This window comes from Talpa occidentalis, unplaced genomic scaffold (assembly GCF_014898055.3).
Source record: "Talpa occidentalis isolate TD23 unplaced genomic scaffold, MPIMG_talOcc4v2.1 talOcc4.5, whole genome shotgun sequence".
NCBI classification, from domain to species: domain Eukaryota; kingdom Metazoa; phylum Chordata; class Mammalia; order Eulipotyphla; family Talpidae; genus Talpa; species Talpa occidentalis.
Genome location: NW_023604861.1, coordinates 122,178,961 through 122,249,876, shown reverse-complemented (window position 1 = coordinate 122,249,876; position 70,916 = coordinate 122,178,961). Strand labels below are relative to the sequence as shown.

The 70,916-nt window shown below is 48.2% G+C and overlaps 1 protein-coding gene and 1 long non-coding RNA gene across 4 annotated transcripts; one reads left to right on the top strand and one right to left on the bottom strand.

Annotated features, from left to right (window-relative positions):
- Positions 1–18,862: 18,862 nt before the first annotated feature.
- XDH (xanthine dehydrogenase) lies at positions 18,863–68,598 on the bottom strand. 2 transcript variants are annotated; one of them, XM_037528268.2, is made up of 36 exons: positions 68,393–68,598; positions 63,545–63,602; positions 61,005–61,101; positions 59,724–59,832; positions 56,226–56,352; positions 55,250–55,311; positions 52,430–52,498; positions 52,034–52,123; positions 51,402–51,543; positions 49,249–49,341; positions 48,578–48,729; positions 47,223–47,316; positions 45,804–45,913; positions 43,582–43,766; positions 42,024–42,198; positions 41,375–41,458; positions 39,808–39,977; positions 39,196–39,319; positions 37,308–37,427; positions 36,771–36,867; positions 35,830–35,954; positions 34,978–35,111; positions 34,498–34,585; positions 33,272–33,358; positions 32,268–32,459; positions 31,927–32,072; positions 31,039–31,120; positions 30,455–30,550; positions 29,757–29,885; positions 29,043–29,117; positions 26,472–26,524; positions 24,686–24,800; positions 23,577–23,642; positions 22,123–22,311; positions 20,786–20,962; positions 18,863–19,243 (listed from the first exon to the last, which is right to left on the bottom strand). In XM_037528268.2, exons 1-36 carry the CDS (start codon positions 68,432–68,434, stop codon positions 19,193–19,195), a joined length of 4,005 nt encoding a protein of 1,334 aa, XP_037384165.1. In that variant the 5' UTR covers positions 68,435–68,598; the 3' UTR covers positions 18,863–19,192. The 2 variants fall into 2 exon arrangements, with proteins under 2 accessions (XP_037384165.1, XP_037384166.1); XM_037528269.2 differs by having other exon boundaries at positions 52,034–52,120.
- Positions 34,373–37,175, top strand: LOC129146843 (uncharacterized). 2 transcript variants are annotated; one of them, XR_008554117.1, is made up of 4 exons: positions 34,373–34,602; positions 35,549–35,670; positions 35,821–35,965; positions 37,048–37,175. It is a non-coding gene; the product is annotated as an uncharacterized LOC129146843 (long non-coding RNA). The 2 variants fall into 2 exon arrangements; XR_008554116.1 differs by having other exon boundaries at positions 35,549–35,965.
- Positions 68,599–70,916: the final 2,318 nt, after the last annotated feature.

Here is a 70,916-nt window from a genome sequence, read left to right as displayed (position 1 = left end):
AGAGCCAGCTGTGCTTTCTTCTGCACGAACCATGCAAAGAGTGTCTCTGGTGGGTATTTGAGGCTTTGGGGCCTCCAGCAACTGCTTCCTCTTCCTTCTGTTAACAGTTCCCTGGCTTCCACTTGGGGAATCATCTCTTCCCACCACGTGAAGACCTGATGGAATTTTTGGCCAAGGATTTTGCCCACCCCTGGCCACATAGCCCAGCAATCAGACCTTCTCCTGGGGTTTTGAGCCTTGAGTGGAGTGACATAAAGACAGAAAATGACCATCACTTGTTCCCCTCAGGAGTCAGCCCCTGCCCCCTGGTTCCCAAGACCCCTGCCTTTTTGAGAATGATTATTAATTTCTAAATTCTGTGGGTGACGCAGCAGTCTTCAGAAGACCTCCATTTTCTAACGCTTGCAAATGACGCACTGTGACTAATACAAAGTGTGTTGATGGTGAGTCAGATGTGTCAACTTGTGTGCTTTTTAACAGGGAAATAATAATCATAGCACAAATGTGTGATCCTTGGTTGCTAGAGAAGCAGCCCCACACAAGACAGCTCTGTCACCCTTTTAACAGCTCTGTAAGGGAGACAAGCAGCCATCCTTGCACCTTTTGAGAAATGAGGAGCCAAGGTCAGAGACTTACCCTGCCTGCTATTGCACAGCCTGAGAGAGCAGAGCCACCCCCTTGAACACGGGTCTGTCATCTGACTTCAACCAGGACATTCTCCACCAGGCCATACACTCTCTCTCCAAGGGCTCTTGAGTGGAAGTGGTGCTGTTCCCCAGGATGGGGGTGATCCAATCTTCAGTCTTTGTTGCCCACTGATGCTGTATGCTGGCTCACAGTGACTAGATGTGGGGGCCTAACATATTTCATGGTACCTGACTGCCACAGCATTCAAGCAGAGGATGCATAAAACACATCTTCAGAGTCATCTTTTGATTTTACATGCATGCTCCCACTAATTATTTACAAAACCAAAATGTGGAACAGCCCAAATATCCAATAACGGATGAAAGGATAAACAGATCTGGCATGCCCACACAATGGAATATTATTCAGTCATTAAAAGGAATGAAGTACAGATGCTTTTGCAACAAAATGCATGAATCTCAAAAACATGCTAACACACAAAAGAAGCCAGACACAAAAGGTCCCATATGGTATGATTTCATTTTGGGAGCAACCCACATGGCGCAGCAGACCTCTCCTGTCTCGCCCGCTGCTCCCTTCAGCAGTGTATTTCAGTCAGTCTGCCTGTTCTGCTCCCCACTCTGTCTCTGGTGAATCCTCTCATCCCCCACACCTCTGGCCTGTATCCCAGCTCTTATATGCATAAATAAACCTTTAAAAAAATAAAATAAAATGGTTAATCCTAAGTTATGTGAATCTCACCTCAACAAATGACATTAAAACCTTAAGTCAATAAATAATAAAAATAATTTAAACAAAACACAAATGTCTTGGGCCACATCCCTTCTATTTTATTCCTATTAGTCTCCTGCTCCTTTCCCATCCTCATGTAAGTGTTCACATTCACATATCACAACTGGGCTCCCTTTACCCCATTTTTAATCAAGATGTTTTGCTTTCTTTGGAATGAAAACCCAATGACACCCAGTGACTACAGATGAAGACTCAGATGGATGTGCAGAATCTCCCAGACTGGGCCTCCCTGGTGGCACAAGGGGTTAAGCACAGCACTGTGAAGCTATCCACAGCCTCTGCAACACGAGTTCAATCCCTGGCCAGGAAGCAACCCACGTGGCGCAGCAGACCTCTCCTGACTCTCCCACTGCTCCCCTCAGCAGTGTATTTCAGTCAGTCTGCCTGTTCTGCTCCCCACTCTGTCTCTGGTGAATCCTCTCACCCCCTGCACCTCTGGCCTATACCCCAGTTCTTGTATGCATATATAAATCTTTAAAAATCTTCCAATATATAAAGAGAAAATGCCAAGCACCCCTCTGTTTTAGCCCTGTCATTGGCCCCTGAGATTCTTATGCTGCCTCTTACCCCATCCCTTGTAGGAAAGAGCCTCTTTGTGGGTCTTCATCCTCTATAAAGGGGCACAGTGAAGATGACAATGTTGTCAACCTATGCTGCCACTGCTGCTACTACTAACTTCCGTTAGTCCAAAACCTCATAGGTCCCAGCTGTCCCAGATGTTTTATTTACATCGAGATGAAGATGTGTCCCATCAAATCTGGGACAGTCTTCCTGAACTCCCTGCTTACACCATTGGTTCTGCTTGGTGGCTATGTCCTCTGCCCCTTTTCTTCCTGCATTAGACATGATGCAGCCTTCATTCATGCGTGTCTACCATGATAAACTCTACTCCCTTTTGTTGTACATTTCCCCTTAGCCTCTCCCCTAGTTGATATGTAAGATTTATATGGTTTTGGTGTTTGTATGACTCTTGAGGCTGGACAATGTCATTGGAGCCAAGATATCAGGACAATTGCCATCTCTCAGGAAACTTGGGTGGTGCAGTGCGTTAGCAGGCCAAGAGGTCCCAAGAAGATAAAATGAGATCTCTGGAGAACAAATACCTCCAACTTGAGGGTAAAGGTCCATGGGCAGACTGGCGTCCCCTCTCTGGTGCTGAACAAAGGACATGGCTTAATTTAGAGGGGTGGGAGGGGCAGAGTGGAGACAGTTGTCAGGCATTGCCATGAGGGCAGGGTGATACTTGTTTGGGGATTTCAGTGGTTGAAAGTTTGCTTGCTCCCTTTGACTTATATGCTTTGTCAAACATGGGCACCGTGGAATTAATGAGAGCTAAGAATCTGAGGGTCAAAAGAAGAGTGTCCTGATAACACTTTTCATATACTATTTTATTTCATATTTATAATAATTAGAGAGAGAGAGAGAGAGAGAGAGAGAGAGAGAGAGAGAACTCTACCTCATGTTAGATATAGAAACTGAGGTTCAGGAGGAAGTTTGTCAAATTGGCCAAGCCACACAGCTAGTAAATACGGAGCATGGACTGAAATCCAAGTGCTTGCTTTTCCTCCACTCCAACCTCAGTTCCCTTTCTTTCTCCCATTCCTTAGGGCTTGCTCTATGAAAATTAGCTGGCCCTAGATTAACTCCCGCACATTCGAGGCCCCTTTCTGGACTCCTAAAGTTATCGGGTGTACCAGCTCTGTTACCTCTTGAACACTGATTTCATAATCTTTTAATATATTATAACTGAACTTCTATCATCTAACATTGGTTTAAATATGCATATCTTGTATCCTCAATGAAAGCAGAGATTCCTGAAGAGAGAACCACCATTCAGTTCCCCTTTCTTTAGCCCTCCCCAATAAAAGACTGAAAAAGCAGGAAATGACCACCAAGTCCTGGGTGGGACCTGGGGATTGAAATGGTGCTTAAAGACTATTCTCAGTCATGGCCAGACCTCCTGCAGCAACTCCCCAATGATCAAGAGCAAATGAGGGAAGAAATATATCCTTTCAACTAACGTTGCTACTGCAAGTTCTTTCTGCCCTGAAATAGAAACCTGCCATTTCCCCTGGGAGAACAGAGAGTCAATCCCTTCCCTTCCAGAGCTTTGGCGCTCAGAGTTCTAAAGGCCGCCGTCACTGCTACTGAAAGGCAATCAGGAAACATCAACTTTGCTCTGAAGGGCCACACAGCTTCACCGTCCCTCATCCCAAGCTTTTGGAACAGAAGCTTTTCCAGAATTTAGAATTCTCCAGATTTTAGAGAAGTTAGGCGGTGCCTGTGAGATATATCATGTAAGAACCCCAGCAGCGTCCAGAGCAGCACCTCATTAGTGTCTCTAAATATAGCTGTGTGCCACTTCGGGATAGGTTTTGCTTCCAAGTGAGATTTGACACCAACCATATAATTTTCAGAGCTTTTTTGACTTCAGAATTGTATGTATCAGACCAGGACCTGTGATAGATAATAATTGCTGAGAGCTTATTATATGCCAGATTCTCTACTGTGAGTTCCTCATATCTGCCACCCACAGCACTTGGAGGTTGGTTCTCATTTTACTTGCATTTCGCATATGAGGAACTGAGGCTCAAAGAGATTAGTTCATTTGCCCAGTATCCCACAGAGAGTCACCCCTGCAGAGGACACCCTGAGCAGCAATGGGCAAGATCTACTCACTCTCCTCTGTGGTCCCATCCAGGGTATCTAGGATGGTAGACTCAGGAGAAGAAAGTGACTCCCATGGGATCTGTGGCTCCAGGACTTTGCAGACCTCACCCCCAGGTATTGACGGCAAGAGACTAGAGAAAAGCAGGCCCAGTGGTGCAGGCGGGTTGAGTGCCGCGCTGTGAAGCTGTCCACAGCCTCCACAGTGTGGGTTCGTTTCCCAGCCAGCCAGGGAGATGCCCACATGGCACCGCAGACCTCTCCTGCCTCACCGGCTGCTCCCCTCAGCAGTGCTTTCGATCTGTCTGCCTGTTCTGCTCCCCATTCTGTCTCTGGTGAATCCTCTCACCCTCCCGCACCTCTGGCCTATACCCCAGTTCTTGTATAAATAAATAAAAAATCTAAAAAAAAAAAAAGAGACTAGAGAAAAGCAGTCACTTTCCTCAAATAATGAAATGACAGTTTAAAGAACACACCTCAACCTGGCCCATGAATGAGATGAGCATGACTTGGGCAACACTGGCCTGGAGGGTCCACATAGTCCAGCAGTTGAGAGTGGAGTTCGGAGGTGAGACCGTGGGGGTGGAACCCTGTAACTAGCAGACGTCTTTCGTTGCTAAGTGTCACTTCCTTCAGGTGTAGACAACGGTCCATGATGCTTCTTCACAAGGCTATTTTAAGATTAAATGAAACAATCTAAGTGAATACAGTGCCTGACACAGTGAGCCCTAGGGGCCAGCTTTAAGCAACAGCATGTGATGAAACAAAAGAGGACAATAGACTGACACAACCAAAGCAGAAAGGTATCTTGCCTGATCCTTCAGTGTTCAAGTGCCGAGCCTGAGTCCTTTTTTTTTTTTTTTTTTTAGATTTATTTTTTGTTTCTACAAGTGCTGGGGTACAGGCCAGATGCGTGGGAGGGTGAGAGGATTCACCAGAGCCAGAGCGGGAAACAGAGCAGGCAGACTGACGAAACACACTGCTGAGGGGAGCAGCGGGCGAGACAGGAGAGGTCTGCTCGCCATGTGGTATTCTCGCCAGCCGGCCGGGGTCAAACCGGTGCTGCAGAGGCTGCAGACAGCTTCAAAGCCCTGTGCTCAACCGCCTACACCACCAGGGAGGCCCCACCAGCCTGAGTCCTTTTGCGGCTAGCACACCCTGTGTTCGTAAGTCTTCACTGAGCCACAGCAGACTGGTTACAGAAGCAAAAGCAACACCCTCAGGGCTGCAGGAAGTCAAGCATGTCCAGAGCAGGTGGTGGGGAGATGCTGTGGGTACTTTGTGCCAGCTCAGGGGAAGGTGGGGTGGCAACATGGCCTGGGCTGAACATGGCAGCCCTGAGAGCCAGGACAAAGGCCTCAGACTTGATCCGCACTCAGGTGGATCTGCAAATGGCGAGGTCACCACTCCTGTAGTTTAGTCTACAAACCCCCCAGGGAATGGCCTTGGCTGCCCATGATTTTTATTCTGTATCCCTGAGAATATCTGAAGTAACTATCAGTCTTTTTAGATAAACAGTTGGTTCTCTCCCCCGCTGAACACAGGACATCAGACATGACCATGTGGGGTAGCACAAGCACCAGCCATTTAACTGGCCCCTGAGGCCACACAAAGCTGCTGAGATTTGCCTGGCTGATGGGACCAACACATTTTTCTTCACTGGGATCTCCCAGGCCAAAACCTAGAATTAAATTCTACATGATAGGGAAAATCTAGTTTTAAAGCCTTTCTCTGCTCCATAAACTCTTGGCCAGGCACAGGCACTAGCAAAGAACAAAGAAGAGATTTCTGGAAGAAGGCTTCTGACCACTCACCGTTGTGATTCACCAGACACCATTCACCTGTCTCCCCAGTGGGGAGCAGATTTGGCAAGCAGAAGGTGCTTAATAAAGGTGTGAGTGAATAAGTGGAAAACACAAACACCTTTTGAATTTACAGCCTGCCTCCTCCTATCCACTCTGGCTGCAGGCCTCTCCTGAGTAGCAATGGAGCTGGGCTCCCGGCCTAAGGCAAGCAAGAAAGGGAGCTGAAACCAGAGGTCTGTCCCGACTGGCTGGCCCAACGTGACTGCCAGCCATAGCCTGTCAACCCCTATTAACAGCTCACACTGTCTGCTCTTGCTCCACAGAAAGACCTGCCATTAGGCATTTTCCAGACCAAAACTCAGCTGCTCTGGAGAGCAGTAATTAAATCAGCAGACCTTGATGTCTGCTGTCTATTCTTTTCACACCTGTCTGCCAGGAGCAGGATTACTGGGTAAAATATCTTGGCTGTGCCCAGACGGGCTAGTATCCTACCAAAATATCCAGAAGGAAAAAAAATGTTTGTATCCAGAAGGCCCGAGACTGGTGGGGAGGGAGATGTTCAGTCGTGCGCAGGCCTCCTCCTAAGACCCTCATGGCCAGGACATCCCTTGTGGGGACGGGGGGAGCTGCCCGTGGCCTGGGGGATTACAGGTGGCTGGATTGAAAGAAGCCCACAGACTGATTGGGCAGGGTATGGGCCAGGATGATGGTTCACTTCATAAGCATTTAGGGGGTGCTCCTGGGCGTCAGGAGCCAGACTGGCACCGTCTCTCAATTCTCACCTTAAGTGGCCCAGGGCTTAGCAATTTTCCCAGGTTGAGGAAAGCACAGCTGTGCCCACAAAGGACATTCTGGAAATATTTGCAGATTGGGCAGGAGCAGGGATGGCGGCCCAGATTAGAAGCCAGGCTGCCAGGTCCCTGTCTCTTAACCTCACAGCTCACAGACTCCCCTCCTTCATAATGGTCTGGGGCAAGCTCAGAGGAGAGGAAAGGTACCTCTAGGCTCCCAAGGGCCCACAGAATGGAGGTCAGCCCCTCACTTTCCTCTCTCAGGACCCCTATGTCCTTCCATAAACACACAGAGCCAGGAACTCCCACCCCACTGATTGTCCTAAAACAGAAAATGATAACCGGAGCCCCCACCTTGCCTGCCCCAGGCCGATCTCCAAGCACTCATCAGAGCATGAGGCCCCAGCCCTGGGACAGGCTGGAGCAGCCCCAGACGGGAACAAGGACACTGAGCTCAGGCCATGGGCCTGCGCACCACTGCGCTGAGGGGCCCTGGTCAGGGCTGCAGGAGGTAGCACTGTCTGTGGAGCCTGGAAGGCCCCAGAAGAAAACAATGCAGGCAGGCTGTTGATTCTTACTCAGAAAATAAACCAACCAAGGTCTGTTGTGTTTTTCCTCAGAGCTGAGAAGACTAATGAAAAAATAAATAAAAGCGGAAAACCTGTTGTTACCACCAAATGGGAAAGTTGTTGCATTTTCTTCTCCAGTGGATCCTCCAGGACTGACTTGCCAGGTCTTCTTGGCTTGTCAGCACCCTAGGACCTGACTGCATATTGGGTGGATCCTCCCTGGGGAGGCCTTGAGGTGAAAAGGAAAGCATCTACCCCGGGGAACAGGCTGGGGGGTGTGAGTGGTGTGTGTGTGGTGTGAAGGTGTGAGTTGTGTGAGTGTGTGTGTTGAGTGTGTGTGCAGAACATGATCAGAGTCTACACTCTACTGCTGGGGGGTCGGGGGGGTGTGAGAGAGGGAGTGAGACTATGGGGTTGGGGACACATATGACCACACAGGAAGGCAGCCATGGAAACAGGCAGAAAAAGGTGTAAGCCCTGGACAAGATCACAGCTAAATGTCCCCTGAGCAGGGAGGTCACCTGCACCTTCCTTAGGACAGACACCATCGAGTCCCACAGGACAGTCTATTCTGCTCACTAGGCTCTCCCCAGACATGCTTGTCCCCTGTTGACCCCAGCTCCCCACAAGGTTGAACCCCCTCTGCAATCCTCTGCCCTTGATGTCCCTTTTCTTTTGCACAGTGCAGACTGATCTTAAAACATAAAATTGACCAAGTTACCGCTCATCTCAAATCCCTCCAACAAGTCCCCACCGCTGGACTAGAAACCCTTTATGAGGCCTCCAAGTGCTGTGCCCATTTACCCCTTGTACCCCAACACTCAAGGCTCCTGGAACTGCCAAACCCTTTCCCAGTTCATGCCCTTTGCCCCTCACCTGTGTGTCCAATACAATGTCCAAAAGGCACTACTTGAATTTACAGCTGACCCTAGAACAATACAGGTTTAAATTTCGCAGGTTGCTTTATATGCCGATATTTTAAATAAATATATAAATGTATTTTCTCTTCCTTATGATTTTCTCAATAACAATTTGTTTCCTCTAGCTTATTTTTCGTAAGAATATAGTATATAGCCCATATGCCTTATAAAGTGTGTGTTAATGGGCAATTTATGTTACAGGTAAGTCTTCTGGTCAACAATAGGCTGATAGTAGTTTAGCTTTTGGGGAATCAAAAGTTATGAGGGTTTTCAGCTGCACAGGGGTAGGTGCCCATAAACCCCTGAGTTGTTCAAGGTCACTATAATGGAAATTAAATACAATGAAAAACTGAGCTTCTCAGTCACAATAGACTTATTTCAAGTATTCACCAGACTTGGCTGCCGTATTGGACACCACAGATATGGAATGTCCATCCTCACAGAAAATTTCTTTTGGACAATGCAATTCTGGAACATTCTTCCCCATACTCAAGCTTGGCTAATTCTTACCCCTCCTTCAAGTCTTAGCTAAAATAGTACATTCTCACAGGGACCTTTTCTGATCCTCAAGTCTAAATTAAGAGCCCTGCTTTCATTCTTAGAAAGCCTGCAATTCTCCTTTTTAGTGCTTATAACTCTTCGCAAAATTATAGTGATATGTATGGTAGCCTATGTATATGTTTTCTATTAAGCTGAGGACGGTGTCTTTTTTGTTTGCTGATCATTCCCTGGCCCCTATTTCAGTGCCTGACAGTAGTTCATTCATTCATGTTGGGTGAATTAATGAAATACCGAGTATGTGTACAGATGGATGGGGAGATGCACATTGATTATTGGCCTTACAAAGCATGAGTCAAAAAAACAAGAGCTCAGGAGCCAGATGGTCCTGGAATGAAATCCTGACTCCTGTAGTGCTTATTTAGGTAGATAGTTAAGCTTCCCATGCCACTATGTCTCCATGTGCAAGTGGGGTGCTCTTGCCTAGCTCAGAGCATTGTAGCAAGTGGTGAATGAGACAAGTTAGCCCTAGGTACACACCTGGTGCCAGGTGTATGGGCATTTCTTTTTCTTTACCACTCCCCCTATGCTCTTCCGGTCTTTTCTGGGGTCCTCTCACACTGCCTTTCTGGGCCTCTAAATCTCTTGTCTCTCAGTCCCTCCCCTCTAAGAGGACTTAACCCTGTAAGCTGCCGTAACTCAAGGGTCAAACCAAAAGATTTCTCCAACATAAAGAGCTCTCTGGTTTGGACCCTTCCCTGGCTAGAGAAACCAGCTTGACTGCCCCCACAACTCATAAAGCCACACTCCAGTTCTGGAAATGCTCTAACAGCAGGTGTGCAGCAGAGCACTCACTCCTTTCTAGGGCATTCTTGTTCAATTTGTATCAGTGAACTCCTTGAATCAGCATTCTCCCCAGTGCTTGTTTAAAATGCAGATTTCTGGGCCCCACCCATGACCCATTTAATGGAATCTCTTAGAGGGCATGCCTGGAGGCTACATTTTAATAACCAGCTCAAGTGAGTTTGTTGCTCAAGGTCTAGGTTCCTCAATGTCTACTAGTTAGCCCCACAGAGTGTTGGGAGGGTTCTTCTGACAAGTCCCTCACCAAGCTTCCCTTTAATCTGTTTAAAACTTCATTTTTATGTTTGAAGATTATTTACCTCATACCTTCTTAGTGAGTTATTACGCAAACTGCTATTTGGGGAACAAACTCACATTAAAAGTTTACACAGAGTGGATCCCACTCCGTCGCCTCCCAGAGGCAGGCAGCTCCGCAGTGAGTCACCCTGTGGGCCTCCGGACACATGTCTGCAAAAGTCGCTGGAGTCCCCATAGCTGTCACTACTCAGAGGACCATCGTTACTGTCTTAAGTCAGTCACGATTTTAAATTTGTAAACTCATCTTGGTCTTTAACGGAAACTTACAGTTGGCTCATCCTTGTCCATTTAGTTTATTGTGGCTCCACAGCGAGCCCAAGCAGACTGGCAGCGGTATCAGACCGACTGTATGTTCCCAGTAATGAGGCATGAGTTCAGCTTCAAGAGTTTCCTGTTAGTTCTGAGCTGGACGCAGGGGATGAAGTGTTGAGGTGAAACCAGAGAAGCAGGAATTGGATAAAGAGGAGAAAACACAAATATTTTCATTGTCTCCTCGTAGCCTGTAGTGTGCTCACGCTCCCTTCATCCTATTGAAACAACATGCCTTTGGCCACTTCCTTTCCTTTCTTTCCAAAGGAAACAACCTCCAACAGAGGGTCCCAGGAAGCTCCAGCCCTGTCTTCCTGGCAGCAACTCTCACCAGAACTCCCCAAGCTGTGGGTCCCTGCACTCAGCTGAGTTCCCACATTCCCCACCCCCCCAGCCTCAACCTTCACCCCCTCCTCATGCCACAGCATCGCACCTTTTCCCTGAGATTAAAAGGGTCCCAAGTGGAGCCCTGGGGTGCAGCTGGATCAAATCAACAACAAAGCAATACATGGAGGGGGCCGGCGAGGCCCCGTGAGGCTGGGACAGGGGCCGTGCACCCTCACAGCTGTGACTACACCAGGCTCCTCTCTGCATTCCTGCTGGGAGTCTGCTGACATCCTGCTCAACGTGTCCATAAAAACAACCTCAGTTATATTCATCTCAGCCTTGTTTATGAGGGTAAGACAACTTGGAAATGAGCCAAATACCATTGGAGGCTTGATTAAATAAACCCTGGTGCCATCCTGACACCAGAAAACCATGTATCCATTCGAAATAACTTGGAGGAAAAATATTCATGGACATGGAAAGCTCACGGGATATATTGCTAGGTTTTAAAAGCATCTTACAAAACAATAAAGTGTTGACAGGATTATGGTTGATCATTATTACAGTCTTCTGATTTGCTAAGGACTTTGTGCAACAATATGTAAAGTTCTTTATTGACGATGCCCAGCTTTACGCGGTTAAATCTTGAGGAACAAAGTACACGCAAGAAATGCTACACCAGCAGTTGCATTTGCAAGAACTGAGGCAAGGGGCTCAGTACTGCCCACCCCATGTCTTACTCTCAGTCTAGTTCTGTCTAGTTCTGTCCAGGAACTCACACATCTCTCTTCCTTTCAAAGAAACTGGACAGTTTACATCTTAAGCAAGCCTGGCTAGTCTCACTTGCACAGGGCTTCCTGCCCCCCTGGTCTTGCTCTTTCTATCTCCCCGCCCAAAGAGCCCTCTGGCCTGTCTCAGCAGATGTTAGCTCGACTCATTGTTGGCAAGCAGGAGGCTGTCTCTCCAGAGATGTCCCCTTGCTAATCCCTGGGTCCTGCAAGTGTGTTAGATTTCGTGGCAAAAGGTACTTGCAGGTGTAATGTAGGTTACAGATTTGAAAGCAGGAAGAATTCCCAGGATGATGCAGGTGGGCCCAAACTAATGGCACAGGTCCTTAGAAGTAGAGAGCTTTCCCCAGCTGGAGTCAGAGGCAATGGAATTCAGAGTGATTCAAAGCATGGGAGAGGCTCGGCCCCCACTGTTGGAGGGGCCACATGGAAAAAATGAGGCAGAATATGGACAACCTCTAGGAGCAAAGACAGGCCCCTTGTGACAGCCAGCAGGAAACCAGACCTCAGTCCTACCCCCACAAGGATCTGAATGAGCTTGGGAGCAGAGCCACATCCAGAGCCTCCAGAAAAGAACACAGCCCTCAGGGTCGATCACTCCCCAGCTGAGGACCACGGAGCTGGGAAGGCCCTGAGTGCCCCTTCCTGTTCTAAAATGTTGTTTCAGTTCTACTATCTGAACAAAATAGATCATTTACTTAGAGCCCAGGTGAAACATTAAAGTATAAGACCCCAACAATGGCAGGCAACTCTGGCCACTCTTGTGCCCAATTGCTGCCTTAGGAAAAGAGGACATTCAGGGGAACAGTACAGGAGACTGGGGACACTTGGACCCATTACTGTGAGGGTGGAACAAATGGCCGTGGATGAGGATTGAGAGTCAGGAGAAAGCCAAGGTATTGTCAAGTTCAACCAATCGCATACCCTGGACCTTGTCAGACTGAGTCTCAGGTCACAGTAAGTAGAGGACCCCCAGCACACGCCGTTATGGAGAAGGAATCTCCAGTAAGAGGATTTCCATCCCTGAGTTCTTTAGCTCCTCCACGAATCCTTTGATCTCCTGCGTTTCTTTCACGTCCCTCTTTAGGGAGACTCAATTTCATTCTTCTGATCATTGATTATTTTTCCCTTATCATTGTTTTCCTTTATGACTTCTTTCAGTTTTTTAATCATGGCCATTTTAAATTCTCTATCTGGAAGGCTCAGAAGTTCTTCCAAGTCACTGTTGTTGCAATCCAGTGGGCGATTTTCTTTTTGTGATGTGTCTTTTCCCTGAGGGATTGCTTGGTTGCTTCTAGTTTTTCTTCTTCCTGCTGCTTGTTTTCTAATTTGTCCTATTTGTTGGGACACTGTGTCATTGGTGCTGGCTGGCATCTCTTTGGTGTGCTCCTCTGGGATGTCAGAAACTAGTGGCCCAATCAAGTCCAATACTATTACGCCAGAATTCCAGTAGGGCGTGGTACCAAGGATATGTTGATGGGCACTATCCCTGGAAATCCACTCCCTCTGTATTTATTTCATAACAGAGGTGGGTCTTGAGGTCCCTCAGACTGCCCTGGCAGTGGCTGTATCAACCCTGGGCACCTAATTGCTGGATCCCCTGCTGGGTTCCAACTCAAGGCCAGATGTGGGGCCTGGCTCGTGTGGGCTTTCAGCTCACCTCTGACTGTGGGGACAGACCTTTCTCAGTTCCACAGTTTTGGCGAGGTCCGGACACAAATCTCCCTGTCTTAGATGTAGCGCTACTGGGGGGGCACTTCCCTGTGCCCTTGGTCTGGATTTCCCCCTGGGTTCCCAATCGCTGGATGCCCCCTCTGGGTTCCAACCAGCAGCTAGTGTTGGGGCCTGGCTTGTGTGGGTTTTCAGTTCACCTATGACTGTGGGGTCGGCCCTTTCTCAGTTCCACACAGCTTTGGTGAGGTCTGGAGGCAGAGCTCCCTGTCTTAAATATGGCACATCTGGAGGCACTTCCCTGGGCTCTCGGTCTCTCATCAATCATTTTTGTCTCCCTGCCAAGATGGAATAACAGGCGCTGGCCCCACCTGGTTTAGGACCCCACTACCTGTGACCAACCAGGTCCCTGTGCCCCATGTACCCCCATGTCCCACGTCCTCTTAAGGTCAAGTTTGACTCATTCCTGTATCTTCCCACCCCCTGTGCTTTGGAAAGCAGTTTTCTCTTCCCCCTTCCTATTACTGCCCTGCTGCCTCAGGCTGATCTAACCACAGCTTCTCAGGCAGCTCTCATAGATTGGGTCTCTACGTGGCCCACTTGAAGCTCCCGTGCCCCCTGCCCTGGTGGGTGGAAAGCCACCAAATTGGGTACAAGCCCATTCTCTCTCTCTTATACATAGATCTCCTCTTTGGCAGGGCGTATGTACAGCTTGTTATCTTCAAAGAAATCATCTCTCCAATCTCTCCAAATCTTATTTCAAGGCTTTTTTCCCCCTGAGATAGGAGAGAAAGTTGGCAAAATCAGCTTCCAGCCACCCCTCTACCAGCCTGGCATAGATGATTTAGCACCCCCCTTTGGAAAAGGAGATGTTTTGCATTTCCTCTTATTCCCCCCAGGGGGGCTGTAGTGCCAGCCTGCGCAGGGTAGCCTCACTGTGCTCTCGCCACATGAATAAAGAGAGTCCCAGAGCTTTTGATAAATTTTTCAGGCCTCTAATGCTCAGGCCTACCAGGCAGGGAGGCTGGCATGGTGGGAGGAAGGCTTGGGCTGGCAGAGGTCTGGGCGGCAGGCAGGAAGCCAAGCCTCCCAGCCCCACGAACTTTGCGCTCTTACCTCTCTGGCGTTCTCAGTCTCAGAGTGGCCCCCACGGTCCTGCAGCCGCCTCTGCCGCCATCCCTCTGCGCTAGGCACAGGTGTAAGCATTTACATGTGCACGCGCCTTGCTCCCTGGCCCAGGTGCCCATAACTACAGGCGCCCTTAGCCTGTGCTCATGCTTCTCAGCCCTGGTGAGAGTAGAAGAATGTCAGATTTTAAACTTCATTTACCTAACAGGGTGTAAAGGCAGGAACAGGGCACAGTGCAGGTTTTCTGATCCAGCAGACCGGGTAAAGGAGGAGTCAGAGCCCTCAGGGGTTTTGCAGGTCTTTTATTTGAGGTTCACCAGGCATATGCAGGCAGGGGTGCTGGGGGGCCGGGAGGCTGGCAGATCTCCCAGCCCCCAGCAAGTCTTCACTCTATCTGGGCTCTCCGGTGATCTCTCTCGGCTTCTCTTTCGGCTTCTTGGCTTCTGTTGGCGTCCCCATGACGCCGCCCTTATAAGCACAGTCTTAGAGCAGGTGTACCCACTTCAGGTGCCCGCCATCAGGCATGCATTCTGGATCATAGGGTTCCCTCATCTATCCTGATGGCGGGAGGGCAGAAAAGCCTGACATTTTTCCTTACCCTACACAGGGGCTTAAGAATGAATCCCATTTTAGTACGCCGTCCTAGGAGAGTAGACAGCTGTCCCTCCTTACCCTGCGCCATCTTGGGCTCCCAGCTCTCCATATCTTCTTCCCAACCGGTATAACTAGGTATCTGTTATATCCCTGGGGAATCTGACCCAAAGGTTGCAGAAGAGAAGGCTCACTTGACCAGTGATATATAATTTGGTCTAAATAGTCTGACCAGGGCCTCCCCTGCTAGCGCAGGCTGTTGAGCGCCACACTGTGAAGCTGTCCACAGTCTCTGCAGCACCAGTTCGATGCCAGCCGGCGAGGGTCCAGCATGGCGCGGCAGACCTCTCCTGCCTCGCCACTGCTCCCCTCAGCAGTGTATTTCGTCAGCCTGCCTGTTCTGCTCCCCACTCTGTCTCTGGTGAATCCTCTCACCCTCCCACGCATCTGGCCTGTACTCCAGTTCTTGTGTAAATGAATAAATAAATCTTTAAAAAAAATTCTTAAAAAAATAATAAATAAAAAATAAAAAGTCTGACCAGGGGCCAGGCCTCCTGCTTGAAGCCTAGCTCTCCCACTATAGGCCGTGGGGCCCAAGACACATCCTTGACCCCTCTGGACCTGCGTTTCTCAGCTTTACAACAAAGAACTTGAGCTTGATAGTCCCCAAGTTTCTTCCAGCATCCATGGGATGCTGAGTTGGGCTGGGGAGAAGGGATGCAAGGCCAGGGCTGGTTCAGGGGCAGAGATAATGCCAACCCCAAAGGGCCTTGAATTTCCACTCCCATCAGTGTGCTGCTTTGTTTCAGGTGGCAAGATTGTCAGAGGCTCTGACCCCTGCTTAACAACATGTGCTCCCACAACTCAGAACAGAGAGGAAATAAGGGCCTGGGGGCTTCCAGGGAGACCTCAAGCCTAATGGGTCAAGGAAGCTGCACATTCAGAATAGCCTTATCCCCCGGATCCAAAATAGGCACAAATGGAGTGGTTTTCAGGCTTCCCCTGGGCTAGAGCTAAAAATAACCCAGCTGAGGGATGTTCCAGTCATGAATCAATCAGCTAGGACTATTTCGGTCCTCTCCCCTTCCTGGGGCTCCTCCCACCATCTGCATCCATCCTGTCCTCATCTTGGCCTCCCAGCCACCTCAGCTCTGGAGCAGGGTGAGGGTCAGCAGCTTGTCCATGCCAATGTGAGAATCCTAATCCTGCTTACGGTGAAGAGATGGGCACTCTGGTGCCTCCTCCAGCCTGGGTGAACCTGCTTCGGCAGTGTCCCCTATGACAAGCTGGTGGACTGGGGTGTACACAGGTGTCACCTGAACAGCCTAGTGGCCATCCGTAGGCCGTGAGGAGGGCTTGTCCTTCCTGGCTACAAAGACTAAAATGCTACTTTTAAGGCCACAGAGAGGATTAAATGAGAACCTGTAAGCAAAATGCTAAATTTAGCAACTGGCAAGTTGCACATGCTCAGAAAATAAGAATTGGCTTCTCCCTACACACTCCAGCACCAGCCCCACCCCAGGCAATTTATCTGCAGCTTAGACTCCCATGGCTCACCAATGTCTTCAGAGAGCTCCACTGAGACAGATTTTTGTCAATCTGAAAGCCAGCTTCAGGGCCTCCCCGGTAGCACAGTGGTTGAGCGCTGGATTGCGAAGCTGCCCACGGCCTCTGCGGCGCCGGTTCGATCCCCGGCTGCTCCCCGGCCACCGGAGGAGGGTCCCACATGGCGCGCAGACCTCTCCTGCCGCCCACTGCTCCCCTCAGCAGTGTACTTCGGTCCTTCTGCCTGCTCTGCTCCCCGCTCTGGCTCTGGTGAATTCTCTCACCCTCCCGCGCTTCTGACTGTACCCAGTGCTTGTATGTATGTTTGTATGTATAAACAAATAAATAATGAATGAATAAATCTTTAAAAAAAAAAAGAGGCATTTATTTGAAAGCCAGCTTCAAACCCAGCTCTTGGAGAGAGCTTTGAAGGCACTGGGTATGCTCAGATCCTGTGTCAGCTCCCCTCGCTGACCACAGATGCAGGGCAGCTGGGCGGGCAGAAGATCGGCTCATGTCTAGTCCTCCACCGCCCTCTGCAGGTTCCAGTGCAAACCTGCAGGCCTCAGCGGCGTCCCTTTAGCACACCAAGCCCAGGGCCCCTCTAGAGATGAGGCAGTTTACAGATGAAAAGACAGCAGGACAAGGCCTGGTATCTGAGGAGGACATCACCACGGAATAACACAGTGATATACCTGTCCACAAAGCACTTTCATTTTCATAACCACTCGGCCTTGCCACTGTACCAAACTCAGAAGGGAATTCGCAGTCATTGCTCAGCCCTTAGGTCCTCACTGAAAAAACAGGTTAGGTCCCAATGTTGTACTATGCCCCAGAATATTCCAGAAAATCAATTAAAGAGATCTGTGTATATGTCCGTGTAAATTCTGATCCGATTTCTAAGGCCCTTCAGCTTTTTTTTTAATATTTTATTTTATATAATTCTTACATCATTTTTCATCTTTGCACAATGCATGCATTTTCATTATGGTTATATTCCCCATACAATTGCACCCCCCCCTTTATTTTGACTCTAGTCCTTCCTCTCCCCGCCCCTCCTTCCCCCCTGTACCCCCTTAGTGTGTCTAAGGCCCTTCCGCTTTATTCATACTGAAAACAGTCAGCTTATCTAGAATATGCATAGGGAGTGTGTGTGTGTGTGTACGCATGCACATGCATGTGTGTTACAGTGTGAGGGTCTGAATGTTTGGTCTTCATGGTCTCTCAAAATGAAGACTGGCTAAGATATGGCAGTGTAGGTTAAGTGAAAAGGTATCAGGCTTTTTTGCCTCCCACCATTAGGATTGATGATGGATCCTTGTGGTCCCGTATGCATGCCTGATGTAGGGTGTGGCATATGTAGGTGGGATTCATCTGTGCTGAGAGACTGGGCTTTTAGGGCAGCATCACGGGGATGCCAGGGGAACAGAAGCAGAATGAGAGAGCAGAGAACAAAGAAGCAGAGAGAACGCGAGAGAAGGCCAGAGGGGCGAGAGAAGCCAGAAAAAGTGAAGACTTGCTGGCAACCCTGCCTGCTGTGTACCTGGTAAATCCCAATAAAAGCCTGCAAAAGCCACTGAGGGCTCTCTAGGACTCTCTCCTCCTTTACCCCGTCTGCTCGGATCATAGAGATCCTGCTCCATGTCTTCCTGCCATTACAGGCAGGTATTAGCATTTAGTGAGATCATTAATAAGCATGTCTCACATGCCAGACAGGTGACAGTTCCATTTATTAGTGACATTAAGCGTCGAACTCAACCACATTGTTTCACTATCCTTCTTTTGTGACCAGAACCTTGGACCTGTCCAGTAATAGCTGGGTGATTTATACAGCGAAATTGCATAACAATTTTACATCATCCACCCAACACTACACAGTGACAAACTCACCAGAGGGAGCACCGAGAAGGGACATTTGTCTTTCTCCTGTTCTCTACCCCAACCTCTGGAAATTGGGGGAAATCAAAGCAGAGATCATGAGCTCAGACCTCACAGCGTAGACGGGAGCCAAGCCTGACGGCTGCAGATCCCTTATATAACTGGAGTTTCCAGGTCATGTATTTATAGACTTTCAGTGCCAGAGAAGACTTTAAAGATTATTCTAGTAAAATGAAGCTCAGAAGAGGAAAGTGGCCGCCCAAGGTTACAAGATAGAGACATAGCAGGGGCGAAACCCCAGGCTCCGCACCTATTTATCTCCTGCCTGATCTTGAATGGGTTAGCGTCATTTCCAGCTGGAAATTACTCTGCCCTTAAATTAAGGTTTCTTAACTAAACTTTTTTTAATTTTTTTTTAATGCACAAAGGTGGAAGAGGAAGAAATCTTGCCCATTGCAGTTGCTCAATCATTTGGTTGGTTGGCTTTCGGTGTTACAGAATAATCTCATTTTATGCAGCTTCACAAGACAGGATCCAATTAACCTTGATTTGTTTCATTCTGCATTCTCTCCAATGATGCAAAGGTGGTTTGAGGGCTGAATCGCATCCCATTGTCTCACTATAAATTTTGTGTATGGATCTGAGGTGATAATATGCTCATTGGTTTGAAGACAAGGCTCTTGGAGGAAGGCACACAGATTGAGAGTAACTTTGGTTTAAGGCTCTGGAGGTTTGTGGGAATCCTCTTGGAAGCACAGACACCATGAACACTTAAGGTTTGCAGGCTGTCCACAGAGTAGGGACACAGAACAAGCACTTCCTAAATCTATCTCAAATACACGATTAAAACAGACATGAAATGATCCTTATTGCATATGAGCCACTTAGGCCTAGAAGTTCTGAATTTGTTGATCATTATGCTTGCAAATCACATTTTTGATCAAAATCTCCCAATGCATTCAATGTTCTCCCAATTGCCATCTTGACAAATCATAGTATTCTCATCCTTCAACATTATAGATTCGTGTTCTGCAGGGCATGCTCCCTGCTCCATGGAAGGAAGCTCCAGGGTAACACAAGAAGGCTCCGTTGGAGGCTTTCTCTTCAGACCCTCAGAGACCAAGGTTTACAATTTTCTGGCACAGGAGTATCACACTAGGAAGGAAAGAGAGAAAACTCACTGCAGGGTCTCCCCAGAGCAAGGGATATAATGCCCCTTTCACCTCCTCTGACATACCTCCTCCCACCACTGCCAACCACCATTCCAAGACCAAGCACCACTCTGTGGTGGCAGCTACTGGGGCTGCCCCCAGGGAAGGGCCCCTTCATGTCCTAGTCATTGGCTTATTCCTGTTGCACACTTCCTGTGCGGCAGGCTCTGGACAGAAGAGGAGACCAGCCAGACATGGCCCCTTCCCACATGGGACGCACAGTCCTTCAAAAGCACTGCTGCTTGATGCAGTCAGCTGTCATGCTAATCCGCTGCAGGGATTTTAAATCACTGGTATGTTGTGACATAGCAATGGGGCTTGGATTAGAATCTTTGCTTTAGGTCTGGGGACTCGGAGGGGCTTGTTAAATCATCGAGCTCTGCATCAGATGGTTTCAAGGAGTGAATTCTGCAATCTGTGCAAGTTTAATAGGAGCCAGGCAGCAACTCTCCTGTCAGGGACTGGGTTTTGGGGGACTGTCTGCATGAAGGCCACGCAGGGAAGGTTCTGGGCTATGGTGCTACAGGGCTCTGGGCATCCTCCTGGGCTGAGACCCCCACACATGGTCTGTGTGCTTCTCACCCCATAGCTAAAGCTACTAGCAGACTTGGGCTAGCCTGACTGGGGACCCACCACTGCCTCATCCTCAATACTGAGGTCCTGGGGGCTCTATGTACCCTCCCCAATCCTGAAACACTTTGAGCCCATGAGTACCTATTTCACCTCTAAACCCAAAGGCCTATCACATTTTCTATCAGATACGCAGGAGGAAATGCAGCTAGGTCTCAGGAAGAACTGGTTCTGCCAACTCAACAGAGGCTGCCTTGCAAAGGCAATGGCAGAGCTGAGTGTGTGTGCAGCGCTGGCTGGTTCTCGGGTCCAACATGGAAGGCCTGTCTCAGCATGACCATCCCTTGCCAGCCCCTTCTCACAGTGGCTGCCGAAAGGAATTCCATTTTGCTACATACAGCTCCAAGGTAGTCCCATTCACCACATATAACACAATCAGCTGGCTTCCTAGAAGGACCCAGGGCCCCTACTTGTCCTCAGCCCCAGCATGGCCCATAGTAATCACAGAACAAAAATGAGCCAGCTAGTTCACTCAGCCCTTTTATCCCCTTTGCAAAGTAACTCTCGCAGCGTGTTTAACAAACAAGGGTCTCGAAAATGCCAGCAATGGGCTCTAAAGGCTAGGCACTTTGGGGGTTTTACCCATCACCCTTATCTTTGTGGCAAGTAATGAAATCTGTGGGGAAAACCACATGCAAAAGCACTTTTCCCCTGCGGAGGCCCAGCGACCAGCTGCAGCTTTAAGGTGTCTCTTGTTATTCAAGTTTGAAGAAGTGCTTCGCTGCATAGAAACGTGGGGGAGGAGCGGAGGGAGATTGCTTCAGCCCAAGTCCACTTTCCTCCCTGCAGAACCTGCCCCTGCAGTTCTCTGGCCAGGGCGCTGCCCCTGACTGAGTGGGTGCACAGAGGCTCATACCAAGGTGGTGAACTTGTCCCCGCAGGCATTGCGGATCTTCTCCGGGGTGGCAGGGCTGTCTAGCCGGAAAGATTTCTTGGTATTACAATCTTTGTGCTGAGATCGAGCTGCACGGATAGCATCTTGGATGGCAAAGAAGATGGAGGAGGCCAGGAAAAGGGGCGGCTCCCCAACAGCCTGAAAGGACAGAGCACAGGACAGGGCATCAGGCGGAGCGCCCGGGAGGGCTGGTGATTCCAGCAACTCCACCAGTGCTGGTAGGGCACCAAACCAGGCAGAGAGGCAATCAAAATGACCCAGCCAATGTCTCCACCTCCTTTGTATATGTCCTTTAACTCTCTGTCATTTTCTCTGATGACACCATGCAAATAGAATTTTGGGTTAGAAGTTACACTGAATGACTATATTTTACAGACAAACAAGTCTGACATGAGTCTGTCATGTCACTTCCCTCACAGTTATAAGGCTGGGGGAATAAGCTACCTGCAACCCTCCCAACATTCTAGGCACCGCACTTAAGCTCACAGCATCTGCTGGAACAGAGACGTGATGACAGGCAGGAACTGAAACACTTTCTAGCACAGGCAGGTTTGTCCCCCAGAGTGTAAATCAGAGGCCTCCTGTATCAGGAGCACTATGGACACTTGTGAAAAATGCATGTTGCAAGGCCCGACCCCAGATCTACTGAATCCTCATTTCTAAGGTGGGGCCCCTGAGCTGTATTTGTGTCTGAGCCCTGGTGACACCCAGCAAGCTGAAGTGTGGAAGCCAGTGGCAAAGATCCCACAGCACAGTCACCATGAGATGAGCGGATGTGTGTGTTGCGCAGACTACAAGTGACTACTTGTCTTCCCTCTAGCAACCCGCTTCGTTCACGTTCAACCCTTGTTTTCATACGTATTGGGGACAGGGAGGAAATGGAACACAAATATAATCCTTCAGGTAGGCTGAGCAAGTCTTAAGGTGGTGGCAGTGAAGAAGGTGAACCGCAGTGAGGGTGACAGGGTGCTGTGCTGAAAGCACACCTGGGACCAAGCGTCAGGGAGGTCGCCTGAGACACAGCAGAGGTCAGGGTCTGCCCCGCAGGACTGAGTTAAGAAATCCCTCTGAGAGCACCCAAAGGAGAGCCTTTCAGCCACATGGAAACGCTGGTGTCCTGAACCCACCTGGTTCCCGGGCAGGCTGCCTACCATGTTCCCCTAGGCCCACATTGAGCCCTCTCTTTTCTTCCAGACAGGCCCCCAGAACCCACATGACTGGTGGATGGAGCCCCCTTCACCCTCCACAGCCTCCCACGGAGCAGACCAGAAGGCAGTTTGGGCCCAGGGCAGTGGTACCTTGGATGCATAGATGGCCTTCTTGTTGGGGCAATCCCGGAGCAGGGACACCCGGAACTCAGTGGGGATGCTGCCAAATGCAGGAATCTTGTAGGTGCCAGGGCCACGGGTGAGCAGGCTCCCCTCAGGGGAGTAGTGCAGCTCCTCCAGGGTGAAGAGGCCAAGGCCCTGGACAAATGCCCCTTCCACCTGCAGGGTGGATGGAGACCATGGTTACCCTGCCCTCCTCCACCACAGACAGGCACTGCTTCCCACAACGGGCACCAACCCCTACCTGGACGTCTCCACCGCATCTCTGACCCCTGCCTGGCCAATAACCCATCTGGTCTCTCTCCAGGCATTGAAGGCAGCAAAACAAAGGCGTAAACAGGGAAGGCAGCTTCAGGCCTGGTGAGCCATTCCAGAAGGGCCAAGTGCAGGAATGTAATTCCCCATTAAAACCTGCTGCAGGGTAGGTGGAGTGTCCCTCCACATTGCCCCTGGAGAAACGGAGTCCCCCCCAGGTGAGAAGCAAGCTAAGGGCTAAGAGACATGGGGGTTCCACCTGGGTGCTGACCAGGACTGCACTTCTGAGCAGCCCCACAAAAAAGGAAGAACTTTGAAGATAGTAGATTCCAGTCCTTGAACCCCCAACCCGCCTGCCGTCTGGGTGGAAGAGATCACAGATCTCCTTCAGAGATGCCTGCTGGTCCACACCTGCCATGCCATGCCTGCTGGTCCACCCATGATATGTGGGCCACAGGGCAACAAGCACACTCAGAGGGGAGGCCAGTGCCCAGGCGTCCCTGTGTCGCAGGTGTAGCTCCGCACCTGCCCATTGCAGCCCTTCCCCCAAATGGTGGCTGAATGAACCAAAGGACAGAGCGACAAAGGGCTGTTGTCCACAGAATGGTCACCTTCCAGCGGATGCTCAGCCTCCATGGAGTCCTCAGTTCCTCCCTCCGTCTCCTCCTGTTCCACCTGCTCTGCCTAACAATCTCCTAGTTTCCAAATGACTTTCTTTGGCCCAGCCCTTTACTCCTCCTGCTCACACCCATGTCTTCCCCCCACTGCCCTTCACCACCCCAGGTTGGGCAGATTTACTTCCTAGAGCACAAAGGCTGACCCGGGTAGAAGAGGACTAGTGAGAAAACCTCTGACTTCAGACGCCCCTGTCTGGCCATACACCCCAAATTCAGTCTCTGTTCCCCACTCTGCTCCCTCTCATGCTGAGCTCATCATCGTGTCCTGGAGGTCTGTATGCATGCCCTTCCACGTTAGCCCGCACTGGCTGGTCTTTTCCCTGGCGAGCAGGATGGGTTCTCGTCTGTCTAAGTCCCCTTCCAAGGGACACTCACTTGGTACCACAGTCAGGTCTGCTTAACAGTGACATGGGGCCAGAAGCTGTGGCTGGTGGCCCTCAGGGAGGGACGGGGCACTAGTCCATCACCACTCTGGATGCCCATGAGCCTCACCTGTCCAATATCGATGGCAGGGTTCAGACTGGTCCCAACGTCCATGACGATGTCTGTGCGGAGGTTCTGAAGTGGACAACACAAGAGAGTTTGTGAAGAAAGGGGTGGGTAGAATGGCAGCCGGGTCTTGGTGACTCTTCGACTACTTTATGCCAACCCAAACAGTACTTCACTGTGGAGCAGCCAGAGCCATTCAGGCAGGCTCATGCACGCTCCCTCCAAGTCCCCACCACCGTCACTACTGGAGTCTGCCATCTTAGTAGCTGGGAAGGGGTAGGGAGCAGCAGAGCTCCCCGTCATTGGAAATAGCCCCCCACCCCATGTGAGTAGCAAGGGCAGATTCAAACCTCAGTCTAAAAAGATAGTGCAGGGCCTCCCTGGTGGCACAGAGATTAGAGACAGCACTATCAAGCTATCACCAGCCACTGCAGCATGAGTTCGATCCCCAGCTGGCTAGGGAGCTAACCCACATGGCTCAGCAGTCCTCTCCTGTCTTGTCCACTGCTCCCCTCAGCAGTGTATTTCAGTAGATCTGCCTGTTCGACTCCCCACTCTCTGGTGAATGCTCTCACCACCACCCCCACACACACCCCTCTGGCTTATACCCCAGTTCTTGTATGCATAAATAAATCTTAAAAAAAAAGATAGTGTAAAGAAGGGGCACCTCTCTGCCTGGGCTGAGCCCAACCCACCCCCTGTTTTTGTAGGACCTGCAGTTAATAATGACTTTTACCTTTTAAATAACTGGAAAAAAATAAAAAGAATATGTTGTAACCAGTGAAAATTAATGAAATTTGCTTTCAGTGTGCATAAATAAACAGTGTTTTACTGGAACACAGTCACACTCACTTTTGCTCACTTCTATCCTACAGTCTTTGGCTATTTTTGTGCTACAGTGATAGAGCTGAGTAGTTGAGGCAGAGTCTTTGTGGCCTCAGAAGCCTAAAATACCTGTTCTCTGGTCCTTTCTAGGAAATTTGCTGAGCCCAAATGTAAGGCATTATTTTGCCCACTAGAAGGTCTGCCTCTAAAAACTACTGGTATTATAATTCAGTTACTTCTCTTTTCTCTCCCCCTCCTCCTACCACTGAATTTTACAAACTTCTTACCTTATGATCTCCTGTTAAGCAGTCAATTTCCACCTCGGAACAAGCCACCCCATAGCTGAAGTAGTGGAAGGGATTCCCTGTGTTGGTTTCAAAGCTGTAGCCAAGGTTGGGTGTTCTGGAGCAAAAGGAGAACATGCCCATGAATACTCCCCTTGCACACACGCACAGCTTGTTCCACAGAATCTAAACATACTAAAGATTTTCTTTTTTTCACTCAGTTGTTTTCCATGTGTTTCGAATATTTTGAACCTGTTAAAGAAACCCAGGTGTCGGCCACACGTCACCCCTTGTCGTCTAGCCGCCAGTGGTCCTGCTGCGAGTCCTTCTGTAAGCCGAGTCGTGCTTAGTGGCAGCAAGCTAGGCCTACATGGCACAGAGGTGACTTATTTTCCTGGGCTCCCAAGGTATATGAAAGCCGCACTCCACGTCACTACTGAATCAGAATTCAAGGACTTTAGACCGGAAGTCTTCACCTGTGCTGGCTCCCAGGAAGGTCGCACAAGTTTACCTGCTCACAGAAAGCTCTTCTTTCCCAAGGTGAAAGTTAACAAGATCAGTATCTCATGCCAGCCTGGTGGGTCTCCAAGCTGCCCCCTGCCTGTATCGGTCCTCATCACTGCCCTTCAGAAATGCTTTGAGGAAAGTAGAAGCAGATGCTTCCTTGTTCATTTTTTTCTTTTTCAATACCGAGTATCTTATACAATCTAATTTTGCATGAGTGTGTGTGTGTGTGTGTGTGTGTGTGTGTGTGTGTGTGTATGCACCCACCCAGAGCTTATTATACTCTGTATCTATGTTATTCTACATGTTACACAGAAAGAGCGTGAGCTGATATGACCAGAATCTGCACTGAAAAAAAATCAATATAATCCTGAGAGAAAAGGTCTCTCCCAGAAGAAATCACCATCTCCTCTGGCCTTTGACTTCACCATCTTCAGCCGGGTTCTTTATGTAACCCCAGTTTTATCAACTCCAAAAAAAAATGAGATAGGAACTTATGAGAAAATCTGCACTAGCCTGTGTTTGTGTAGGTCAAGTGTTGCAGGGAGACTGGCAAACAGTCTTTATGTCCATGTATTTTCCTCACATGGGCTTATTAAGATGAATATTGTGTTATTTTCCCAATCCACTGCCTGTGAAAAAAAGGTATTTGTTAAATTTCCCTGAGCAAGCTAAAGCATCCTAGCTGACAGCAAAGATGATGGTATCTTTTTACAGCTTCCTGCAGCTACCAAATTTGCAAGTTGTGGAAAATAGGTGCTCTTTTCTAAATCTCACTCTAAATTCCTCTGAATTCTGCATTTTTTGACAAGATCACATGCTCCATCTTGACCCTCCTCTCACTCTTTGGAAGGAAAACCTCTGTAGAGAAATCTCCTGTCAGTACGAAGTGACCCAAAACCATAACTCAGAACTCGGGCCCCTGGTGCCCACAGGGGCACGCTGGGGGATAAATGGCAGGGATTTGCCGCCATGTGTCATAAATGAGGCTGCAGGGTCAGAGAGAAGCTCAGATGTCCCCACGTGAAACAGTCCCCTGTGCAAGCAGAACTAGCACACGGGTCTTCTGACAGGGCAGCTCATGCTTTCGCCTCCTTGGCACCGAGTCTAGTGATCCCAAATTTTAAGACGTCTTTCATTTCAAATTAGTGTAAGTCCTATGACGAAAGAAGGATTGTGGTGAAATTGCTCTCTCCTGATCCCAGGCTACAGAACTAAGTGTGGAGGACGCTGGGGGGTCAGGATGACAGCACCGTGAGACATAGGAGATGGGCTCCATACTTACTTGTAAAAGCCAGTAGCAGACAAGCTCACCGCATTCATGTAGGCAGCTATGACCTGAGGAGAAGAAAGGGTCACCAGGAAGGCGTGAACATGGTTTCCAGAAACTCTGACCCGGCTCCAAGCTTTCAGGACCCTGTCCTCCTCATCGGGAGGCACCGAGTCCTCCTCATCAGGAAGTCAGTTCACTCTCCCTACTAGGGACTCAGGTGCACACCTCTCCTCACACCCTCACCCCCTGCACCACGTCCTCATCTCCAAAACCTGGAGTGTGACGGCCCCCTAGCTGGTCTCTGAGCCTCATCTCATCCTCCTATCCTGTGTGTGGTCCTCTTAACACACCACGCCGCCCTGCCCTGGAATGTCATACATCAATGCCGCTCAGGCCAATCCGAGTGTTGCCGCCCCACGGCCCCATGCCTCTGTGCCCTCACTGGGCTGGCTCCTCCCAGTGACCCCTCAAGCTCATCTCTGCAGCCGCCTGTCCTCTGTGATCACTCTCCACCCTGGCCAGCTGCCCTCCAGAGTGCGCATCTGAGACTTAACATGTTAACTTTGTGCTTTATTTAAATGTTCCTATTAACAAAACCATCCACCCATCAAGCCGTCTATCTTATCTCCTTAACTACAGGATACGTTTTTGGTATGCCCAGCACTAGCCCAACACTAAGATTTAATTTGTTGTTGATGTGATTAGCATAATAATCATCATCAGCTACCCCTTTATCGTGTGCTAGATGGCACCGAGTACTTAGCATACATTATCTCACTAAAGAGTCAATACAACCTTATACTATCAGTACTATTAGCACCCTGCAGATGAAAAAACTAAGGTTTAGAGAAAGATTTTCTCTAGGATCCTTATCATAAATACATGTATAGGGCCTCCCTGGTGGCGCAGCAGTTGAGCGCTGGGTTGCAAAGCTGCCCACAGCCTCTGCTGCGCCGGTTCGATCCCCGGCCGCCAGGAGGGTCCCACATGGTGCACAGACCTCTCCTGCCACCCACTGCTCCCCTCACCAGTGTATTCCATCAGTCTCCTGTTCTGCTCCCCGCTCTGGCTCTGGTGAATTCTCTCACCCTCCCGCGCTTCTGACTGTACCCAGTGCTTGTATAAATAAATAAATGAATCTTTACAAAACAAATAAATACATACATACATACATGTATATAGTCTATATAGTATAGTATACACACAGTATAGTATATACATATGTGTCTATAGTATATACACATATATACATACATGTATATAAATGTATACGGTGGTAGAGTTGTAATGATTTGTTTTTCACTACAGTACAGACACCCAAGAGATTTGCTGCCTGTCATCTCCTGATCACACCCTTTAATAATGACCTTCATTGGAGTTTTTCAAATGCCAGACCATGTGGTCAGAGCTCAGGTCAACAGATTATAAAAGCTGTTGTTGAAAACATGAACCTTGCCAGGCAAACCCATGTTAAAATCCAAATGACCTGAATCCACCTGCATTCACTTGGTGTTCGTGTGTGGTATCTGAGCATGGGAAGGGAAGGAGAGGTCATGTGAAGCTTTGAAAAATAAGTGGTCAGAGAAGAATTACCTGTTTTCTGTGACTCCTCTATGGGGGGAGACTATACTGCATGAAGTTAGATTTTATGTGTTCCTATTGCACCTATTTGTCCCATTCCAATACCAGGGGTGGTGAAGAAGGGCTGCCACAGACTGAGCTCTGAGGGTTTCTGATATACTGGCCTCTGCTCCAGAAACAGAGAACTGGGTTTATTCTTGTTATGAGTGTTTGCTCTGTCACCCCTAAAAATCACAGGAGTAACATGAACTCTTGGGTTATATTTTCCTTCCCTCCTCACAGATGGAATCTCGGAGGACCCAGACTCCAGATCCAGTTAAGGGGAGAGACAGCTGGAAGAGGAGGAGGTTAAAGAAGACTGGGATCAGCGAGGTGTGTGGCCCCAGTGAGCCAAGACTTTGCAGTGAAGCATATGCAACAGTCACCCCATCTTCTCAGGCTCAGAGCAGTCAACTCCCCAATTCCCACAAGACTGTCAAGATCCTGGAACAAAAAATTTCCTCAAAATGGGGACCTCCCTGGTGGCGCAAGGGGTTAAGACACAGCACTATGAAGCTATCTGCAGCCACTGCAGCATGAGTTCGATCCCTGGCCAGGGAGCTACCCACATGGCGCAGCAGACCTCTCCTGACTCACCCACTGCTCCCCTCAGCAGTGTATTTCAGTAGATCTGCCAGTTTTGTTCCCCACTCTGTCTCTGTCTCACTCAACCCCCGCGTCTCTGGCCTGCACCCCAGCTCTTATATGCATAAATAAATAAATTTTTTAAAAAATGAAAAAGAAAAGTTTCCTCAAAATGAATTTGAAAACTCCTTAAAACTTTTTCTCAGCTGTGACAGGCAGAGAGCAGCTGAGGTGGCTGTATGATTCCACCTTAGTTCTGTCTCTTTCTCTGGCTTTTATAGCTGAGAAAAAGTTCGCTCTGACTCAGAATACAGGCAGAGGCCCTGCTCTTCATTTCCCTCTCATTTACAAAAGCAACTTGGATCCACTCAGACTTACCCAGTCTTTCCAGGAGCCACTAGGATTCTTTTTCTTGAAGGGTTCCAGTCTTTTCAGGATCGTCTGACAAGCTTCCTAAAGAAGACATCCCACACACACCAGACACATCAATCCTCTGCAGCTCCTCCAGGTAAAACCCCGAGAGACTCAGCAAGGCCAGCTCCACTGGTGCTGTGCTCAGGTGCCACTCCAGGCTGGCCACCCTCTCAGGAATGACAGTCTAGGTTGGAAGCCACTGGACCTGGCCAAAGAGACCAGCTCTGGCCTTTGCTTGGAGAGCACTTCCTAGCCCGTGCTTGGGCTAACAAGGGTGATATGTCTGAGGGTCGCCCAAGGAGGTGGCTTCTCCCATTAAACTTGTGATTACAGCCCAACATGGGAGGAGAAGCATGTGACCCCATAATCAGATTCCAGACTCAGTTCCATTGTCTCATGGCCAGTTCTAGTCCACTGTCCTGTGACCAGTGAAACACAAGGGAGGATGTCTTCCCAGAATGCCCTGTGTGCCTCCAGCACTTGTCCCTTCCTGCTCTCGTCCTCCTGGCCTTGACGGAAGTGACTATTCTTAGGCCTCTTTTTTGGCTTTGCATTTGGAGAAACAGGATTCCCCTGGGTAATGCAGCTGAAGACAAGGCTATCATCAAATGGTTCCTGTAAGGAGACATTCTAGCTCCCACCCAGGGACCTCTGGCCCCACCTCCCAAGTCTCCTTACATAGACAGCCTGGCCGTTGATGTCCGCGCTGACGGAGGCAGCTGTGGGAGAGGTGTTGGGCACGGTGTTAGTGCTTGTCTCACTGATGAAAATATCAGAAGTGGGGATGTGCAGAGCTTTGCTAGCCACCTGAGGAAAGAGACAACATCACCCTCGAGGACAGCAATTGGCAAGGGGTTCAGCTGCCTTCTCCCCAAGATAGGATTCAGGTTCACTGTTTACTGTTATAAGAAAACAATTTTGTAAACTATAATCCTATTGAGACTGGATGTCTGAATTTGAAGCAGCACTTTGGAATAGTTTGGTTGGATAAGAAATTCACACTGCCAGTGATGACAAAAGTGCCTTTTAAAGCTAACTCTGAATTTGTAAAGAATCCACTTTGGCCAGTCCCATAGGCCAAGCAGGCATGCTGACTCTGTCCAGCTTGATCATGCTACCCCCACTGTGTGGGGGGAACGAAGTGACCTCAATGACCACCTGACCAACCCCTTTGCACAGATAAGGAAACTGAGGCCAAGGAGGGGTGGGAAAGATTTGCCCAAGGTGACGTGTGAGTGCACCATGGCACAGAGCCATGGCTGAAGGCTAGATATGCTTCTGCTTCTGGAATGTCCCGCCACTCAGTTTCTCATATCTTCTTCCCTCCTGCAGACACTGTGGGGCTGGAGAGAGACACCTTGTCTCTGGCTGCTCACCTGGATCATCTTGGTGTGGAGGCCCTGGCCCATCTCAGTGCCCCCGTGGGTCAGCAGCACAGAGCCATCTGTGTACACATGGATCAGGGCTCCGGCCTAAGGGAAGAGGTTAGCAGATACAAAATTTGATAAATTCCGATTCAGTTCAAGACTTGAGCACCAGAGCCCAGGAAAAAGAAAAACAGCAACAACATTTGGGATAGAAATCCTAGACAAAAATTAAAGCAGTATAAATCTCAAGATTTAATTATATAAAACTTCAATAGTTTGCCAAATTTTTTTCTCTCTCCCATCCTCAAAGGAAGGTAGGTCAAATATCTTTGTCTTCTACTCCGCTACAGCAGAGAACCTGCCCCTGGTTCTACAACCAGGAGGGTAAGAACCAGCAGGTGATCCTAGACCTCCATGTCCATCCCGTAACATTTGGACAAATAGGAACATGCAAGATCAACTTCATTGAAACGGCAAAGAGCTCCTCCAGCCAGCTCTGTTACCAGTGACCAGCAGTTCACCCTTGTGGCAAACAGAGGGGAAAAATGGATGTCATTCCAGCAGAAGTGGACAAAATTATACAAAGCAATTACCTGATTCATAAAAGGAACTGTGAAGCTTATTCCAAACTTGGTAGGAATTATGCTCAATCCTCTCTTTTTCCAACAATTCTCCCTGGAGGAAAAGGAACATTCTTATAGGAGCTTTTTGGCCATATTTAGGACAGCTTAGACATATTTCCAGCCAGTATCTTTATAAACTCAGAATAAGGCATCCTGGCAGCTTCCCATATAGTTGTCATAACTGAGTTGTGTCCCGTTGTGTAAGCAAAATGAGAAAGGGGAGAATTTGGGTTCTGGGTCATCCAGTGCAGCTGGAACAGGGCCCAACCCTGAGAGGCTGCACTTGAACATCTGTCTCTCCTTCCCTGAATGAAATTTGGATTCCACTGAATTCTGGGTTGGCGTGCCCAGGTGACATTGCACTGGGGACATCCCAGGGAGGAGTGGTGGTCATTCACCCAGGGAGAATGACAACACCCTGGGCATCCTATTTGGTTATCTGAGCAGCTCTGAGAAGACAGAACCACAGAATTATCCCTGCTTTGCAGATGATGACACTGAGGCCCAAGGATAGAGGTACTGCCAAGGTCACCTTAGACAGGCAGAGGTAGGCTCATCCCATGTACTCTTAGTCCTGGCAGCTGTTCTCCAGAACATGAAGTGCCCAGAAGACAGACAAATGTGTGAAGATGAACCTTGCTGTCGGGCTCTGATGCAGAGTACAGGCTGTAGGCCCCCCAGACGCCCAACTAAAGATCATGTCATCTCTTAAAGAGATGGTGGCTGCTGATGGTTTGGCAAATTCAGCAGCCTCATAGGTTATGCTTTAAATGATTAGCTTTGTCTTTTGAGTTGAGCAATAAGACTGTAGATTATGAAAAGCAAGGCGCTATCAGAACGCCATCCTTGGGCACTTACTTGTTGAACTTCTCCACCTCGCTCCTCCGAGCCTGATACTGAGAATTCGCCAGGCATTCATCCCAGCACCTGAGCAAGTTGAACCCCTCAAGCTTCTGGTTGAAGTGAGTCACGTCCCCTTCTTTGTACATGTTCTTCCTCCGCACCTTCCCAAGAAGAGAGACACTGAGGCGTTGCAGGTGACGAGAGACAAGGGGTATGAGAGGCATAAACTAAAGTTAAGCTTTCAGCCCCCCAACAGGACTTGCCTGTCCTCGGCTTTTGCCCCAGGGAGATACCCAAGATACAAGCCCCCTGGCCCCTCCAAGTGGGCTGAGCCGCTCTGACTTGTGCCAGCTTACTTCCTCTGCAGGCAGCCCACAGGTCTCTGCGACTTCAGACATCCAATACTCAGCGATGAGCATCCCCTGGGGGCCCCCAAAGCCCCGGAAGGCAGTGTTGGAAGGCAGGTTGGTCTTGCACAGCCGCCCAGTGCCCCGGATGTTGGGGATTTTATAGCAGTTGTCCATGTGGAACAGAGCACGTTCCATGATCTGAAACATAGGAAATCAAAGTGGGAGAGGAAAGTATTGATTTCATGGGTGTCTCCAAAAATGGATTTCAGGGGCTACCCTCTCCACCCCACCCTCCAGCTTTCCCAGTCCACTGACAACTGCTCTTCCTCAGGTCAAAACAATTCCTCCCTGACCTATCATAATGGTCTCCTTACTACACACCCAGCCTTCCAGATAATTTGGGGTGATGGAAATGTTAAAACATTGGATCGTGATCACAGTGGCATGACACTTGAAGTTCAGTGAAAAACATAAAATGATATACTTCAAGTAGATGGACTTTGATCTGTAAACTATACATCAGTGAAATTGTTTTAAAGAGTAAACTTATTTAAAAGTCAACATCGCAGAAGTGTGTAATGTAGAAAATGACAGTGGTGCGCCTTTAATCCCATGCAATCCCTGCCGAGTATGTGTTCTTTCCGAGTTTTCCCACCACATATCATCACACTCCCACACGCACACGCACACATTTACATGACACACACTCCATACCTCCAAACCCTGCATAAAGCTGGGTAACTAAATTTTTACTTGCTGTGCAAAACTAAATTTTATTTTGCTTGCTTGCCAAAATATCTCAAGCAAAAAGGATGCATTTCTAATCAGAAGTAATATAATGATCTCTGGGCTTTGGAGATTAACCCAGGGTGGAGAACCTGAAGGTACAAGCCACTTAGGAGGCAATTGACAAGAGCTGTGGACGCCTGTGCTTGCGTGTGTGGATGGCAGAGGGGCATGCCTGTGACCTCCCAGCCACCCCTGGGATGTAGCGGGCAGGTCCGGCTTACACTCTGGGACAGATCTATGGTGTTCCCGGCATTGCTGTAGTGTTCCACCTCCAAGGCCACAACCTTCCCCGTCTTCATGAAGCCAACCTGATAGAAAAAAAAAGAGAGATTTCTCAGCAGCCCTCTTTCTCTGACTAGCTCTAACTCTCCCCTTCCATTTTCTACCTGGAGGAAATGGAAAGATCAAGAACAGGCAATGAAGAAAAGGGATCACAGGACCAAGGGATCTCAGGACCAAGGGATCACAGGACCAAGGGATCACAGGACCAAGGGATCACAGGACCAAGGGATCTCAGGACCAAGATGGTAAGAAAGAGAAGAGCTAACATCTCCCCAGTGACAGCCCTTGGCTTCTCAACCTCCCCACAGAACCCCTTCCTTACACCTGCTCCCAGCTTCCACCTTCACCAGCAGGAGAAAGGAGAACATTGGTCAAGAGAGGCCAGGAGAAGAGAGCTGGGAAGAGAAACAGGGAGAGTATCGGAGACTCTCCTCACAGATTTTTTGATCAGCAAATAATACAGTTACATTCTGCACCCACATGAGGGGCTTCAGCATCCTAAACCTTATGTAATCATCAAAACAAACCCTTACAGGCCAATTACAAGTAAGGAAACTGGGACCTGAAAAGACCAAGTTACTTTCTTGGAGCCCACAAGGATTTGGGAATGAGAGACATACAATCCCTTTGGGAGGTCAAGCATGAAACACAGTCAGGAGAGGTCAAAGGGGAGATGTGCCAAAGCAGCCAGGGAGACAGGAAATGGACACACAATCCGAACAGGAAGCGGTTATCCCAAGATGCCCAGAAAAGGGATTGTCCCACAGGGAGATCGTCTGGCAGAGCTGGTGCCTGTCCTAACAATTCATGCCTGTCCAGGCTCTGGGAAGTTTTATTAAGCAATTCTTCTGATGTTTACGTCAGGCTGTGAACACAGTAACAGGAGCCATCCTATAGGCTGAATTGGCCCCAGATCTGCTGACAAATAATGTTTCTGAGCCGGATTAGACAAGGATGAGATCATGACCACAGTCAAATCAGACAAGGCGTGGCCATCATTCTGTGACATCACTCGGGAGGCGGCCTGCCAGCTGCCCCTTCTGTTTTGCTGTTGGCCCATTTGAATTTCTGCAGGTAGTCTTGGGAAAAGTCAGGACATCTGGATCTTTGTCCCAGGTTTCCTCAGTGAGATGCCCGCCCTGCACAGTCCCCTGATATCTAGAACCTTGTATCTGGCCAAGAAGGGATGCCTGCCGCCAGTTATCAGCATGTCCTCATCACGGTCCAGCATGCAGCGCACGGGGCGGCCAGTCCTGAGGGAGACACAGAGGTAAGAAAGCTGGGAGTTTAGAGAGCATCCCAGCTCTGTCAGGCTCAGGAATGAAAGCTGCAAGGACACCTCCTTCTCCACCCACACACCGAGCAGCCCCAACCTGCCCTGCTCCACTGTCTAGTGGGTCCACCTGTGAGGTGTGGCCTTGCCTTTAGGGGCCTCAGTGTCGGGTAGGGGAGATAAAACATTGACACAAACATGAGAGCACAAAGAACCAGGTGATGTTACCCTTACCCCCATGCCAAAGAGATCTAAAATCAGAGGCCAGAGAAAATTCAAAGCAACAGGAATCTACTTCCCAAAGCGGGGAATCGAGAAGGCCTCCTTGGCAGAGACCACCTATTCTTCCCACAGCCCACTGGGAGGACTCACTTGTGTGCAGCCAGGGCCACAGCTGTGGACACCAGCGTGCTCCGGGACTCCTTCCCTCCAAAGCCTCCTCCCATTCTCTTTACTCGCACCACAATCCGATTTTCTGGAACCCCTAACAGGTTTGCAACAAACGTCTGTGGGCAAAAGAAAAAAAAAAACTTGCACTGAATGAGTCATCTGGGCCCTCTTCGGGCCTGACTTGGAGCCTGCCCAACACACACAGCCTAAGTGCAGCTGTGAATTCTGAAATGCCCTGATTTGAGAATACACACACACCCCCATCCAGCCCTGGGTAGTGGTCCTGGAGCTAGCGCTCACCAGTCAATGCAGGTTGAATTTAGACACTGTTTTTAACCAGAGGGACAAGCAGCAGGTCACAGCACAATTTCAGAGCCAAAACTCATTTCATCTGGCCAGGAGCTGGAAGGTCATGTGAGTGGGGCCAACTGCCATAAACGTTAGCAACCACTCTCCCATTACAGACAGTAGAGAAATGGGGAATCTTCGAGCTGCTAGAGATAATTTAGTGGTCCCTGTGACAATCGATTAGTCCAACCCCTTCAATTTACAGGTGAGGACACTGAAGCCAGGTATGATTTGATCAAGGCCATAGAGCACCAGACTGAAGGAAGCTAGCACTCACTTGGCTCTGACCAAGTGTCAACACTCAGCTCATTACCACCACCTCACCAGGTACGAGCTTATAGATAGGACACGGGGGCTAAGAGGGTCTGACTCCAGGACTACAACCCTCAGATCACCTCTGGATAAGCCCAGATCTCCCTCTTCCCATTTCCCACACCACCATTCCTGTCTTGCCATGACCTTCCTCGTGCTCCACAGGACACTTGCCTGGGTCTTTGTGGGGTTCTGTGTAGACACAAAGAGTTCCATCTCCCCTGACTCTCTTTTTGGGACGGCAATGCTGCAGTGAGTCTCCAGGTAGAAGTGTTCTTGGCCACCGATGTACAGCTCACCTGGGAAAGTGGTAAGACCCCCACAGTGATCCCCTGCTCAGAGAGGTCAAGGTGGCTTTAAGGAGAGAGTATAGTAGCCCATGCCCTGCATAGAAACCACTGCTGTCAAGGAACCCAGTGGTTCTCCAAGTGGGCTAAGAAGTGACTCTCATTCTTAGCTATCTGAACCACCACTCCTACTACCCCAATAAAGAAACCAGAACAACACTGACTGCATCAGGTATGAAGTTCTCTTTGCACTGCAACCAGTAGAAATCAAAGATTTTCAAACTATCATTGTAAAATGTTGGAAAAAGTAAGAAGGAATTAGCAGATGTGATTTGCAAGCTGAAAACAAGAGAATCTTCCAGAAGCTACCAGGCCTGTTGGAGGGACTTAGTAACTTAGTGATGTACAAAATCTTCATCCTGGGGTGAGAGCTATGCACCTATTTTCACACTGAGATGGGGAGCAGAGAAGGGAGGAGGGGACAGAGCACTAGCTGAGGACAAGTGAGGACTGAGACCTATGGGGAAGCCAGGAGTTTGTATGATTAGAGGCCAGCAGACCCAAGGCCCACTGACTGTGGCCATTATCTTCCCTAGAGTCTCCCAAATCCAACAAACTATCTTCTCCCTAGAATTACTTAGGTATTTATAGCCTAGAGACGGTGAGTAGAGACTGAAATGCATGAAGTTCTTTCCCAGTCAGCCATGTATTATTCTGTTATCCTCTGTCAGGAAATCATTTTCCTGCCCGGGACTCAAGATATGGCTCTTGAATTTCATTCACAAACCAGGGCCACCCCATGCGCACTGCAGCATGGTGCAGCTGTACCTGAAACAATGTTATCTGCTTCTGAAAATCCCTTCTTGAGGTCCCCTTTTTCAATCTTCAGCTCGGATCCATAGAAGGAGTTGTTTTTTATAGCATCCTGAGGGTCAAAAAGAAGCTTCAATGACTTGGCTTTGGCAGGAGGCAGGGGAAGGTGATTTCCAATGGGGGGGAAGAGAAGCTCTTGGAATTGTTGCCTCTTTGCACATGCATCTCTTTAAGCTTAGACTTAAAGGAAGCTCATATGTAGCCAGAGTGTCCTATTCCTCCATTTCCGCAGATATAGGTGGACAACCCTGGATTTGAAGAAAAGCAAAGTCCTCCAGGAACCAAATGGAACTGAAAAAATGGGAGGCAAAATTCAATCTGGCTGTCAGAGGTCTGAATCCAGGATCACGATGGGGGAGATTTCATAGGACCACACATCTATCTGGAGATTTAAACATCTATCTGGTCAAATCCCACCTGCTGTTCTAATCTCACATAAAGTTGGCTTCAGGGACAGAGAGCTCACCCCTCTCTCAGCCCATTCTCAATTACCTCCATTGTGATGATAGCTGGGAGATCTTCATAGGTGATTTTTACCCCTAGAGCAGCTCTCTGTGCATGTTCTGGGGTGTCAGCAACCACAGCACCAATGATGTGCCCCACACAAGTCACCTAGGAACAGAGCCAAACTGTTAAAGCACATAACATGTTCCTCATGAAGCAGGTTATTTTGTTGTTCAAAACAGGCAAAGGAAGTCCTGTCCCAATTATTTCCCATTAAGGCACATTTTAGGAGAGCCCTGGGGTCTTTGCATTTCCTTATCCTACTATTTTGGATTATGTACTTCTTCATAAGTATTTAGAATCAGCAGAAATGGAGTATAACTTGGAGATCACAAACTTGTTTCATCTCAGGAGCCAATGCTGATGATTTAATGGCAGCCTGTTGAGAAAATGCCCAGGATACACTGTGGTGATTGATTAGTGATGTCTGCCATGAACAGCAGAATGGGAGTTTTGGCACCTTGAACAACATCTGTCACTCGGATCTGCTCCAACACCCGTCCTTCATATGAAGAGATGGAGACCCAGACAGCAAGGTCACAATTGGCTAATTCCTAGATCATGACTACAGTCTGAGACTCTAATAGCCATTTTTATTTACTTTCCACCACCTCACTGTCCTATCTTCTCTTTTCCGAAGTATACCTGAAGCTTCTCAAAGATGGCAATATGTCTTATATTTCATTGGATGCCCAAAAATAGCTTCCAAATGCTACTTCTGAGCCTTGCTCATGAACCAGTGTTTTTGTGGTTGTTAGATCTATAGCAATAATGATGATTGTCTCATTTTTATTTAATAATTCAATTCTAATAAAAGCTTAATGGATTTTCTCCAGGGATATTTTTTTCCCAGCATCTCCCCACCCCCACCCTGTCCTGCCTCAAATGAAAAGTCTTACTTATCAATTTGGAATATGAGGTTTCTGACAATAGGAAGCAATACTTAACAGTTCTATCTCTGATAATTATCTCTTGAGGATCCAATCAAATTATTGACTTAATTAGTTCACGTAGTGGTTGATGAACCTGGCTGAGTCTCTCTAACCACAATTCTAACAATGCTTCTGGGAGCTCTAAAAGTCTGTGAGCATTTTGTTCTACCAAATACTCTTTCTTGTGGAGTATTTGTGTCTCGTGGTTATAATTTTTATTCTCTCCATCACTTTTACATCAGTAATAAAGTGAATTTGCCCTTCAGAAACTCCTACTCACCTCTATTTTGGAACACTGGACTTGTATTAAAATTATATAAATTACTGTCTAAGAAATATCCAGTAAGAATATGGATTTTTATAGCAGCTGTATTGAATGTTTAGAAACTTTGTAATTTTGGCTGAACTCTATATACAGTTGAAATCAATAGAAGAAACTCCATGTAAGTGAATTATCAATGCACAGACTAGTAGTATTGTGACTTCTTTTCTCATTAGGTTGTGAATGTATTTTTATTTCCTTTTAATAAAGGATCTTAATCTTTTACCCTTAACACAATTATTAGTTCAAATATAATCTCCAGTCTTGTTTTAATGTCATTTGGCCTGCAGTCACTTTTTACTAGGACCAAACAACAGTCATCAATTAAATAAACAAGTAAACATTAAGTTAAAATTAAAAGTGCTACCAGGCAAATATATACCTATACTGATTGCACTAAATCCTGGCCAATGGCACTATGGCCACAGTATGTGAAAATGCACAATTGTTCAAGATTAGGGATTTGGAGGAACAAACAGAAATCAAAACTTAAAAGTCTCACGCTACAATTGGGTGGTTGGAAAAGTCACGACGCATTTTTGCATAGAAAACAGAAAAAAAAAATGTGTCATGACTTTTCCGACCACTGAATAACTTCATATAAAGAAAATTCAAGACATACCTCATCCTTCTCAAAGACTGATTCATCACCACAAATTCCAGTTTTTCTACTCCCAGGAATATCATCAGCAGAGAGAAAGCACTCAAATCCTGGCACCTTCTTAGCTTCTGACAAATCTATAGACCTGCAAGAAGGAGGGGGTGAGGGGCCAGGCCAGAAAGCTAGAGCAGAAGACATGCCAAGTCACCAGATTGAACAACCCTGTCCTCATTTTCACAGTTTTTCTTCTACTCTCATCCCTCTCTTATCTACATTCTGTCCTATCCTATCCTGTCCTACAAACAGTTAAGTGCTCACTATATGAAGGCTATGGGCTCAGTGTTGCTGAGGATACAAGATGAACAGGCCAGGCTCATGGACCTTGTATTAGGCCCTGCTCTGGTCTCCAAATCCAAGGGCATCCAATCATGGTGAACAGTGTCCATTCTGGAGAACTACAGCTAAAACCCACATCTCAGTTAACACCCAGACAGAATCACAATGGTTTTAGGGTGAACCCCCACCTGTCCCTCTAGACTGAGAGGCATGGGATGAGCCCACTATCTGCATGTCTCCAGTGTCTTTCAGGGTGCTCCCTATACCCTCCTCCCCCAAGAGCATTTCTACACTCACTTGATCTTGGCATGAGCCCGGGTGCTGGTGACCATCCGGAGGGACAGCTCATTTTCATAGCAAGGAATGTCATCACAGTACACAGCCTCCCCAGTTGCCTGCAGGTTGGCAGCCAGGTGGGGCAGGGGCCGGCCCACCATATCTTCCTTAGACTGACCCTTGGGCACTTCCTGGAACAACACAGTGGCCAGTCAGGCTGAGTTGCCAAGGACACAGTTCCCCTAGGCCCAGGAAAAGCACGGAGAGTTTCTGCCCGCTGACAGTGCAAACATGAGGAGCAAGAACAGAGCAGGAATGGGTGTGAGGGGAGCAGGGGTGACAGAAACAGAAAGTTCCATAAGAAATGACTGAAGGGTGGTCATGTGTCACTGTGCACAGGAACAGAAGCGCAAAGAGAGGAAACGGAATGTCCATTCCCTGGGGAGCAGGTAAACAGACTGCTCACATCATGGAATACCATGCAACTATGAAAACACACTTTTGAAGAATTGAAATTAGAAGGAAAAACAGGACATAAAACATTATATGTGTCTGTGTGTGTCTCTGTGTGTAATGATTCAGATTCCACAGGAAAAAGCAGAAATATTAGAAATATATACACACCCATAGATGCATAAGGAAAAAAAAGCAAAAATATAATAATTTTTCTCTTGGAGGTAGGATTTAGATGATTTTTATTTTGTCCTTTATATTGTTCTTTTTATTTATTGAATGTTTTCTATATGCCAGGACCTATCTAAAATATTTTATAAACACACTTAATTCTCAAAGGATCTTATGAAACAGGGGCCACCATTATCCACATGTAGGTGAGTGTTATCAACTTGTCCAAGAGGCAAGGAAATTGTAAGAGGGTAAGGAAATCGTGGGTAAGGAAATCGTGGGTAAGGAAATCATGGGTAAGGAAATCGTCCAAGGTTACACAGTAATAAAATAGTTTGGATTCAAGACCGGCAGGCAGGACCCAGAGTTTATGCCTTGGACCTTAACACTCCTGGACCATAACAGTCTGGGGTAGGGGTCCACACTGTGGCACAAGGGCCAAATCTGGCCTGCTTCCTGTTTTTATAAATAAAGTTTTGTTGGAACACAGCGACACACATTCACTCATGTACCATCTCTGGATGCTTTTGTCTATAATGACAGAGCTGAGGAGTTGCAACAGAGACTATACGGCCCACAAAACCTTATATGTTTATAGGAAAAGCTGACTCTTTAGTATTGATATTGATAGAAAATTATTGTTTTGTTTTGTTTTTTTAAGCCCAAGAGAACCCTTGGTTTTATACATTAGCCCCACAGCAGAGACAGAAAAGACAAAACGGGGAGGGGGAATTTCATTAAAGGGCAGATAGAGAGTAATCCCAAGATAGAAATTTAGGTGGCAAGGGGAAAATAACTTCATTGACATTAATATAGTGTCATTTTCTTCCTGAATATTCACGCATAATGGTAAGGAGCTGTAGCCATCTACATATAGTTGGGATTAGTCATTCAGCAGAGGTCAGCACCCTCTGATGTGGCCTGCAAGCTCCCCTGACATTAGCCACACACTCACTGTACTCACTTGAAAAAGCTGGACATTGGTCGGAGGGTCTTTCTGAAAGAGTAAAGTAGCGCTGGCAAAGGTGGGGTCCAGTTTACCACACTTCTGCAGAGGCAAGATAACAGAGGGGATTAGGACTATTTCTATCCTTAATCCTATCCTTGATTTTTCCCAAGTGATGAAAGCACCATCTGTGTCTCTCTCCTCTTCATCTTATTCTCCTTCTAGTACTGGCTGTATCCATCTCAACAACCCAGTGTGGCTCTGAGAGCTCACTGTACCTAATGGCCTCAGCTCCCATCCCACCTCCACTGCAGCCTGCACCTGAGTGGTTTATATTCCTCCAGCACCCCAACAGCTTCCCTCCTTCCCACACTGATGCCACCCCATTTTGTAGATCTTATAACTGAGACTTAGAGTCATGACCTATTCAAGTGTCCATGTGAGGCAATGACAAAGAACCCACTTCCCTGACTCCAAGTCCAAGGCTCTGCTTCACAGTTTGACTCCCATTTCTGGGTGGCTCCCTGGGCTCCCTCTGATCCCTGCTCCTCTATCTTTAGATGTCCAGGGGAGAAGAGCATGTTTACCTCCTCGTCCATAGCACTCTCCCAAATTCCCAAACAAGAGTGCTGTGAAGAATGTTCCTTGCCCAGACCCCCACACTCACATCATCAGCATCCTGTTTGCCCAGCTTCTGAAGCACCGTCAGGTAGAACTTGAAGAAGAAGCTAACAGTGAGAGTGCGCCGGAAGTTCACCATGCCACCAGGGGCGTCGGGGGACAGATACAGCTCCTCCGCCAGGCCTGCACACACGTCCTCTAGCAACTGCTCATTCCAGAACCTGCCAGAGAGCAGAGAGCAGGTCACTGGAGAGCACCCCACAGCCCTCAGGACTGCTTGCATGCGGGGTCATGTTCGGGGCCTCAGAGTCATGTGAACCTCAAGTCAAAATTTGGCTTAGATACTTATAATTATGTGACTTACCTCCTTGAGAAGCTTGGCAAGTTACCTGGCCTCCCTAAGCCAAATGTTTAGAAGTAGAAACAGTAAGACAGACCACAAAGATAATGCATTCAATCTACTGAGTCCTTGTAATGAGCTAAGCAATGTCCTAAGTGCTTTATGTGAATCAACATTTTTAATATGAAATTAGAAGTGCAGTAGGGAAATTTTTATATTCATTTTACTGATGAAAAAACTGAGGCACAAAGATTCAATAATATGACCTATGTTACCCATTTGATTAGCATTAGAGCCAGGAATTGGAACCAAAGAGCCAAACCTCAAAGTTAAACTTTTCTATCCTATGCAGTTATTGCGAAGATTAAGAAGGATAGTGCCTGTGAACTGCCTGTTACCACTGCTGCTTTACAGTGGCCATAATAATGTGGGATGTATAGTAATAGTAGGAACTATAGTAACCACAACAATAGCAGTAGCAAAAGTACTCCTAGCAATAGTAATAATTGTAGCAGCAATGCTAGCAGAATATTAGCTGTGGCAGAAGCAGTAATAATAGAAGCAACAGTAATATAGCACTAAAAGCCAAAGTAATAATAGCAGTATCAGTAGAAGCAGTTGTGTTAGTAGTAGTAAAAGCACCAATAGTAGTAAAAGTAATAGCAGCAGTGATACTACTATTAATAGCAATAGTGGCAGCAGTAGCAGTAGTTATAGTGTTAATAGCAGTACTAGTAATAGTATTTGCAGTAGTAATAGCACTAATAGCAGTAGCAGGAAGAGTAGCCACAATAATAACCCTACAAGTAACACCAATAGCATCCAGTTGTAGTAGGAGTAGAGACAACAGGTAGCAATTGTAACAGCAGCAGTAGCCCAGCAGTAATACTCATCATTCAGGCAGAAATTGCAGCAGTGATAGTAGCCATAGCAATAGCAGCAGGAGCAGTAAAGACAGCAGCATAGTAATGAGTGCAGTAGTAACTGCAGAAGCAGCAGCAGTCACAGAAATAGTATTGTAATAGTGGTTGTATCTGGGGTAGTAGTAGCAATAGCAGTAGTAAAAGTAGTAGCTAGTAATAGTACAGCAGCTATAATACTACTGGTAGTAAGCCTCCTGGTAGCAAGAGGAGAAGGACAAGGAGCAGCAACAGCAGCAGAGAGCAGAGAGAGCAGCAACAGAGGTACTAGCAGTAGCAGCAACAGTGAAGTGGTCATGGCAGGAGCAGCAGCCACAGCCTCTGAATGCTGTTCTTGCTCTCACTTGGACAGCTGCTTCTCCGTGGTCTTACAGGCCGCGATGGTCCTGTCGGCCATCCCGCCGTAGCACAGGGCCAGCTCCTTGACCTTTGTGCTTCCTGGCTGGAAAAGGACCCTCATGCCGCAGGTCACCTTGGCTATGTCGTCTTCCCTCCGGGAGGCCTGCTTGAATGCTGAGAAAAACTCGCCCTGCAAGAGAACAGAAAGGCCCCGTCTTTATCATGGTTTGCAGTGTCTGCAGCTGGTGAAGCCGACCCAGGCATGGGTTGCGCAGTCACAGAAGATGGGGTGATGATCCCCTCGCAGCTTGGCAAGGAGGCCGGGTCAAAGACCCAGGCACCCCTGGCCAACTCACTCTCGGAAGAAGTGCCAGAGGACATTCTCAGAGCTAGGAAAGAGGAGGACTTCTGCCCATTGATCAGAAAAACTGAAAGACAGGGACAAAGAGCTGGGTGCTTCCAGCCAAACAGCCAGGGGAAGAAAGGGGCTCACAGAAGCTCTTCAGAGACCCATGCTGGGCCCCCATGGGTCCGCCTGGAGGGTGGGTGTGGGCAGGACAGGGGTGGTACAGAGACCTCTCCTGGCCTGGCTGCTTTGCAAGCAGATACAATGAGATGTCAGTGGGTGTCTGAAAACACACCTCAACACTCAGCTTCCACAGCTTCTCACTGACCTCTCTCCCACCCCCCCAGGCTGGATAAGTTCACATGTGTATAGACTACAAAAAAACAAAGGAACAGGTGACACCAAACCGAAACAAACCCTGGAAATCTGACTACAGAACTGTGACTACCAGAGGGGGAAATAGGGTGTGGGAGCAAGGTAGGAGGGGCCCAACAGTCCAGGGAAAGACAATGGGTGCTCTGCTGGTGGGTGTGGTATGGCAACACACGCCTGAAAGGTGCCTGTACCCCTAAATCATACAGTGCTGTAAACCAATGTTACCCCCCAAAATAATTTAATTTAAAGTCAAAAATAAATCTTGTTTCCTGAAAGAGTCACACTGTGGAACACGAGCTGCTTCTGTGCTCTGAAGGTTCCCGCTGGGTTCAATACCCGGTGGGCACTGAACTCTGAGTTTGAACTCAGTTCTGGAAAAGAGATTTCAGTTTCCAGGATGTGCCAGTCCACGGTGATGTCTGACTGGGGTGCCCGGAAATGTGAGTGCCAGGTGGTCAATTGCTCTCTCTTGAGAAGGCCTTCTAACGTCAAGTACTCAAATCTTTTGAGGTGACTTTTCATGTTTATGGTCCTACCCGGCCAAGAAGCAGTGCCATGCCTGCCTCCTCTCCCTATCTCATAGGTTTCCAATTTTTTTCACTGATCTGTGAAATACAAAACTCTGGGAATCATGGCTCAAATGGCCTATAAGGACAAGCTAGGAGATCATTAAGAAACCACCTCAGGGATGTAATTACTCTAATTCAATTAACATGTTCATTAAGCAGGTCAAAATTAGCAAGGGCCAAGCATGCCTTGCAACACTCGATAACGCCCAAGCTCTGGCAAATCCTTCTCCCTCTTCTTTAGAGGTGGTTCCCAGCCTCTCACAGATTGCTTCTCTAAAAGGCCACCGTGTAATGTGGAGCTGCTGAGAGATGAGAAAATTGCACCAGGTCAAGCCACCACAGGCCCCACGGAACAAGAGCAAGGCAGCCAGGGGCTCCCAGCCTGCCCGAACAGAAGCCCCACTAGTGGAGGGTGGCTGCACCCGAGCCACCCAGAGCAAGGGCAGCAATCTGACCCCTCTTGGAGCCTAAGGTCAGAAGGTCAGAGTGTGACTTACTCTGAGCTCCTGCACTCAAAATGCAAACTCCTCTGGCCTGGGACAGGGACACTTGCCAGCAGGATGTGTCCTTAGACACATGTGATGTGGGCAGTGACCACTGGCTCAAGACAGTGGCCAGAAACCTGATGAATTACTTCTGTTCAGTCCTGATGACAACCTGAACAGCAGGTAGCGCCATTTTGCAGACAAGGAAGCTGGGGCTCAGGAAGGCAAATGACTAACTCAGGGTCACACATCTAGCTGTCTGGTTTCATAATCTGGGCCCTCTGCCCCAGCCCTGAGACTTCTCTTCATCCGGAAAGGGATCTAGCTGGTTAAAGGCAAAGTTAAGCAGCAAGAATATCCATCTAAAGCTGGAGATGCTAAGATGGTCCCCAAGGCCAACTCTGGGCTACTTATCCAGCAGGAATAGCAGGGATTAGGGCACAGCATCTCACCTCCCTGCTGTATGGGATTTCAATGGAAAGAAGTATCTCCTCTTCTTTCAAGAGGGTCTTTCTGTAGCCAGGGAAGAAGTTGTGGTCCATCTGAAGTGTCTTCTTGGTGCCTATACAAAGGCAAGATGAAGAGGGACCATGTGAGCAACAAAGAATACCCCCCATCAAGGTTCCCCCCAGTGTCTGCTGTGCACAGACAGAGGGAGTGGCTGCACAGTTGGGGCCAAGGTCCTCTTTCTCTAAAATCCTTCAGCAACCATGTGCTGGTGAATATTTAACAGTTGGTTCTTTGAAAGTGGAAAAAAAAAGCCCTGGTTCCTAGCAGTTGCTAGTTTCTAGCATATAAATACTCCCACCCTAGCCAATTTCAAGCTACCATAGTGACAACACTAGGTATAAAGTTGGAGACGGGTAGCAAGAGTGGACGCAGCAGGCCTGCTAGGCCCCAGAAGGTCTGCTTGCAGCTGGACCTTCCTGTCCTCGAGAACGTGGATGTCAGGAGGATTCGCAGGCTCCTGCATGAGCATGGTTCACTAGCCTGCACTGGGCACAGGCAATGTGGTTTCTATTGACACTGCTGCATTCTGGGAGTCTGAACTTTTGGTTCTTGCCAGGCAGAGGGATGTGACCGACCCCAGTAAGAGCCCCAGGTGTGGACTCCTCAAGGAGCTCCCCTGGGGAACAGCACTTCACCTGTGTCCTCACAACTCAACTTGTTGCTGAGGGGACTAAGCATGTCTGTGTGACTCCCCTGGAAGAAGATTCTGGACCCCTGTGCCTGGTTTCCTCTGGACTTTGTCCCCTGCACCTTTTCCCTTTGCTGATTCTGCTTCATTTCCTCCTGCTGTGATAAGTCATAGCCACGGTCGTGACTACATGCTCAGTCCTGTGAGTCTTACTGTCCAGTCACCAAACCCGGGGCAGATCTTGGGGTCCCTCTGACCAGGAAAGATGCACAATAGCACACTATTACAGAGCACCCCACTCTACAAGACAAGGGGTAGAAATAACTTCAGGAGCACAGACTGTAATCAAATGAAGTGAAATAATTTGGAAGTGATGAATCCTGAGTATTTTTGACCTTTGTTTTTAATATGATTTGTTTCCTCATAAGTTTATGTAAGTTGATTGTTCATAATGGTCACTCTGAATAAATGCTCACAGATTCCCTGAAGCTTCGGTGCATCTTGGCTCCAGCACAATGCTAAGTAAGGCATCTGGGTGACAGAACCTGTTGTGAATGCCTCATAAAGAATGGCTCAGCTCTCCTGCGTGCATCTCCCTTGAAGCCTCCAGGGATCCAAGCCCAGACAGTTGGGTCATGGAGCTTTGGGTCTGGTTTCTCCAGAAAGTGACCTTGCTTGTGAGACTTTTATCCCCCAAGGCCTTCTGCCCCGACCTCTGCGTGCGGCAGCTCACCTCTGGACACGATGGTCAGCTTGGCCCCGCTGGCCATGAACACAGGATTGAGGTCGGAGATGGGGCTAGCATTGATGATGTTCCCGCCGATGGACTAGGAAAAGCAAGAGAGTGTAGGTGAGAGACCTCGCAGGAAACCCCTGGTCCATAGCTGGGCCCAGACACAGGGCAGATGGGAGAGACCTGCTAAAAGGAGCACCTGGAGGACCTGCGCCCCTTGTAGACATAAGACGGGCACAGCAAGAACCCGGGCATTCAGAATGATGTTGGATGAGCTGAGAGTGCTTGGGCTTGGACATTTACCAGCCAGGAAACCAGACCCAGCCCTTTCCAGCCGGTGTGTTCTTTCAATTTCACCCAACCTTTTCCTGAACGGGTTGAAGAGACTCATCACAGAGACCAATGAGAGTTCGCACAAAGAAATAGAAGATAAACATCAAGGAAGAAAAAGAGGAAATCTTCAGGATGAACAGTTTGCTCTAAATAAATCTGATTCCTGGCAATTTAGCCAAAAATGTAAGAAAAGTCAAGTACAGGGTTTCGTTACTAGCAAAGAGGAAGAAAACCAGTTGCACAATAAAAACAAAATCCTTCTTGGAAGTGGCCTCTAGATGAACTGAAAACTCAGCAGAGCCTCTCAAGTCTGTCTCATCTGCAATCAAACATTGAGGTTAAATAATGCACTGTCCATATTTAGATATTTTTTCTGTGAATAGTGTTTTCATTTGATTTTCAAAAAAAAGTGTGTCCTGTGCAGGGGGTGGGGGAAGGGAAAGGGAGAGGCTGTTTTACCTTACTTTGTTCTGCTTTTTGTCTTAACTTAAAAACAAAAAGTGGAAGGGAAAGGTTGGCTTTCCTCCTAACACCATCAACTGCTCTGAGCTTCAGGTGGCACCTGTGCCAACTGAGAATTTGGGGGCTAATCTGAAGGCTGATGAGCATCGTCAACAGGTGGACCCAACTCTTCTCTCAGGCGATCTACCTCTGGCTCTCCCCAAAACCCTGAAACTACCCTCTTCCCATTTTGGCTTCTCCCTAATCCAGCTCTCAACCCCTTGCTGATAGGCTCAGCAAAGTTCAGGAAAAGGAAGCTCCATCTCTCCAACCGCATAGATAAAGACTGAGTCACAGAGCGAGTGTCTGGGGTGACTCCATCCCCCTTCATCAGGAGCCCCTGTGGGGCCCCATCCCAGTCCACCCGAGGGCAGAGACAGGAATCTGCATTTCAGCAACACCCCAGGTGGGGCTAAGCCCTGGGGTGAGGACCTCTGGGTCTGTGGCAGAGGCCAGACAAGCCCCCTCCTTGTGTTGCAGGGCCGTCCCCTGAGCCTTGGGGGCCCCCAAACAGGACTCACCGCCACAGACTTGACCTGCTTCCCCGCAAACCAGCGCAGCTGCTCCAGGACCCCTTTGAACACCTCTGTTTTGTAGGCAGGCAGCTTGTCAACTGCTTCATACAGTGTCTGTTCCATGAGGTTCAGGGAACAAGCAGCTCCAAAGGAGATTCCTGGGAACACACACACAGAGTAACAACAATCCCCCTCCAGCCTGCAGAACTTCATATAGAACTTCTGTGAAGCTTTATAACAACCTGAGTGAGACTGAGCGGGACTCCTGTCCTTATGTGGATGAGACATTAAGGCACAGAGAGGTTCAGTGACTTGCCCGATGCCACACAGCTAATAAAAATGCCAGGCCTCTTGATCCCACAACCAGTGGCCCTCTACTCATAAAATCAGATATCGAGGGGAAGGTCCTGGCATTTTTTTATGTGTAAAGCACTCCCCCACCCCACTTTCCCCTTACTCCTATGAGTATAGCCAGCAGTAAGAGGAAGCAAAGATTTCGTGGCCCGTGCCCACTGGACCTATGAGGATGCTCCATGCAGGAAGGCAGTGAAGAACACCCCCTCCAGGAGGAGCAGGCAGCAGTGAGGGCCTAACAGGAGGCTGCCCTGGCACCTGCCACCCCCCTGTATACCCCAGTCCCTCCTGGGCTCCAGATGAGCCTCCCCTCAGCCTCTTACCGTCAGGCCCATGCTCCACTGAATTGAGCTCTGGGATCCAGGCTGGGCAGACAATCGTAGGAAACAGCTTATTCTTAAACTTCATCTCAATGCCTGGAGAGAAACAAGAAGCTTGAGGTCAGAGGTCTGTTCTCCTATCACCAGGGAAGGCCTGGGTGTTTTGCACCACCACACACTGGATGTGTGATTTGTTCACACTCGCATGCTCTGGGGTGTCTCGGGACCCAGAGGCATCATGAACAAGATGAGGGACTAATTACCCCACCACCTTACCCTACCATCACCTGGAAAACTGTCTTTTCCTCTCAAAAGAACCTATCAGAATTCAAATGAGATGAACCTGAATTCACTCGTGTGCGTGTGGTTGTGTGTGTGTGTATGTTTTTAATAACTATTAGAAAACACAGGTATGAAGATATATCCGGGAGCCCTCTACATAGAGACTCCCTCTGTTTACAGCCAGGCTCAGAGAGGTTGAGCTTCTCACCCACATCACACAGCTGACAATGGACACATTTCAGTAATTGAGCTGATAGCGCAGTTGGGGTATAATAGTAATAATCATGTGAAAGAGGAACATTCAGACAAAAAGGAAAATTGAGAGAACTCAAATCTGCCTCCCAGCCCCCAATATCCGTCTCCATCACGTCTGTTTCTGCCCCTCCACCCCCGCCCCGGCTAATGAAGTTAGAAGACCCCTCAGACACAGCAACACAGCCCTTCCCCTGCCCCCCCCACAGTGCTGTAGAAGGAGAACCGTGAAGAAGAAATGTCATATGTGGTCAACTCGTCTGTGACACAGGAGCAAAGAATATCCACTGGAACAAGGAAAGTCTCTTCAATAAACAGCGCTGGGAAAACTGGACTGCCTCGTGCAATAGAATGAAACTAGTCCACTCACACCATGCGCAAAAACCAGCTCAAAATGTACAACAGACTGGGATGTAAGGCCAGAAACCATAAAATATATAGAAGGAAACATCACGGGTGCTATGGTGGTGGGAGAACCACAGGGACTACACCTAAGGGGAGAAATCAAATACTGTCAAAAATGAACACTAGGGCCTCCCCAGTGGCGCAGCGGTTGAGCGCTGGGTTGCGAAGCTGCCCGCGGCCTCTGCGCCACCAGTTCGATCCCCGGCTGCTCCCCAGCCACCGGAGGAGGGTCCCACATGGCGCGCAGACCTCTCCTGCCGCCCGCTGCTCCCCTCAGCAGTGTACTTCGGTCCTTCTGCCTGCTCTGCTCCCTGCTCTGGCTCTGGTGAATTCTCTCACCCTCCCGCGCTTCTGACTGTACCCAGTGCTTGCATAAATAAATAAATAAATAAATCTTTAAAAAAAAATCTTTTGAGGGCCCCCCCCAGTGGTGCAGGCAGTTGAGTGCAATGCTGTGAAGCTGTCCGCAGCCTCTGAAGTGCCTGTAAGATCCCCACCAGCTGCAGAGCGACCCACATGGCGCGGCAGACCTCTCCTGTGGCACCCACTGCTCCCCGCAACAGTGTCTTTCGGTCAGTCTGCCTGTTCTGTTCCCAGCTCTGTCTCTGGTGAATCCTCTCACCCTCCCGCGCATCTGGCCTGTACCCCAGTTCTTGAATGCATGAATAAATAAATCTTTAAAAAAAAAATCTTTGAATTCCTTCCTCTGGGACTCTAACTGGGTTCAGGACATTGTATGACTCACGATGAGAAACATGTCACATATGAAAGGTTCCTCTAGGCAGTCCTTCTCCACCATAACTCATGCTTCCCTAGACTGTCGGGCCACCAGGAGCACATCACCTGAAGTATCTTTCACAGTGTCACAAAATTGAGGCTGGGGACTCTGGCCATACCTGTACTTGTATGAGCTGGGCCAGCTCTGGGTTCTACCAGAATGACAGGTAGAGGCCCTCTCTCTGTGGCTGAAGATCCAACAGAACCCAGGGCTCAGGGGCTCCCTCTTGTACCAGAGTCAGGGGTCTCTCCCAAGCTTAGCTGTTTAAAAGCATGTCACATCCCCACACCAGAGGTGACTTTTCTGAATTCACCCAGCTGGCAAGGGATTAAGCCAAGTCTCTGTGACTCCGAAGTCAGGGGTCTTTGCAGGAAATCAAGTCAGGGCTCCCCTGGGGTCCCCAGGCTCCCTGCAGGCCCAGAGCCACCCCAGCTCTTACCAATCTCCGTGTTCCCCACCACCAGCTTGGCCTCGGGGTGCTGCGCTTTGAGATCCAGCAGCTCCTTCAGCATTGAAACCTGGATCCAGGTCACACGCTCTCCTTTAAAGCACAGCCGCTTCTGAGGAGTGTCTTTCAGCCTCTGGAAAAGACAGTTTTCTCATTGCCCTGTCTCCTCCTTCCCACCATCTTTCCTTGATAAACTGCTTGAAGTCCAGAATGGGACCAACTCTTCTGCTGCTTTAGTGCTGAATTCAGAATGACGGTACATGGTCCGGCCAGAGTGAGGGGAAACCCTCTGCCCCAAGGCAGGAATTACAGTGCAGCTGATGTAGCATGACTGCACTTCACTTTTGAAAGACCTGGGTAGAGAAGGCGCTAGCAACCTCGTTTCTTACAGGCAAACAAGCCTGAGGATCAAGGTTATAAGACCTGCTGAAGGTCACCCACCACAAGGTGACCTGAGCTGTCCAGGTTCTTTGAACCTCTGGGCATGACAGAAAGGAAGGAAGTGCAGGTTGAACCCTAATGGACAAGGAGGACATCGGGTCCTGGTGGGTATGAAATAAAGCAGGTTTCCAAGACTCACAGCACAGAAACTTGGCTGTGTCCTTCCCTGGGGCATCACCTACCAGCAGCTCTGGGGGGAAGATGGGCTCCTGGGTGGGATCCAAGGGCATGAACTCCTCTGGGTTGAATAAAGATGGCGAGAGAGTGATCTGCTGGAAAAGGGAACAGATCGATGGTGTAGTATTTCCTCCTGAAAACACTGTGGGCCCAACCCAGCCCTCTGTCCAGCGAGCTGGTTTCCAACCCTCCGCAGACAGGTGGAGGGCAGGCCGCTCCTGGGCAGCAGGGACAAGGAGGACTGGCCAGTGGCCCACAGGCTTTTGTGCACATTCACTGCCTCCTTGTCTGGAGGGAACTGCTTCTGCTTGTGGCCACCACTGTTGTGAGTACAGGGAGCTCATGGGCTCCTTGGACCTGAGGTTGGCTCCTGGGCTCCCAGGCAGAAAAGGGCCACTTACCGTGTCGTCTTTCTTCTGGTTCATGCAGCAGTTTGGGTTGCTCCCATTTCCACCGCAGCATCCACCATCCTAGAGAGATGACCAACATTTGCACAAAAATATTTTCAAAGAGTTTTCCCAGGAGCTAAAGAATCTGGATCATGAACATCCTGTAAAACCTAAATCCGACACCCATCCCAGATCTACAGGAACAGCAGATTCCCCACCTGCCCCCACCTGCCCACAGATAGGGTTAGGGCCTCTGCTTTAATGACTTTCTCTCACTTGGTTTAAGTAAAATAACTCAGGAATTGTAAAACGAAATGTAGATTAAATAACTTGTAAAGGAACAATAGAACAAGAAGATGTGGTACATATACACAATGGAATATTACTCAGCAATCAAAAATGATAAACTCATGCAATTTGCAGCAACATGGATGGATCTGGAAGGGATCATGTTCAGTGAAATAAGCCAGAAAGAAAAAGAAAAATACCAGATGGCCTCACTCATAGCAGGAATTTAGAAAACCTAAATAAGGGACCAGGAAAAAGACTAATTATAATAAAGTAAAAATCAAAACCAACAAGCAACTATAAACCAGAGACACACTATGGGGGGAGTGGGGGAGTAGGATCAAAACAAGTGGGAGGGTGGGAATTGTATGGGGACTATAACCAAGATGAAAATGCATACATTGTGCAAAAATGAAAAATGATGTAAAAAATACATAAAATTTAAAAATAATAAATAAATAAATAAAAAGAAATCACATAATTTCATTTTGTAAGCAATTTGAAACCATTGAAAAAAATGTGTAAACTGACAAAGATTTTTAAATGTGAAAACTCAATGACAAGATGGTGTAAGTGAGAGAGTACTCTTGAACATGGCCAATATAAATTATAATGAGGGAATCTTATAAGAAATCAATTTACCAAGAACCTAAACTTTTCCTGTATGTGTTTGTGTGTGTGTGTGTGTGTGTGTGTGTAAAGATTTACACTATGCTAACCAAATACATTAATGACAGATGAAAGGGATTTAAGATAACAATATATGCAATTTTTTATTTATATATGTAATTATCTGTAATAGTAGAAAGTTAGAAATCATATAAAATAAACACAGAATTGATCATTTTAAAAAAAGAAACAATAGAACATCCTGGAAGCAGCAGAGAAATTTAATTTTAAGAAAATTTCTCCATGAAAGCTAGGCCCTACTTTATCAAAACATATCCTTGTGCCCCTTCTCCTCCTTCAGAGTTGCTCCCATTGGCCCTCTCCACGCTCAAGGGCCTCTACGTCCTAATCAGTCAAGTCCTGTGGGGCCTGACTGGGTACCTCCCCAGCTGGGGTCTCTGGGGTATAATCAATATATAATCAATATAATCAATATCAAGACCAATGCTGGGTCCAGACAGTGTTGGCCAGCAGGCCTGATGGCCTCACCAGCACTTCTTTCCAGAAAGGACCACTTTTCATCCCTCACTGTGGCCTGATCTGCATACAGGGCTGAAGAGCCATCACCTATGGGAACAGGACTGGCTCAGGACCTCTCAGGGTACCAGTGGCAAAGCATAGCATAGTGCCCCAGTGGTGCCTCTCAGAACAAGGCATTGAGGGGGTCTGTTGGCCTGACTGAGCTGCTCAAAAAGGCTGGAATGTCAACTCAAGTCCTTGGGAAACACCCCAGAATCTGGAGTTGTGTTGAGGAACAAAAGCGAAGCAAACTCCCAGGCACAGCCCAGGGCACTCTAGAGAAGCAGACATAGGGGTGACCAGCACTCTGCTCGGCTCTGCTCTACCCTGGCCCACCACCAGATGGGGGATTGCCACCCAGTAGGACCATTTCTATGACAAGACTCTGACCCTGGGAAGGAGCATCAAACACTGTAACATGGGTATTATTATAACACTGTAACATGGGTATTATTATAATCCCCAGTTTAGAAACAAGGAAATTTGTCCAAGGTCATGCATCTATTAAGTGAAGAGATGGGATTTGAACCCAGATCCGCAGACTCCAAACGTGAATTTTCAGTCATTTTCATTTAAACCCACACCTCCAAGTACCTCATTCTCAACCACATTTGCCAGGGTGGGGCATCTTTACAGACCCATCTCCACCCCTTTGGGGTAATTTGGACACTCTCTCAAAGTCCCTAAAGTCAGTGAACAGGAGTGTGACTCTCACCCAAACCCAAATCCAATTAAGATGAGACCTTTTGACTGAAGTCAGGATCAGCCCAGTTGAGGAATCGGGTAAAATTTGGGGAGATTAAGGCAAAAAAGGAAAGGGCAGTCCACCGTCCTTGCAGACGGCAGGTATGCGTCTGTTTATATAATCAACACCAGCACGCCAGCTGCGGTTTCTCACCCAGCGTTACATGAACACTGCAGGGATTCACACACTAATTGGAGATCTAATTAACAGTTTCATAAGCCCAGCAGAATGCCAACTGCAAGCGGCAGCGGGAAAGGGAAGCAGGAGGAGCGTGAATGCCAAGTCGGACTGGGCTGTTATTAAATGCCACCTGATGACCCATGTCTGAGTAAGCCAATTTCCAAGGACAATTGCCAAGTCAGATGTCCTGGAGGAAGATAGCTCTTAGGCAACATGCTCTTCCAGAAACTGGCTCTTCAGGCCTTTCCTGGAAGGCAAGTTCCCATGCAGAACCCACCGCCGTGCCAGGTACCTGCTACGGGGAGATCTACCAATTGACCCCTTGTCTTTCTTCTCTGTAATCCAAAGGCACCTGGCACCCCTCCCGACTGTGATTCCCAGGTGTTACTGCTTTAGGAGCAGGGCAGCTGTTGTCCTGAGCATCCTCTTACCGTGGCGAAGGTCCGGAAGCCCTGGAGGATGGACCTGTAGCCTGTGCAGCGGCACAGATTTCCTGGGGGGTGAAAAGGAAAATGACCATGTCAGCACAGGTCCAGGGTAGGTGAGGGGTTTGTGGCTTTCCTTCTGGCTCAATTAGATGCTCTATTTACACATTCTATTTCCTGTGCTTGACTATCCCCCTCCTCTTTGTATTCCTGACTGCAAAACATCTATCACTTCTTCCAGGAAGTCTTCCTAGAATACCTGTACTGAAACAGGTGGCCCTCCTAAGTGCTCCCAGGGTGCCTAGTCATAGCTTTAGCAGTGAGCTTATTAAACCACATTATAAACTCTCTTTCCCTACACAGTGAATTCCTTGATAATAGGGATGATACATTCAGCCAAGTCCCCTGTGCCCTCCATAGCGCCTGACATCCAGCAAGACCCGATATAACTGATGGAATAAATGATCGATTGAAATGGTGAATAGTGGGAGAGTCTTTTCTATTCAATTCAGAGGAACAGACACCAGATCTAGATTCCTAGGTCCCTGAACAAAAGGTAAAGTAGGAAGCTCCTTTCTGGCCCAGGCTCAGACTCATGACCACCTTCCTCATGCCGGCAGATTCCTGTGCAGGTGACAGCTGAGAGGGAAGGAGACATGTCACTAGTCTCTGTGGAGCTTCCAAATGACCTCCTTTTGAACCAGCCACCCATGCTCCCCAAGCCAGCACTGGGGGAGGGCAGGGAAACACCAGGGGATCCAAAGCAAGGAAACCCCAAGAGGTCCCCAAACCATCCAGTGTTCTCCAAGCAAAGAGAAGACCCACATTCCTGCAGAGCTCAGCCAGCACATTGGGATGGCCTGAGCTTTTCCTCCAAAGAACAGTAACTCTTCCACTCCAGCCCTGCCCCGACCTCAGCAAATCCCCTGTACTGAAACAGAGGCTGCCGTCCTGTCTCTAAGGCTGTGCCCAGCGCTCGTACCTTGGAAGGCGTCCTCAATCTCCTCCATGCTGGGTTGAGGCTGGTTCCGGAGCAGCGTGTACATGCTCATGACGATGCCAGGGGTGCAGAAGCCACACTGAGAGCCATGGCTTTTGGCAATTCGCTCCTAACACAGATAACATAGGCACCTGTGATGGCAAAGCCCATTCCAGGCTCCCCACAGGGTGCACCTGCAGCCAGTCTCTGCTAACACAGTCAAACCCTTGAGCCAAGTTACCTAGCTCCCCTGAGCCAAGTTTCGTCTGTATAAGGACCACCCTTGTACTTATATCTAGAACTGTAGTGAGGTTCCAATGAGAGAGTGAATCCACTGAGTTGTAACTTAATATTGTACCTCGCATACAGTAGGCAGGCAACCAGTGCCAATTCTCAATAGGAAGGTCCCTTCAAAGAACCGCAACCCTTAGACAGATGGGGCTTCTGCCCTCATTCCCTTCACTGAACAGTGAGCACATAGGGCTGGAAACTTAAGACATTTACCCAAGATCACACAAGGTGATGTAAGAGTTGGGTCATATTCTTTTAACCATGCTACCACACAATCCAAAATCAAACAATATTTAAGAACCATTGGATGTATTTTATTCCAAACTAGAATATCATGTATTCTTCGGTGAAGGCAATGCTTTAAGTCCAGTGAGGATATAAGAATTGGGAAATGTGTCATAAAGAATTTGCTTTGCAGTGAATGTCACAGAATTTTCATTCAAACCTGCAAAATTTTTGTTACAGGGAGATTCTCCTCATCTACATTACTTTGCTGTTTGTTTCTTCTTACATTAAATAATTTGCTAGAATATCATCTCCCCAATGCCCAGCATATACAATAAGTCCCTTATAAATAGCCTCTTGGAAATTGTCACTGTTAAGTGAAACAATGCATAAGGAAAGCAGGGCCTCAAGTAATGTGTTTTGATCGATGCCAATCCAGAATTATTTTTTTCTGGACTGAAGATGTTTTTATTTTAATTGAAATTATTTAAGAACTGATTTATACTCATTCAATATACAAATATTTACTGAGAACCTCTTATATGCCAGGCAGGGTAAAGACAACAGGCACAGAGCAGGGAAGAAGACCCTCATGAGTCTCATGAAGCTCAAGTCCTGTAGGGAAAATACTAAAATACTGACAATAAAAGACAAGAAAGTTCCAGGTGGGGATTGGTGCTCTGTAAAGAGTTAGTGTAGGGTGACCTGACCCGGAGCTATCTGTGGCCACTTAGAGTTGGCAGAAATGGCCACCCTGAAAAGGTAGTCCTGAAGTTGAATTTAGTAATGTGAATTGGAGAAGGGAAAGGTGTATTCTAGGAAGAGAGAAGAGCAAGTGCAGCCCTCTGAGCACAGCAGGTACAAAAGCCTGTTGAGCTGCAAAAAGGTGAGTGAGGGTGAAACCTAGTGGGATGAAGAGCTGGCCTGGGGGAGAGGCAGCAGCCAGGTCCTACAGCAATTCAGAATCCAGGGTAGGGTCTGGATTTTGATCCTGGGTGTGATGGGAAGCCTCCAGGGGACTTATAACAGGACATATGATCTATGTTTCTTTGTTTTTTAAGATTTATTTATTTATACAAGATCTGGGGTACAGGCCAGAGACGCGGGGCAGGTGAGAGAATTCACCAGTGACAGAGCAGGGAGCAGAACAGGCAGACAGACCAAAGACACTGCTGAGGGGAACAGCGGGCGAGACCAGGAGAGGTCTGCCCTGCCATGTGGGCATCTCCCTGGCTGGCCGGGAATCAAACCAGTGCTGCAGAGGCTGTGGACAGCTTCATAGCGCTGCGCTCAACCCACTGTGCCACCTGGGAGACCCTGATCTATGTTTTTAAAGAATCACTCCAGCTGTTGGCTGGAGAATGGGTTGCAGGGGGCAAGAGCAGAAGTAGGGGACCAGGGTCCAGGCAAGAGGCAAAGTTGGTTGGACCACCATTTGGTGGACCATGCAATGGGAGGGGAAACTGAGAGAAAATGAAGATTTGTTGCGGGTTTTGGAGGTAGAAGAGGCACTACCTCTGGGTGGATGAGTTGTCCTATATGAAAGAATTAAAAGTGACTCCTAGATTTTTGTCTTGAGCAATTAGGTAGATGCTTTTCCCACTGACTCAGATGGAGGAAGACAAGAGAAGAAAAAAAAATTAGCCAAAAACTTAGACTTTGTTGAGTTTGAAATTTGACGACCATATAGTGATGTCAAGTAGGCAACTGGAAATGCTTATTCACCTCTGAGAGGTCAAAGCCTAAGGTGTACATGTAAGTGCCATTTGCATGTGGATAGTATTCAAGTGACAGGGAAGAGCGTGATGATGGGCAAGGGAAGGAGCCAGGGTCCGCATGCTGGGCACTGGGGAGGCTAGGAGGAGCCCCAGAGGAAAGCGTAGTATCACAGGAACCAAGAGCCAACAGATAGTGGATCAGAAGTGGAATCAGGTTCACAGCTTATTTGAAGTCCAATTAGGAACATCGGGAGGAACGGTCTGTGCCACTAGAAAGGGAGGGTTTTAGCCCAATTATTCAGACATGATCTCTGTGTTTAAACTGCTCATTCTTTCTGTCATCTAATTGTTTTAAAGGAAATTACCAGCCCTAATTAATCCTCTCACATCTCTTGCAGGTTGGACAAGTTTTGTAATTTCCTCTTTTCCTGGCTTAGAAATGAAACCCTCGTGATGCAATGCCACCCCACCCTGCTCTGGCCTCACGTAGCCAAAAAGGTTCTCCTCCCAGGGAACACCAGCAGCTTGCTCAACCAGAGGCCCTGCTCCGAGAGGATGGGCAAATGGCCGAGAGAGGAGTCAGGCCTGGGCCTGGCTGGCACCTTCTGTGATTATAATCTCCCCAAGACCTCCTGCTGCAGGGAAGCCGTGGCCTTTCCTTCCCAAGGTGCTCGGCTCACGTGTGGGCTCCATTCCGCTTGCCTAAGAATATTCTGATTTTTTCCACAAGCCCCTCAGATTCCCCTCAGGGTTGTCATTTTCAGTGCATCCTCAGGTGGCCTGATGCCATCAAGCCTTAGTCGGACACTCATGTGTTTCTAGTTTCTTCTTCGGCCCTTGCTAACCGCTATTTTAATGAGGGTGGAGGCCTCACCTCCTACTTTTATATTGTCTGTAGGTAGAAGGTAAAAGATACAATGGAATTACCATTTGAGGGAGAGCAAGGAGTAGTTGGGCTTTTTCACCAGGAGCACAGAGCACCTGGAGTCTTGAGGGCAGAGCTCCTAAGGACACTGTGGACCAAGAAGAGGACCTTCTCCCACCAATTCCCTCCAGTTCCTATGCAGCTGGACTGCCCAGGTCCCTGATCCAATTGGACCACAGGATGGAGCTCCGAGCTTGGGGACCTTCATTTTCCCCTTCAAAGCACTGGGAGAAGGGGGCTGCGGTCATGTCTCAATGCCTCCTTGACCCAGGCAGGGATGCTCAGCCCCCAACAGCCCACACAAATATGCAGCCTTGGTCTGAGCCTCCCCTCCCACCTTACCTGCACAGGATGCAACCTGGTCTTGGTATTTCCTATTCCTTCCACAGTCGTCACGGCAACATGGTGCAAGGAACAGATGGGGGCCAGGCAGGCATTGGCAGAAAAGTGACTGGAACCCCAGATTAAGGTCATTCCATTGTCCACTCGGGTCATTAGAGGCAACCCAAGTGCAGGATGCGGGAGACTTCAGATGCTTGTGTCATTTCACTCTAGTTTATGTTCTATCTCTTCCACAGGTGTCTTCACCTCTCCACCCAAGACTCTGGGCTAAGGACAAGGGAAGCTCACCCCCTAGGCGAGGCTCCAGTCTCTTCAGGCAGCAGTGAACCCTAGTTCTTTCAGCTAGAACCAGATCACTATCAGCCACCTCCTACTTGGCCTTACCCTGGGGCTGAGTCAAGAGTTTCTAGCAGGTTCCAGATTCAACAGGTGCACCTTTATCCCCAGGGGCCTTCCTTAGCCTCTTCAATTTCAGAACCTCCTGTCACTTTTGCTTCCCTGCTTTCACTCATGTCTCCCATTCCTCCGGGGGAGAGAGGGAGACCCTGGACACATAGGCACTATCCTCGTAGACAGAGCTTCCTTGCTCCACTCCTTTATCCATCACTCATTCACTTACACCATCAATATTTGTTATTGTGCAAACCATATGCCAGGCACCCTGCTAAGGACTGAGGAAATAAAGGTGAATAAATGTGAATAAGGTGTTTTAATAGCTTGTAGTCAATCCAGGAAAACAGAAGCCAGTGTGAAGATGCAATTTAAATATCTTATGGCAAGTGTGTAGAGCACTATGGAACCAACACAGGCAAGAGGCACCTAACCCAATCTTGGGAGGTCAAAGAAGTTTCCCAGAAGGGGTGATATTTTGCCCTGTCCTAAAGAGCGAATAAAAGTTAGCTAGGTAGAAAATTCCTAGAAGAAAAGACATTCAAGACTTGGGAAATGGCTTGTGCAAAGACTTAGAAATTGGTGGGTATGGATCAACAGAAGTGCACAATTATCGCTGCATAAATGGAGTACCGTGCCCATGAAGAGAAAGAAAACCAGTAGAAAATGTGGGATGTATTGTGAAAGGCCTCATGTGCAAAGCGGAAAGATTGGACGTCAGTTGGGATGCACTGGAGACCTCGTGAAGGATTTCATGGGGTGTGAATTGAGCCTGGATATCATGAAGGTCCTATGTGCACACACACACACACATACATCATCCACTCATTCACAAGCTAAGCCCTGCCTCAGAGTCCCCACATGAACAATCAGCCAGCAGGCAAAGGATACACGATCTTGTTCTGGAAAACGTCATACTTGGAAAGCATCACTGTGCAAGCCCCGCAGCCTCCTTCTCCACAACCCAGCTTGGTCCCACGGAGTCCCACTGTATGGTCAAGGGTTAAGGATTATGAACTCATAGAAAAGGGTCTCTGCTGGCCTCCTGGGAAGTGCATGCACTGAGCTGCAAATAACACCACCCCTGAAAACTCGAGCCCCTCACCCCCTTATCTGAGAGGCTGCACTGCAACCCAGGGAGGCAGGGAGCAGGGTCATCTCCACTGTACAGAAAGAAAAGGCATGGACTCCCCTTGAACATCACCCAAGCATCTTCCCTTGGGACTGAAGTTCTGCTCTCCAGTCCTGGAGACTTTTCTTGGGGAGGGGTCTTCCAGGCATAGTCTTATAGGCCCCTTTGCCACGTGGGCTGCTGAATTAGGCACCTTACAGACTGAGCATGAGGGCAGCTCCCATCCCACCCCTGCAGAGCATACAATGAAGCTCTCAGACTAACATGAGGCTTGCACCTGCTCTGGGACTTGCTAAGTCAGCTTTCCCCCCGACCCTCTTGGGCTGATAAGATCCCTGGGATCAAAATTAGGGCTATGTCGGGACCTTTGAATATCTAGCCCAGAGAATATGACAGTGGAAATGAAAATGAAGACATTTTTGAGATTGGGGACCAGTATTGGAGTCTTCTCTTCACTTAATTGCAGAAAAAAGGAATCTGATCCTTTGTGCCTATAAAAATGCTTCTTAATGGGTTATTCGAGAGTGATCATGGTCGCCCCTTTCCCTGAGATGACCGGGCTCCATTGCTGCTTTTCCCTCAGCCTACAGGCCTCCAAGCAGCTGCCAACTGAAGACAGAGGTAATGAAGGTCATTATCAGCTGGTCACTTCCTTCAATTTCAAGATGAAATTAGTAACTCACAATGGTATAGAACCCTATGCTTGCAGAGCACTTATACCCACAGGCCCACTTCATCTTTCAGTAATCTGATCAGCAGTTGGGGCAAGAACTATATCCCTGCAGATTAAACAAAATGACCCCTATGGTAATGTGAGTCATATGAAGGTAATGGTTTGTTACCAAACACAGTCATCTGACTCCAAATTCAGGGCTCCTCCACCACTGTGCGGCTGCCTCTCTCAATACCTGCCTGGAGGGCTTTCTGGGTCCTCAATGTTCTTTTCATCCGTCAAGACAAAGGCAGTTATCAGCTGTTCTGACAACTCTAGGGGCAGATGAAGAAAGGCAAATGGTAACAACCCAATGTTGAGTGAGGTCTCCCAACCTGTAGAGCTTTCTGGAAGTCATGATATATTGTCTCTTACACAAAATTCCCAGCACAGGATGCAAGAAACCAAAGAATTTCCTATGTGCCAGCTTTCAGTTTTGGATTTCATTTGAGGTTTGACCTCTAAACAAGTCAGCTGCTATGATTAGGAACTTCTAAGACATTCAGATACTTTATTAGAAAACTAATATGGTTGTTAAGGGTCTCTGAGAATGAGCCTCTCTTCCCAGACCTCCCAGGTAGATGGGTTGGAAATGGAGTTCCACTCAGTTCCCCGATTCTACTGAGTGACTCTCCCTCCACAAAGAAGCCACCAGGTTCGTATGCTGTGAGGCTCCAGGTCTGCCTCCTCGGACAGGAGGAGGACAAAGTATACCAACACCAGCCACTGTCTGGCAGAAAGTGAGCAAACAAGCAGTAAGGACATGGATTTCAGGCTGGCTTCTGTGGGCGTTGAAACAATCCAAAATATGTCACTGGAATGAGCCATGGGACATCCCTGCCTCTGGGCATGAGAAGGGCTTGTTGACAGAGGTCAGGATGAGCCTTGTCTTGACAAGGACCCCTACAGAGTTTCCAGAATGGGTAGGAACTTCAGTGCTTGGCTTTGGGCTTGAGTCCAGGATCTGAATATACAGTGAGAAGTAGGCCCCTTGTGCAGATCTCACTTCCTCCTCTGTCAATGGGGCCGCTGTGGGATCAGTGAGATCACCCTGCCTGCCTCTCAGCATCCGCCATTTCCGCAGCAGATGGCACTCCCACACGCAGGCCCACCTCAGGCAGCCCCTTCCCGACAAACACCCCTTCCCCTGACTTTTCCTCCCCAGTGGAAGAGCTAGAAACATTCCCTAGGAAGGCCATTTACCTCTTAAGCAATAAGTCATTTGGGGAAGGTGTGGAAGGGCCCCACCCCTGCTAATTGGGGGTGACAGAGACCAGGGCCAAAGAGGGCCTTTGGAGCTTATCTTACAGCCCTAGTTCTAGACGTTGACATTACTAAAGTCTGAGCTGGAAAAGAACTCAAGGATCATCAGGAACAATTCTTCCTTCAATGGCGAGAATTTCAAACCCAGACAATTCAAATGACTTCTCAAGTCCCACAACTGCTGAGCGCCAGAGCCGCAACTAAAGGGCAGGCAGCCAGAGCCTGAGTCCGGCGCTCACCTCACAGCCTCCCTACAGGTCACTAGAAAGTGACAGAGGTCCAGAGAATGGGCCTTTCCCTCACCCCCCTGCAAAGGCAGGATACACTTTCTTCTCAGATAGGTCAAAAGGGTCGTTTCTGGATCCGCATTTTTCTCCACCACCTACAAAGACAAAAACAAAGACAAAAATATAGATCTACTTAACCCTGGCCTACCCAAGAATTTGTAGAGTTAATGGGGATGTGCTACATAAATTATGAAAATTATGGCACTTGTCTTCATAACTGCAGAAGAATAACCATATCAACTGCAAACTATGGCTGTGCTGACATCCTTCAGCTCTGAAGTTCTACATGAGTGTTCAGCCCAGGACCCACCAAGAAGCATCTGGTGCTGCACCACCATGCTGGCCTAATTCCTCTTCAAATCAAACAGGTCCTCTCATTTCTGGCTGCCTGCCCACACCTGAGAGCCAGGAGAGCAGAGAGAAGCGGCCTGCAGATCCCTGGTTTGGTCCACCCTCAGACAGTGGGGAGCCCTCCGTTGCCCTGTGCTCCCAGAGTACTGCACAGGCTGCACGGTGTTGACCCATGTCCGAAAGGGAGGAGAATCTCAACCCAGGGTCCCTGAATGGGCGTTCAATCAGCTGGAGAAGCTTGCCCGCCGAGCCAGGCGCCAGCTCCCCATGCATATCGTCAAAGGAAGTCTATGAAAACTGCTTTCACGCCTCACGCATCATCCAGAGTAAAAAGTTCAGATGACTGGGCCGGAAAAAGGGAGGGAATTTGTGGTAAAGGTTCCTTTAAGAAGAACTTACAGTGAATTCCACACCTTTCTAAAGAGGGAGGAGGAGGTGTTGTAACAGGGTGGTCCCCAGGAAAGGGGGAGGTTCCCTGCCCCACCCAAATGGAGGGTGGAGCTGAGCAGGGAGAGAAGAAGCTGCAGAGGAGACTGAGGAAGGAGCAGGATGGGGCCAGAAGGAGACGTGGAGGAGGCGCATGGAGCCTAGAGACACGTGAAGAAACTGCGCTTGTCTTTTGGTTGTGGACGGGGTGACACAGATGTGGGTGAGGCCCGTGGGGAGGTGACCATGGCAGCTTTTATCTTGATTTTGATTTTGCTCTTTTCCATCCAGGCTTGTCTGGTTGTATCGGAGCCTTTTCTGTGGGTCCCCACTGGAAGATGCTTTAGACTTGTGGCAGGCTTTGGGGCCTTGCTCTGGGCCCATCCTGCTTGGGTGGACTTTTACCCACGAGGGGACGAGTCACTTTGGGTGCTTGATTTAGAAACTAGATTCTTTGCCTTTCCTGTATTGTTTCCTAATTGTATTAAAATTCCTTCCCATTAAAGTCTCATATGTTTTATGTTGATGTGGTGGATGGCAGAACCTATTGAGAGCAGGCAGGTTTGCGGGTCTGGGCTGCCCCTCTCCCTGCCCTGTAACAGTTTCTTACCACTTCTCAAACTGTGAAGGGAGCTCCTGCCACACACTAGTGACTGCAGGGGATGTTGTGCTCCAGCCCCCCCAAGCAGCTAGCAGTAGGCTGGGCACACACACTGAAGAACCGTACATGGTGGTGGGACTGGGCATGACCCAGAGTTTAGGAGAACTGAAGCTGTAATGAGCTGACCAAGCGCCTCAGGTTGGCCATGCCTGAGAGCATGCTGGCCGGGAGGCACTCAAATAGTTAGGGAGACTGAGTGCAGGGGTTGATGGCACACCAGTCTCTGGAGTGGACCACCCCACACCAGAGGCCAAGGAAGAGCAGCAGGAATAGTGCATCTCTGTCAACTGAACCTTCCTGGGGATGGGGATTCTTCTTACATCAGCACCAATTAAATGAGAACTTTCTTGCTGCTCTCACCTTTTAGTCCCAAATGGAGACTGCATTTGGCAATTTAGAAATGGCCATGGGATTTTTTTCTTATTGACTCAGAGCCAACAAGAAGGTCAGAAATTGCCAGATTTTGCTTCCTGAATAAAGTTTAAAACACAATGGAAGATTTTTTTTTTTTTTTTTTTTTTTGCTTTTATGATTATACTCCAACAAGCCAGCTCAAAGTCCTGGTTATAAAGTTCACCCAGGAGACTTTTTTTTTCCTTCTCTTGGAGAAGAAATCATAAATGTACAAAATAAAGGTCCTTATCACCTTTCTTGTAGATGGCAGGAAGACCCTCTGAGCTCACCACCTCCCCTAAGTTGTCTTTCCCCGGTCCTGCAGCCCTCCAGTCACCTCACCAGAGTGCCTTGCTCAGTGTCTTCAGGGTTATCTTGGAGACAAAATCCAAGTCCTAGACGTTACCTTTCAAGCCCTTTCAATACGTACCTACTCTTCATTTTCAGTCTCTTCCCCTCCTACTTCTCTGCCAAGCTGGTTTTCAGACTCAAGTGAAAATACAACTTAGATTTTCTGACCTGTACTCCAGTTCCTGTATTAATTAATTAATTAATTAATTAAAAAGGTCACCAAGGCCCGTGACCTCCACAGGGTCCCCTCCAGGTCCCCACTGAGAAGACAAAGTCCTGAACTACTGAAACAGGGAGTGTAGGAGGCACACGGTTAGGAGGGAGTCACTGATTTCCAACAGTTCTTTCATAACTTCCTTGCATAATATCCTTGCAAAACATCCAGATCATCTTGGGAATAGAAATGGGACAAACCTACTCATAGCTGCCTCGACTTGACTGGGAATTCCCTTGCTCAGTCTTCCTTGATTAGTGGTGGTTTTATAGCTCTACTTTTACCTCATCACTCTCTACATTGTCTCTCCAATTTTCTGTAGTTTCTCAAGAGATTGCCTGCCTTAAATTGCAAGCACGCAATTCATCACTGGAACTGGCAGGAGTAGAAGCTTCCAGAGAAATTAGGGCTAGACATGATCATGCCATCTACAATTTTTATTTTCTTTTTTTAAATTTTTTATTGCGGTAACATTGGTTTACAACACCAATGATATAAATGATAGATTTAGAGGTATAGGATTGCTTTCCTAAAGTATAAATAAAATACATTGGAAAATAATCTTCACCAGATTTACCTTAAAATGCTCTTTTCTAGATACAATACATCATACCCATCTCGAAGAGGGCAGAACCTTATACTGTTATGCACAAATTGATGACTTAATAAATAATTTGACCTTAGTGTACAATGTGGCCTTGGAAGTCACTGAATCCAACTGCTCACCCAATGTAATAATTGCTTAGAAAAACTCCACAGACGATACCTTCGAGTAACACTTCTAGAAAGCTAATTCAAAGACTGTTTCTTAAATGCGTGTGATGTAATGGCTGAATGCAAGACAGTTATTTGCAATGTTCAATGCAAAAGTCTTACTACCAATGCAAGCTGTGCCCTGCCTCTTGGTTTGGGGCCAGATGTCAATCCTGAAGATTAACTGGCATAGAGAAATAGCTGTGAACCGGAAGAGTGTGGCTGACCCCAATGCCTCTGGTGACTCCATTCAAATTGAGTCCAACAGCTTGTAGTGCCAGAAAAAAAAAAAAAAAAAAAAAAACCAGCTTGTAGTGCTGATGTGCGCTGGCTCATGTGGTCTCTTACAAATCAACAGCACAACCCTGACAAGTGATGTATTAGCTGTCCTATGAAGTACATTTTAGTTCCTGAAAATTGCCTCAAAAATCACCCAGTTTCAGGCCTCCCCTGGTGGCCCAGCGGTTGAGCACTGGGCTGCGAAGCTGCCCGCAGCCTCTGGAGCGCCGGTGCAATCCCCAGCCACGGGTGAGGGTCCCACATGGAGCGACAGACCACTCCTGTCGTGCCCGCTGCTCCCCTCAGCAGTGTATTTTATCAGTCTGCCTGTTCTGGTCCCTGCTCTGGCTCTGGTGAATCCTCTCACCCCCCACACCTCGGGCCTGTACCCCAGTTCTTGTATAATAAATAAATAAATAAATCTTTTTAAAAAATCACCCAGTTTCTCCACTTACAAATGCCAAAATTTCAAAAGAAAATAGCCCTTCTTTGGGGTCCCACAGGCACTTCTGTCACTCATGCTGTGCCCTGTGGCCATTTACAATGTGCAAGCCTGATTACCCTTGAAATTCCCTTTATTCCCTAATGGGAAGCTGGAGCAGCAGGGGTGCTGGAGAGGGGGGGTGGGAGGAAGGCAGCAAGTGGAGGAAGGAGACAGTGTGAGTGGTTGCACCCTCTCTCCTTGCACTTGCCTTAAAATTTAAGAAGATTTTCACCTTTCCAGTGTGGGCTGCAAGGACTGGAGCAGATCACAAGTCCCCTCTGCACCTTTCCACGCCCCTCCACCCCCCAGATCCCTGTACACCAATGAAGTTGGGCAATTTTTTATCAAAGTGAGAGATTTGCAGTATTTATGTGTCTAACTAAGTTGGGGAAGGCAAGCGGTTCTCTATGAAAAGCAAAATCATGGCTTGCCACAAGATGTCAGTGTATTTCCTCGCACAAATTAGCTATTACAATTCTGTTTATGAAATATCACAAGCAAAGGCTGTGTACAACTTATATACTGATATTAGCAAGAAAAACGTGTTTCTGTTTCCTCTGTCAATAAAGACAGCAACACAAGCCTTAGAATTAAACACATAAATAGAGGTTGGTGGGTGACCTTCGATCTCACCTGGAGCCCTGCCCCCGTTCTCAGCTTCAGGCCAGGGTCTCTCCCACTGCAGGGAGTTGGCATGGCAAGGAGTTAGGGAGCCACTGACACCCCTCCTCTCTTTCCTTCTCCATATTCCTTTGCCCCTTGAGTATCTGGACTGTGTCCTAACCCCAAGAAGTCTTCCTTCTCCCCACCCCATGTTACCCCAAATGCACCTCTGAAAGTGACACCTCTGAAAGAAGAGAGAGAAATACAAGTAAGAGTGGAGAGAAAACAGTGAGAGAAGACAAGAATGGCCACACATCTCTTCCCAGGGCACAGGGAAGCCAGCCCAAGGTAAATGTCAGCTCCTGCTTACCTTTTTGCCATTCACAAAGAAAACCAACTCGTCAGCTGTCATTGTCACCGGCTGTGGTCCCCGAACACAAGGCACCTGGCTCCCAAGAGACACTGGCAGTTACCACTGCTCTGCAACTTGAAAATATGCCTCTCAATACAGTGAAACTAAGTGGACCAATGGGAGAGCTGAGAGCTTCAGGGCACGGAGAGTTCTTGGCAAAAGCCACCAGTTTGCATAATCAAGGAAAAGAAACCACCACACACAGCAAATCAAACCCGCAGCCCTGTGTCAAAGAGCACAGAGGAAGGAACCTGCATGTATCAGCCAGCGGACCTGGGCACCAGGTAGCTGTGTGTTTTAGGCACTGCCCTCCTGAGCCTGGTTCGTCCTCCCACTTGCTGAAGGTGGAGAAGAGGGTAGGGCCACTGCCGAATCCAGCAGCAGAGCTGATTCACATGGGCCACGTCTCCACTTGTCGTTAACCCTTCAGGTCTGCTGCAGCCAGACTCTGCGATGGCACAAAGGACACTTTCTCCCACAGCCCGGGGGATACCAAGGCCACAGGATGCAAAGTGCCCAAGCAAAGCTGAGCATTTGATGTCAGCATGTCACTATCACCCCCAGAACTCAGCTGGGAAAGAGCATGCAAACACCACGCTGGAAATAAGAATTCAGCAAGAGCAGATGGCTGTGGGACAAATGATGAACCTCAGAAGAGCTTTGTAAACTTGCAAAGAACCAAGATATTTATTGCTATTACAAATGTATCCCCAACAACATGATAATAAACTATTTTTGAGGTTTTTTTATTTGTCCTTGATAAGTTGTCGGAATGACTCATAACAATATTGCAAAATCCCAACTACATTAAAACATGCACCAATAAACACAGAGTTGAAAACCTTCCCTCATCCTGTATCCACTACTCCCGGCCTAAAGACATAAGCACATTGCCCACACGAGCACCGGTGAGATCTCTATAGACCTATACACAGCGACCCATCCTACCCACCCCCGACACACCCCAGCATTCTCTCTCAGCTTCCTCAGCCTATAAGGACACACACAATTATCCAGCCAGCCTCTCTGAAGCTGGTCACTTCCCCTGACCCCTGGGGGATATGAGGGAAGATAAGGGCATCAGGCAGATGAGCTTGGTAAAGCAGTAGCTTAAGAAAAAATGCAGACTCCCGGGACCAACCTGTTATCAATACAATGCCCCTCTCCACCGCAGTCTCTACTCAAGCAGGAAATGAAAATCCACTTGCAGGGTGACCAATCACCTCAATTGGGTCCCTGTGATACTAGTTTCAGCTCTAAATAGCTACCAAATCTTTCCATCTATGGCAAAGGTTCGTCACCATAAAATGGCAGTTCTTTTTTTTTTTTAAAGATGTATTTATTTATACATACAAGAACTGGGGTACAGGCCAGAGGTGTGGGGGGGTGAGAGGATTCACCAGAGACAGAGTGGGGAACAGAATAGGCGGACTGACCAAAGCACACTGCTGAGGGGAGCAGCGGGCGAGTCAGGAGAGGTCTGCTGCGCCATGTGGGTAGCTGCCTGGCCGGCCGGGGATCAAACTCTGCTGCAGTGGTTGCAGACAGCTTCATAGGTTGCATCTTAACCCCTTGCACCACCAGAGAGGCCCCAAAATGGTGGTTCTTAACAATTAGGGGGCCTTTCCACCTAGAAACCATTTGGCGATGGCTGCGTATGTTTGACTGCCATGAACAGGAGGCGCTACTGGCATCTGGTAGACAGAGCCAGGGCGCTGCTAAGAGCCTTCCCATGCACAGGACAGCCCTCCATGGTGAAGGCTAATCTGGTTTAAATGCCAACACAGCCAAGACTGGGAAACCCCGCCAGAGAAGGAAGGAGGTGGGAGAGGGAGAGGAGCTGGGCCTGGGGTGGGTTCCTTTCTCCCAGGTGAGCTGTTCCTCAAGCCACTGATTTACTGGGCTCTGCAAGCCCATCACTGCTTCCTTGCCAGTGTCTGGCCAAAGTCCCAGGAAGCCCTCAAGATAAAGGGGAAGGCTAAGGAAAAGGCTCAGGCTTGGGGGTTAGGCATGAATACAAGTTACCCCATGGCTATGGGACCTTTGGCAAAAATTACTTTCTTGACCTCAGTATCCTCATCTCCGAAATAGGGGTGACTCACCTACTTTGTAAGAATCTATTTTGGTGGGAATTAAACGAGACAGGTTAGACATGCTGTCCAATGTACATGATTTATTTCTCCCCACTTCGCCAATCTTCAGCCGCCTCCTCTAATCTGGAGGTGAAATTCCTCTGTTACTGTGGACCTTTGAAAAATGAAAGTGATAATTTTTCAGTAAGGGCTTAAGCTGTCATCAGATTTTATTTCTGTTACCACTTGCTTGTTATTTCCATGGTATTGAGATTTGACAAAAACTTTGACTGTGATTACTTCTTACTCAGCCAAAAATTGACAACTATTTCTTGGTGAATTTTTCAAGATGTTATAAAGTGGGGGGTAACAGTCAAAATAAGCAGGGTTTGTTTTTTTTTTCCAGGCTG

Bases quoted from the DNA above. Each gene is read 5' to 3' on its own strand.
- XDH (XM_037528268.2), bottom strand. From the start codon at position 68,434: ATGACAGCTGACGAGTTGGTTTTCTTTGTGAATGGCAAAAAG. The intron at 52,124-52,429 runs GTAAGTGGCCCT...TCCCTTTTCCAG, and splicing joins ACCAGAAGAAAGACGACACG to CAGATCACTCTCTCGCCATC. The intron at 51,544-52,033 runs GTAGGTGATGCC...TGTCTTTTCCAG, and splicing joins TCTTCCCCCCAGAGCTGCTG to AGGCTGAAAGACACTCCTCA.